This window comes from Ovis aries, chromosome 13, assembly GCF_016772045.2.
Source record: "Ovis aries strain OAR_USU_Benz2616 breed Rambouillet chromosome 13, ARS-UI_Ramb_v3.0, whole genome shotgun sequence".
Taxonomy (NCBI): Eukaryota; Metazoa; Chordata; class Mammalia; order Artiodactyla; family Bovidae; genus Ovis; species Ovis aries.
In genome coordinates, this window is record NC_056066.1 from 53944822 (window position 1) to 54012579 (window position 67758).

Genomic DNA, 67758 nt, shown 5'->3' on the forward strand with positions numbered 1-67758 from the left:
TCGGGCACGTGCCCGGCCCTGGGAGGTCAAAGGAAACTTTGCCCCCGCGCCGGCCGATCTCAGCCCCCGCGCCCCCTCTCGACTCGCGGTGCATCCCCCTCCCCCTCTCCTTCTGGTCCTTGCCCTCCCTCCTGCTCCCTCCTCCTGTCCCTCCTCCCCCTCCTCCTCGCCGGCTGGAGGCGGGCAGGTCCGGGCGGGGCCGCGCCGCGGAGCCCACAGCCCGCGATCCGGGTCCGGTAGCCGCCGCCGCGCCCTCCCGGAGGAGCGACCGAGCGAGGCTTTGCGGTCGGAGCGGCCCGCGCGGCGCGGGGGGCATGAAGTTGGGTGCGCGCGGAGCTCAGAGCAGGGGCGCGGTGGAGCCGGGAGCCGCCCGCATCTAGAGCCCGCTCTGTGCGCCATGGAGCTCGGGGGCCCGGGGACATCGCCGCTGCCGCCGCTGCTGCTGCTGCTGCTGCTGCTGCTGGGGGCCGGCTTCCTGCCTGGTAAGTTTCAGGGCGCTGGAAGGATCCCCTTTCGCCCGGTTCAGGGCGGCCTTGGACCTCCGGAGCCAAAGGAAGGGAGGCTCCTGGCTGCAGTCCCAAGCCTCGGATGCGCGCAACGGGGCAGCCGCGGAGGCTCCCCCCACCCCGCATCCCCCAGACGCAAAAGACTGTCCTTCGAGCGCGGGCGGAGCCAGGCGAAGAAAGAGTTAACCTGTTCGGCAATTCGAAAAAAAGGATTGGGGTGGGTCTGAGGGAGATGCTGTTTCAGGAGCTGGACCCAGAAGCTCCAACTTGAATGGAGAGAGGTGCGTCCCACCCCCGTTTATCCATTCTGCCCAATTTCCTTGCAGGCTGCACCATGCCTGCCCCACCCCCCACCCCTGAGGGCTGGGGAATCAGAGGGCTGGTCTCTGCCCTTGGCAGGGCCCCACCCAAACCCCTTCTGCTCACCCAGGCTCACTAGAACTGTCGAGGTTCCAGCCATCTGCTCCTCCTCATTCTCTGGGAAGCCACCTTGCTATTTCAGGGGTGCATGGAGGGAATTTAATCCTCTGGCCTCCCCAGTGAGGAAGGAGAGACACTATACTGTCAGAGGGACTACGCTGGGGCTCTGGGCTGGGAGTAAAGGTCCTGGGGGTCTAAGATTGACCCCAGGCATACTTGTGAATGCCCTCATGGGTCCAGCTGTCAGTCATTCTCTCATGGGTCCAGCAGTCAGCAGGACTGAGCTGACAGGAGCAGGTAAACAAGGGTCTCCTGTCCTGCCCTCAGATGCCCTCCATGATGCAGCACAGGTGCTCAAGAGTGGCAGGGAAGCCGTCAGACCACAGACTGGCCACTGGGCTGGGCTGAATGAGGAAGCCCCTCCCCAGGTTCACTCCAGATCTAGTCATCGAGGAGAGACCATCCAGGAATGCAGCGTGCCAGAGTCACTGGGGGTGCCAGGTCACTCATGCATCCTGGATGATCTTCCAGGATGATCGCTTGCGGTTGCTGCAGCCACAGGAAACCCTCAGGGGTTGAATCCTCACTCCTCGTCCTTCTTTCCCTGCCTGGGCCTGCCCATTCTTGTCCTGCGGTTACCCCCACCTTTGTGCTTTGAGACAAGGTACTCAGGACTGTGCTAGTAGCTCGAGATAGAGCCCCTCTCTCCCGCAGTCACGGTCTGATGAGGAGCCGTCCAGTCAGCACTCATCACATCAGTGATACCCTCTCACAGCGGTGGACCCAGTGCTCAGAAGGCTTCCCTTCCCTGGGGTGGAGGAGAAACTGCGAACGGAAGTAGGGCAGCAGGTGCAAAGGTCCTGAGATAGGAGGGAGGAATGTGCTTTGAGGGGCTGGAAGGGAGCCCAAGTGCTGAGTGTGGCCTGGCAGGAGGCCCAAGGGCGCAGCCTGGACGGCCACCGTCCCCTCCCCTGAGCCCTGCACCCGCATGTCCCCCCAGTGAGCAGCCATGCAGAGACCCGGGCTCATGCGGAGGAGCGGCTGCTGAAGAAGCTCTTCTCAGGCTATAATAAGTGGTCCCGGCCCGTGGCTAACATCTCGGATGCGGTTCTTGTCCACTTCGGCCTGTCTATCGCGCAGCTCATTGATGTGGTAGGTGCTGGGGATGGGGTGGGTGTCGGCAACCCAGGGCCAACCTGTGTCAGGGAGGGACAGGCCTGGAGATGGCCCTGGGGCTGGGGGCATGGGCTGGATGAGCTGGGAGGGCTGCATTTGAGTCCCAGCCCTGCCTGAGTCCTGCACATACACTTAAGCAACGTGGGGGGCAAGGACTGTTCCACGCGATGCCCTCCAAGGCCCTGCCCATTCCTCCCTCTCCACGTAGAAAAGCTCAAAGGGCCAGATTTGCAGCAGGGGATCAGGGCTGTGGCCGCCAGAGACAGGGAGCAGGAGACTCGTCTGTGGGGCCAGTGCAGGGCAAGTCCTGGCACTGAGTGGGTCAGGGTGGGGCCGTGTGGGGCCCTGGCAGCCCCTCTTGACCTTCACCTTGCTCAGGAGGTCCCCCAGCCTGTCTGGAATGGGGCAACCTGGCGAGTCAGACAGGCTGTTTGTCAGGTGACTTTACTTCCCTGGATGGGGACCGAGGAGGCTATTGGGAGGAGGCCGAGGTCCAGCCTCTGAGTGGCTGCAGCTCTGGAGGAGCGGGGGTGATCACTCAGGGTGGGGGCCCGTCCTATGGGTCTAACTGCGTGTTGGCTGCACATCCTGGGGCAGCAGCCAAAGGGCTTTGGAGTGTGGGCTCCAGCCTGGCCTGGAGGAGTCTTCCGGGAGCTGGTTTGCTGGCTGCAAGAGGGTCTGAGGCTAGCTAGGTTTGGACTGGGGTTTCCAGTCAGCTCAGGTTCCAGGAGGAGCTGCCACGGGCTGTAGATCTCTCCAAATGTCCACCCCACACCCCTGCCAGGACCCCAACCCCAAGCGGGCTCTGTGAGGGGGGAGCCACCAGTTTCAGAGCCTGGAGACCCTGGTTTCCAGCTCGTGCCAGGTGTATTGAGTGGCCCCTGGGCCCTGGTCTTCTCACCTGTGGAATAGGATGAGTGAGCCGGCAACATCCAAGGGGCTTTGGGACGTGGAGGGTGGGGGCTGTGGCCACATTCACACTGACAGAAAGAGCTATGCTTGTGCCCCATTAGCAGAGAGAACTGGTCAGTCCCCCATCCTGGCCTGTGCTCTCAGGCCTCCTAGAACCAAGCCTCAAATGCTTCCTGTAAAGTACTCCTGGCTGGGGTGCAGCCAGAAGGGAGCTCAGGATGGTGGGGGTTCCGACCCACTGCGTTTGCAAACGTAATTCCCAGTGTGGCTGTGGCTTCATGTTCTGGGTCAGCTGCACTGTGGCCTGGCCTCCTGCCTGAGCTCCTGGGGTTTTCTTGTCCCCAGCCACCATGTTGCAGCATCTCCCCGACTCCCACGTTGCAGCATTCTCCTCCCCTCCATCTCCCTAGTTTGCCCAGAAGAGACAGCCAGAGCACACCAGTCCTGAGACCCCAGTGAGGGACCCACCGGAGGCCCCATGGCAACACTGGGCTGGACAGGAGCTGCTCCCAGCCCTGCTGTCTGCAGCTGAGTTGGCCAAGGACACTCCTGCACACGTGTGCTGATGAGACGTCCTTGCCCGTCCTGGGTGCTGGCCTTTTGTGGAAGGGGCCGCCTCCCTGCCCACTCTTTGAAGGGCTGCAGTGTTTGCTGCAGGTTTGTGCCCCAGTGTGTATGTGTGTGTGTGTGTGTTCGTGTGTGTTCACGTCTGCAGAGGAGGCTGGGAGTCCCTGGGCACCTCTGGGCCCTGGGCTAATGTTTCAGGTGCCCGAATGTATGAAGGGCACTTTATACGGGTGGGGTGGACGGGTGGACAGCTGCAAGGGGGGTGTGTGAGGGGTGGGCACAAGGGGAAGGAGGCCAGGCCCGGCACCTGGAAGCTTGATCTGGAGGCAGGGAATGGGGCAGAGCCAGGCCAGCTGCCCCCGGGGGAATGCAAGGATGTGGTGGTAGGGGCGGCACCACTGCAGGACTGCATTGCCAAGGTCGAGGTCGTTGGAGTGGTGTCCAGGCCCCGCTCAGGTCACGCTTATCCTCAGTGTCCTCTGGTGGCATGACCCAGGTGGCCCTGAGGGAGATCAGGACCAAGGCAGTGCCTGGGGTGGCAGGAGATGTGGTCCCCTCCCATGACCCAGCCTACCCAGGGCTTGTCCCCTGGGGGAGCAGGAGGGGAGGCTCCCGGGCCTTGCCTTTGAATAACCATCTGCCCCCAGCCCTGTCTGGGCACTGGGTGCTTCACTTCTTGACCATCCTCGGGTTTCTTTGGCCTAAGCAGTCGTCCTGACGACTTGTGTGCCCCTGGTCTAGAGCCAACAAGGGAAAAAGTTGGGCCGTCATAAAGTGGGGAGAGGCTGGTTCAAGCACCGCCCGCCCCCCTGAGCCTGTGTCCAGTCCCTCTACCCTCCCCAGGGGAATAGCCCCTGCCCCTCAGGGGCACCCTGCTCTCTGAGAAGTACCCTCCATCAGCAGCAAGTGTCCCGCCCCAAACCTTTTGCAAGGAGCCAGCCCCCTCCAGCCCCAACCCAGTTGCCCTCTGCCTGGGCTGGGTGCGGCATGGTCCCTGGAGGTTCAGGGTGGGGTAAGAGGAGCCCTAAATCCATGCACAGAGCCTGGCGTTCTTCTCCAGCCTGTGCTGGTGCCTGACTGCCTGTGTCCAGTGAACAGGAGGGCTGGGAAGTGGGGTGGAGTGAGCAGGGAGTGTGTGTGTGTGTGTTGTATGTGTGTGTATTGTGTATGAGTGTGTGTGTATTGTGTGTGTGTCAGTGTGTGTCAGTGTGTATGTATGCATGTGAGTGTTGTGAGTGTGTGTGAGTGTGTCAGTGTGTGTCAGTGTGTATGTATGCATGTGAGTGTTGTGAGTGTGTGTGAGTGTGTCAGTGTGTGTCAGTGTGTATGAGTGCATGTGAGTGTTGTATGCGAGTGAGTGTGTTCCAGCCCTTCTCACCTGGCAGGGGGCTGCTCAGTGACCTGTAGAGGAGCCTGCCGGCTCTCCTGCTCCCATCTCATCTGTTCTTGCCCCTCACCTGTCTACCTCCAGGTCCTGAGGCTCTGGGCCTGGAGGGGCAGTTTGGCCAGTGAGTGGGTGGCTCAGGGGTAGCAGAGAGGGCAGGCTGGCCAGCTGGGAGGGAGTGATGCAGGTGAGCAGGACCATCATGGGCTGCTGGGAAGAGGACAGCTCCTCCAGCAGCCAGGAGCCCTGGGTATCGAATACACCCTTACTTACGTAGCTGGAGAGGGCCAGGTCCGGCCACCTGTAAAGCCAGCTGGACACTGTCCTCACCTTCCTTCTCAGAAGGGTCAAAGGGACTTACCCAGTGGCCCTCAGTCCCCTCTGGGCCTGCCGTCCTGGGCTTGGCTGCCTCCAGGGGCGAGACACTCCCTCCCTCCTGAGGTCACCCAGTCCCCATGTTCGGCCCTGGCCCGTCCTTGTGGGTAAGGAAGCTTGGCCAGAGAGATGCGTCCTGAACCAATGGGGATCACAACCTGCCTTCTTCTTGTTCGTGCCCTAGGATGAGAAGAACCAAATGATGACGACGAATGTGTGGGTGAAGCAGGTGAGTGGGAGAGAGCCCTCAATGCCCCCTCCGCACCCTCTCCCTACCCTTCTCTTCTGACCCCCCTCTTTCCTTTCCTCCCGCAGGAGTGGCACGACTATAAGCTGCACTGGGACCCCGCCGACTATGAGAATGTGACTTCCATCCGAATCCCCTCCGAGCTAATCTGGCGGCCAGACATCGTTCTTTACAACAAGTGAGCTGGGGCCTTAGTGGGTGGGGCCACGTCCAGCCACGCCCCCGCCAGGAATCTCTGCCAAAGCCAGCGTGAGCAAGAGGCAGACAGCTCAGCCCTCCAGCCCAGGCGGAAATAAAGAGGGTGCTGAGACCTATTGACAGGCAAAGAGGCAAGGAGATGGGGGCTCTGGGGGCCTGCGGGTGCCTGAGGGTTCCTTCCCTGCCCGTACCAGCCCTGGGGCCTCAGTTTCTTGCCGGGCAAGGAAGGGATCAGAGCCCCTCCCAGGATGACTACAGGCCCCGCAGTTGCTCCCCCTCGGGCTGGAGTCTGTTCCAGAATCAGTCCCTGTCTGGGGAGGCTGGGCACCTGTACATTGGTCACCCAGTCCTGGAGCAGAGGGTGGGGTACGGGGAGTGGGGAGGGAGCCCCCAGAACAGCCTGCCTGTCCTCACCCTCCCCTGCCCCTCCACCTGTGCTCACAGCTCCGTGCACAGACATCACCGAAAGTCCCCAAACCCCAGCTCATCACGCTCCGCAAACAAAGCCTCTGTCAGGGATGTGTGTCCCAGCTGCGGAAGCTGAGCTGAAATCTCATCTCTGGAGGGTGTTTCTGTGCTGGGGGGCCAGGGGACTATGGGCACTGCTGTGGCAGACGTGGGCTCCAGAGGGCTGGCCTCCTTGAACTTGTCCTTTCCTGGGACCTTGGCTGGGCCCTTGACCTTGGGGCAGCCTGACAGCCTACCGTGTCCATGGTCTCTGCTGTGTCATTGCTAGGCCAGCTCACCCAGAGCTGAATCCATGCTGGAAGACCCAGGCTCTGGGCGGCCGTGGCCCCACAGCACTGACGAACACAGCCAATGGCAGCACTTGGTCCCCCTGCCCAAGGCCCCCTGCCCTCCCACCCAGACCCTGGTGCTTCTGCACAAAAGCCCTCCTGGGCCCCGGGGTTGGGCCTGACCTACAAATGCTATTTGATTAAGAACGACTGGGCTCCACTTGCAGCTTAATTGATTCCAGTAATGGCAGCGGGGAGAGCGGCCACACGTGGAGGAGAGGGTTTTAGGGATGCATTAAGGGGGGCCACTTGGAGAGTGGGAGGTGGGGCACACTCTCTGTTTTCCCTCTACAAGCTGCCTGGTCAGACCCTGAGCGCTGGAGTCCTCCAGGCCCCCTAAGGCCCCCCGGGGTCCCCACTCAGCTCCCCCAGCCCCCTGCCCCAGGGGACCCAGCACTCAATCTGCCTGAACCTCTCTGACCCAGAACACAGGGACCAGGGTCAGGACTCTGGGACCCAGGGGAGCATCATGCTCTGTCACTGCTCGACAGAGACCAATAAGCAGGTCTGGGAGGCATACAGCCCCCAGGATGGCAGCCCAGCCCCTTCCCTCTCTAGACTCCCTACCAAGACCCAGAGGTAGCAGGTTGGACCCCTAGCTTCCCTTAGGGATGGAGGCTGGCACCAAGGCCCTCTTTGGAGGGGGTTGGGTGTGGGCACAGATGGACCCCAGGGCTGGTGGTGATGTTGGCCAGATGGCCACTGGGGAGGCCTGTTTCCAGAGATCAGGCCCATGTGCACTTCCGTGTGGCCCAGTGGTCAGCGCAGGCTGCTGGGCAAGGGGAAGGGTTGAAGGTGGCTTTTCTGAGAGCTTTGGGGTACTCCTTCGAGGCTGGAGGGAGTGCACGTGAGGCCGTGCTGTCCACGGGGGCTCCCTCCACTGGCCTGCCAGGCAGAGGGGCTCATGTGGATGGCGTCTTCAGCCTAGAGCAGGAATCTGACTGGCTGGGTTGACCCCTCTTCCCCACAAGCTGTCCTAATGACCACTCCCCCTGGGCTTACTGGCCCAGCTTCTGGGGGGTGCTTCCCCTGGCATGGGAAGCCCACTGTGGGGGAGGGGTGGGACTTCCTAGAGCGGTGATGAGGGCGGGGTGGGGTGGCAGGGAGGTGGGGGTGGTGACAGCTTCCCTTGGGAAAGCTCCTTCTTCCTGGAGTTGCCCTGGGTGGCTGGGTCCCAGAGTCCCACATGCAGAGTACGGGGCCGGCCCAGGGCAGAAGTGCCCTTAGCACAGGTGAGTGAAGACAGGGCTCGGAGACTAGTGTCTGTGGGGCTGTCCCCGGTGGGAGGAGGGGAGGTCTCCCATCAGCATTTCAGAGCCGAAGCCCGGGACAGCTGCTCCCTTACCTGCCTGTGGGTGCCCCCCGTGGTCAGCGTGGTCAGCTCAGGCCTTGCGGGGAAACAGGCTGAGTGAAGGCCCTCCTGACCCAGGCAATAACAGCTTGGGACCCAGACCGGGGACTGGGCACTTCCAGCAGCAAAGGAGAGAGTGGCTGACTCTGGGGGCAGGCAGTGTTCTCAGCAGACTGTGGGCAGGTGTCCCCAGGTCCCCCATGGCTTCAACATGCCCTTCTCCTCACCATGGGCATCTTAGGCGGCTGTCCCTGGGAGACCCAGGCTTGGGCCAGGACAGCAGCCCCTAGCTCTGTTCCCTGCCAGGTCTGGACAGGGAGCCCTGAAGCCAAGGAATAGGCAGGAGGGCTGAGGGCCTGGGATGTGATGGCTGGAGTCCACGTCCCCCTCTGGGAGGCCTGGTCTCTTCCTCGTTGGGCCCTGGAGTCTTCACCTGTGCAAGAAGGGGGTTCTCACCTCTAGGTTTGGGGGCATCTGTGGGGGAGAAAATGCCGGCCTGAAGCAGGAGAAGGTGGTGAGACAGGTCAGATTTCCGTCCAGCTCCAGGGTGACCACAGGGAACGAGGCACTCTGTGCGCTGCCCTGGGGCCACTAGTGCACGTGGAGCCCCTGATGTGACATGGATGGCCCTTCTAGCCCCCAAATAATCGTGGTCATCTCCATGGTCAAGCTTGGATGTCAAGTGTGGTGTGGGCTGCTGAGAAAGTCTCCACGGCATGTCACCCCTAAGGGTTGGGGAAACAGCAAGGTGGGCAGGTGAGCAATGAGCTGGACATGGGCACCATGAGCAATGAGCCCAGAGCTGTCTGGTCCCGGGCGAGGCTTCACTGTGAAGTGAGGGTGTGTGTAGCGGGCAGAGGCATGAGAGCTCTGGACCTCAGGTGTCGGGCGCCTCACCCACCACCTCTCTCTCCCGCCCAGTGCGGACGGGGACTTTGCCATTACCCACCTGACCAAGGCCCACCTCTTCCACGACGGCCGGGTGCAGTGGACGCCCCCGGCCATCTACAAGAGCTCCTGCAGCATCGACGTCACCTTCTTCCCCTTCGACCAGCAGAACTGCACCATGAAGTTCGGGTCCTGGACCTACGACAAGGCCAAGATCGACCTGGTGAGCATGCACAGCCGCGTGGACCAGCTGGACTTCTGGGACAGCGGTGAGTGGGTCATCGTGGACGCCGTGGGCACCTACAACACGCGCAAGTACGAGTGCTGCGCGGAGGTCTACTCGGACATCACCTACGCCTTCATCATCCGGCGCCTGCCGCTCTTCTACACCATCAACCTCATCATCCCCTGCCTGCTCATCTCCTGCCTCACCGTGCTCGTCTTCTACCTGCCCTCCGAGTGCGGCGAGAAGATCACCCTCTGCATCTCCGTGTTGCTGTCGCTCACCGTCTTCCTGCTGCTCATCACCGAGATCATCCCATCCACCTCGCTGGTCATCCCACTCATCGGCGAGTACCTGCTCTTCACCATGATCTTCGTCACGCTCTCCATCATCATCACCGTCTTCGTGCTCAACGTGCACCACCGCTCCCCGCGCACACACACCATGCCCGCCTGGGTCCGCCGTGTCTTCCTGGACATCGTGCCACGCCTGCTCTTCATGAAGCGGCCGTCCGTGGTCAAGGACCACTGCCGGCGGCTCATCGAGTCCATGCACAAGGCGGCCAGCGCTCCGCACTTCTGGCCGGAGCCCCAGGGGGAGCCCGCCCAGTCTCCATCCCTGACCCGTGGGGTAGACCAGCCCAGCAAGCCCCAGCCAGCCCGTACAACACCCTCTGACCAGGTGCCAACTCTGCAGCCTTCAGAGGCCGAGAAGGCCAGCCCCTGTCTATCTCCTGGGCCCTGCCATCCACCCACCAGCACCCGGACCCCGGGCCTCACCAAGACCCGGTCCCTAAGTGTCCAGCACATGTCCAGCCCCAGCAAAGCGGTGGAGGACGGCGTGCGGTGCCGGTCCCGGAGCATCCAGTACTGCGGGCCACGAGAGGAGGCTGCCTCACCGGCCGCCCGCCTGGCGGATAGCTCCCCCTCTTCTCCGACCAAGGCCCCCTCAGCCGAGCTCCTGCCCCCAGACCAGGCCTCCCCCTGCAAATGCCAGTGCAGGAAGGAACTGGGGGCCCCAAATGCCACGCTCAAGACCTCCAGCACCAGAGCGCCGCCCCTGCCCCTGTCGCCAGCCCTGGCACGGGCGGTGGAGGGCGTCCAGTACATTGCAGACCACCTGAAGGCGGAAGACACAGACTTCTCGGTAAGTCCCCACCACAGTCACCTGGGCGGGGGGGCGCCCACCGCCCCATCCACTTTGAAGGAGGAGGTGACTGGTGAAAGACAGAGAAACCAGGACCCCAACCCGGCTGTTCCCTGTGCCCCAAGCCTCCATCCGCTTGGGGGCAGGAGTTACCCCCAGTGGTGGCCCAGTGGCTGCTGGAGCAGAGTGGACCTCTGGTGTCTCCTTTGGGCTTCAGGGCACAAGGAGCCTGCCTGCAGGTGGGGTGTTAGGCAGCTTCCAGCACCATCTGCACCTGGTGAGCGTCTCCCTTGACCTCAAGTGCCCCCCACCCTGCTATGGGCGCCCCGGGGAGGGTCTGTGGTGAGAGGTGCTGAGAGGAGATGGGATGAGATTGAGTGGCCTCTGTGGCCTAGCACGGGGAGAGGAGAAATCAGCCCTGGGACACAGGCCCCTCTGGCCAGCACCCTCATGCCTGGCCAGAGAGAGGGCACCTGGGGTCTGGGCGCGCAGGGCAGGTGCTCAGACACGGGTCATATTCAGGGCCCTGTGGAGTTGGGGACTGCAAGGGTGGGTCCAGGCTGAGGGCCGAGCCCCAGTTCAGATCCTGGGTGGGGCGGGGCAGGGGAGCACAGAGGCGGGTCGGGGAGGGCACCATCAGTCTGCTCGGTCATTACTGGCCACTCAACTTGGGCTGTGACCTTGCCCCACATCAGCTTCCTCCTGCAAGAATGCAGGCCTGTGGGCAGGCAAGACACTGTGGTTCCCTCCCTCACCTCTTCATCCCTCTGTCTCCTGGGGAACAGCCTGTGATCGTTTCCCAGACACACATGATCCCTGGGGACTGTCTGTCCTGTGGCTGGGCCACCCCACCCAACAGCGAGTCAGTCTCCTAGCTGTCCCTTGAATCCCAAGGGGTTGCAAAGTCACCTGAGGGTTTCTGGAAGGTTCTACCTGGGAGACACTGGTTCTGGGCCCGTTGCGTTCCCCAGTTCTTGAGGACCTCTGACAAGCGGGTCTGAGGGGCTGCTGAGAAGAGATCGAGGCCTTTGAAGTGTCACCAGGATCTCAGAGGCGCCCAGTGGTTCTTAGTGCAGGGCCAGCCCCTTGTCCCCAGACCCCTCCATCTGCATCACAGGCCCAGCTGTCACGACCAGGTTCTGGTTCCGGCATTGTGCCCAGGTTCTGGGAAGCAAAGCAACTTCAGAGGAACCGACCTGGGATGGGGGTTGGGTGGCTTTGTGAGCAGCGTTTCAACCTCCAAGGGGGTGGCTGGAAAGCTGCTCCTGCTCGGATGTGGCAGCACCACTGGCTGCTTCCTGGAACAGAGGGTCCTGTCGCTCCCTCGCTTTCAAGTGACCCCATTTACTCTGGTTACCCGAGAATAAACTCGGCCCTTTCAGCTTTGGTTTAAAACCATCATGATGCCGCTGATTTCTTTAAACATCAGAGCAGAAACCCACAGTGAAAAGTTCTGTTTCTCTCCAGGCCCCCAAAACGGGAGGCTGAGCCTGCCCTTGGCCCGGCCTGTGGGACCTGCTAGGGTCCAGCAGGCCCGAGCCCAAGTGCCCCTCCTTTCTGGTCACTCAGGTGCCAACAACTGCCCATCCAGGACCTGCCTGTGGCCTCCCTGAGGCTTTGCCTGGGGGCACCCCAGGTGGGGTCTAGACCCAATCCCCCAGCGTGGACATGTAACATGACCTGTCCTGCCTCTGGGCCTCTGTGTCCCCCCTTCAGCCCAGATGGTGCAGCCACCTTCCTCGTCGGGTCCAGGGAGTGGCTACAGGTGGTGGGCTCAGCATGTTCCCCACCTCTAGCCTGGGATCCCCTCCCTTGTCCCTGGGGAGCCCTCCACCCAGCAGCTGCATGCTCAGAGCCTGCTTGCAGCACAGGGCTGTGCCTGCATTCACGTGTGACCCTCACTCTCAGGGGCTTTGGAGACAGACCTGAGCGACCCACTGACCATGAGAGGCTCAGGCCACCTGGGCAGCCAGCCATGAACCCCGCCCTGGGCAGAGGCAGGAGTGAAGGGCAGAGGCAGGAGTGAAGGGCAGCCAGCTGTGAGCACTGCCCTGGGCTTCTTGCTGGAGGTCAGCTCCCCACAACCACCACTATCCAGGATGCTCCGCCCCTCGCCTTGCACTGCGAGGGGCTGTGGGTGCCTGCTGACTCCAGCCTCACTGGCTCCATCTGTAAATGCAGGGCAGGGTGGTCCCCATGGTGCCACCAAGTATCAAAAACCCAGAGCACACTTCACCGTGTCACAGCCTGGACCCTAGCCTTCCTTCAGAGGCATCCCCATCACTACTTCCTGGGAGCTGAGGCACCTGGCAGGCTGGTGGAATTGGTAGGGCCACCATGCTGGACCCCATTTCGCTAGAGAGCATCGACACCTGCAGCTCAGGGTTTCTGAGCCCAGACTTTACACAAAGCCATTTCGCTGCATCCCCTCCACTCCCCTTACCTAGTACAAGTATGCCTGCAACCTTGGTGACCCTGGTGGCAAGAATAGGAACCGAGGTTCTAGAAGTTTCTTGCTGTGGCAAGGCCTGAGGGAGTGACCGTGTGTGTCTGTCTGCAGGTGAAAGAGGACTGGAAGTACGTGGCCATGGTCATCGACCGCATCTTTCTCTGGGTGTTCATCATCGTCTGCCTGCTGGGGACTGCCGGCCTCTTCCTGCCGCCCTGGCTGGCCGGCATGATCTAGGGGCCCGGACTCAGGACTCCCCGAACTCGATGGGGTCATGCCACTTACCAGATTGCCCCCCATCCTCTGTCTGCTATAAGACAGCCTTGGAAGGAGCCGCTGACCCCTGGGGACCTGCCTGGGGGACTGGTGTATGCCTGTATGGCTGCAGGGCAGTGTCACTGCCTGTCTTATTAAAGTTTAACCAGAGCATGGCGACATGATGGCTTCCTGCAAGGACGTGCGGCTGATGGCTCTCAGCAAACGTCCCAGCATTCCCCAGGCCATGCCACTCAGCCACCCTCAGCCCCTCTTAGCCCCCAGAGCCCTTGATCCCTGTGGGATCCCTGAGACCCAGGCACAGATCCCGGCCTGGGGCACCCCTGGGTCCTCAGGCTTGCTCTCTCTGACCCCAGAGGTGAGTCAGTAAACACATGACCCTCAGCTGCTGGGGGCAGGGTCCAAGCAGGGGGTGTCTTAGTGGCTGGGGGGCGTCCCAAGCCGGGGAGTAGGGGGGTTCTGATCAGGGTCTGGGTTTGGTCTCTTGTGGGCACATTAGTCAAAGCCCAGATTTAGCTCAGAGGAGCCTTGGGGTTGGAGTGGTTAGACATGGTCCCCGTGGAGGAGAATGAGGTGCAGGTCCCCCTCGGGTGAGGGACCCTTGACCCCAAGCAGCCCAGCTGTCTCCCTGGCAGGGGTGCTTGGGTCTTGGGCAGACACTTTGCTGGCCTGGTGATGCCCCCAGGTCTCCCATGGACTTGAGACTTTGTGAGGGACCCAGATCTGGGCTCCCCACCCAACAGCTCCCTTGATTTCCCCTCTGCTCACAGTTGGGGGACCCCTCTGGGGCACAGTAACAGGTACGAACTCCCTGACATGGCAGCTGTGGTGACTCCGGAGGCTCTGAGGGCCACTTGTCTGGCTAGCTCTGGGGCCCTCTGCAGTGTGGTGTCTTGCAGGGGAGGGGCTGAGAAATGGGGGTGGAGGGGACCCTCCACAGCCCAAAAGCCTCTGCCTCACACCATGTGGAGGTTGCCCTGCCCAAGGTGGCCGGCGGGGGTGTTGGAGGGCAATGGCCCCAGGGCCCTAGTGTCCACTCCTCATGAAGGCTGAGCCCCAGGGACCACCACAGTGTCCCCTGAGACCCCGGGGAAACACTGGGCCTGTGGTAATGTGCGGGTGGGCTGCGCCCTCTCTCTGGATTCTTGCAAGCCCTTAGGCTCCAGATGCCAGGTGGGGTCTGGACAGTGTAGCCCCTCCCCCAGGAGCCACATCTGGGTGGAGGGAGCCTCCCCAGGCCCAAGGAATCCCTTCTCCAGTGACGGTCAAGCTATGCCTCTCCAGAACCTGTGTGTCAGGGGTGTAGCTGGCAGGTTGGAGCCCTGGGTCTCCCCTCAGGCTGTGCCTGGGTCACGAGGAACTTGGGAGAATTGAATGAATAATTTAGTGAAGTTCAAAGACATTTCTGCAGAGGTTCCGCTGGAGGGCACTGCCCGGGCGGAGGAGACAAGTTCACAGCCTCCACCTGGCTGCCGGTGAACCGCAGACCAACCCCCTGGATATTTAGGACGCCATCTGACTGGCACCTGCCCCCTGAAGGCTACTGGGGCACCAGTCATCTCGGGATGCTAGGGGAGAGCCCAGACCGGCAGCTCACCAGGACACAGGACGGGCCCCAAGGTCTCAGCCTGGACGCAGATTTCAGACGTCATCACCCCAATCCTCCTTACGTAAGCGGATCCGGCGCCAGATGTGGGGAAGCAGTGGGGGCCCTGGGGCCCGTGTGCAGATGCTCTTTCCTGGGTTGGGAGAGACCAGGAGCCCCAGGGAGGACGACAGCCCCCACTTTCTGGTTTCCGTGTTTTCCTTTTTTTGAGACTCGAAAAAAAGTTAGAAAATCCACATGCAGAATAGATCACCCACATTCCCACCAAATTAACCACGACCACTATTTTGGGCTACTTGCCTCCAGGGTTTTTTTTTTTTTTGATTGACATAAAATTTACCTACAACAAAATGCCTGGTCTTTAGCCCTCAGATCAATGAGTTTTAACTCGATCTGACCCCAGACCCCTCCAGCCCCTCCAGCCTATGCCTGGTTTCTTCCCCAGAGAGGGGTTTCCCCCACTGTGACCTTGGTCTGAGTGGAGCCCCGGGTTCACGGCCTTTCTGTACTGTTCTTTCACTGGGTGCGGTGCGGTCAGCACCCACCATGACCGTGTCTCCATCCATAAGCAGTTTGTTGTGCTGAGTCACGTTCTTCTGTCCCAATAAACTAAAACGTGTTTGTCTCCGTCGCCTCCACCGGCCTGCGGGCAGGTCTCTCTGGGCGTCCATTTCCTCTGCTAGTGTTGACTGTGTCTCATTTTCTGCGTTTTGTGATAACTTGACACCTGGGTGCCTCCCAGACCCGCCTGGGAGGGTTGTTTCAGCCCCATTTGTTGAAACACTGACCATTCCACAGTAGAATGCCTAAAAAGTTTCCTTGTATATTTTCCCTGCTCTTTAATGGGTTTTGGTCTGAGGTGAGCTACTCCATCATGGCTAGAAGCAGGAAGCTGTATCTTGCCTTTTAATGCAATCTTTTGAAGAGCTAACAGGCCCCCCCCCCCGCCCCCACCACTTATTGTGATTTCTGCTCCACCTGTATCTGGTTAGGCCGTCTCCCTTATTTTCCTGTTTGCATGTGTTCTGTCCCCTCCCACAGAAGAAAATTTGATCTAGTTGGCTAATCTTGAAGGTCATCCGTTCAGTCTTTTCCCTCCTGGTGGCTGCCCCTAATTTAACAGTGTTTGTAGTCTTCGAGTTCTTCCCAGGTGGTGCTAGTGGCAAAGAACCCACCTACCAATGCAATGTAAAAAAAGTGGATCTGATCCCTGGGCTGGGAAGACCCCTTGGAGGAGGACACAGCAACCTACTCCAGTATTCTTGCCTGGAGAATCCCATGGACAGAGGAGACTGGTGGGCTACAGTCCACCAGGTCACAAAGAGTTGGACATGACTGAAGCGACTTAGCACGGATGCACGCACGTATATATTCTTTAAGAGCTTGGTAAGTTGGTATGAAAACTGTCTCCATCAGGCCTCCCACCTCCAGACAAAGCAAGCACCTTGCTGCCCCTTGGGGATTCTGGAGCAACCTGGAATCTAGTTCCAGGTCGCTGTGGACGTGAGGGTCTGGGGAGGGCTTGATGGTTCCGTGAACAGCAAATATCACTCGAGTTTTTACTCACCCAGGTGTGTGTGCACGTTGAGTCGCAGGCATGCTAAGTTGCTTCAGTCGTGTTGACTCTTTGCAACCTTATGGACTGTAGCCCGCAAGGCTCCTCTGTCCGTGGGATTCTCCAGGCAAGAATACTTGAGTGGGTTGCTGTGCCCTCCTCCAGGGGGAATCTTCCCGACCCAGGGATTGAACCCGTGTCTCTTACATCGCCTGCATTGGTATGCAGACTCTTTACCACTAACACCACCTGGGAAGCCCACTCACCAGGGATTTCTGGTGTAGTGAATCTAAGTGCTGATGATTTTCCCTTTCTGCTGAAACTGCCCCCAGCCGGGTTCGAAGGGATCCTGTGTGATGTGTGACCTGCCTTCTTAGGCTTGGGTCTCAGGATGTATTTTCATCCTATAAGTTTCAATAATAGTTCTGCCAGGTTTAAGATTCAAGCCTTTCCCTTCAGCACTCTGAGGTCATTTTCTCCCATGTTCTGATGTCAAGCGGCTCTTGTCCTCTTGTAGAAAAGGGTTTAAAGACTTTCCCCACCATCTCTGTGTTTTTGCATCAGTGAATCTAAAGGCATGTTTTAAAACCTGGTCCCATTTGGCCTTTTAAACCCTTCAGTCTGGGATTTTAAGTCTTTCTCTAATTCTCAAATCGTTGTTTTTTTTTTAATTTTTTAATTCTCAAATCTTTAAAAAGAACCTATTTCAACATTCTGACCCCTCATAGACTCACTGCTTCCTCTGGGAGCCCCTCGTGTGGAGGCAACGCTTGCTTTTGCTATTTTATCCTTTCCCGAGCCTCCTGGGTAGCCTCTCTAGTGATCTCTCAGCCTGTCTGTGGTCAGGCTGTAATTACCAAGCCTGTTTCACTGACTTTATTTCTCCTTTTATGTTTCCATGCTGTATTTCCTCAAGCCTGTTAATTTTGGCTCTGTGTTATTACTACCCATCCTTCCAACTCTTTGAAGATACTGTGATTTTAAATTAAAGGACTAAATGGGGACTTATATTCCCCTTCTTCTCCCGAGTCCTGCTCGGCTCACATGTCATTTTTCCCAGGGTTACCTTGGCTCCCAAACTTGGAAATAGTGCTGCGAGTGTGGATGTGTGAGAGTGAGTGTATGCGCACACAGGAAGGTGCAAGAGTGTGTGTGCAGAGGGGAGATTTGGGAGGGACTTTCACTGTCCTGTGAGGCTTCATGTCAGCCCTTAGGTCAAACTGTGAAGGGCCAGGGCCTGGCTGGTCTCTCTCCCCCCTGAACCCAGCCAGAGGTGATGCTGGTGGCTACCCACACTCTCATCTACAGGCCATTCACATAGACACCAGGTCACAGCAGCCCATGCTTGAGCCCCGGGGGCTTCCAGACACTCCGAGGACAAAACTCAGACCCCTCCCTGCAGCACCCCCACTATGGTCAGTGGGTTGATCCCTGGCCCAGCCTGTCCTCAGTTTGCTCTCTCCTCCTGCCATTTCTGGGTTGGGCCTGGCCAGGCCCAGACCCAGCCTGCTCAGGTGGGTCCCTGCTCAGAACGTTCCATGGTCTCCCCCTCCCAGCCTGTCCTGCTTCTGCCCCCGTGACACCTTGGAGCCCTCACTTGGCCCCACCCCAAACTCTTCCTAGTGTTCAGAGAGCTACTGAATGGGCCACAGCAGGTGCCACACCAGGGCCCATGGCTGGCGGGTTTCCCTGGCAGAGGGGGAGCCAAGGGACGTGGTCACTGCTCAGGCTGTGGTGCCCAGGTTGGTCGAGGTGAGAGGCACTGGGCAGTGGCAAGGTAAGGGGCCAGGAGGTCGGGGTTCCATGAGGCCTGAACACCTGGGGGTGAGCCAGATGTCACTAGAGGGGCCACTACGAGGGAGGCAGGGAGCCCCTGGCTGGGCCAGGGTGGTCACCTCAGCATCTGGGGGTGGGCTGGACACGTTCTCCAAACACACCCCACCCTGCTGACTCAATGTGCCCAAGGCTGAGAGCCCTGAGTGGGGCTTGATCCCTGGAGGGGTGGGGCTGTGGATACCAGGGCCTGGAGGCTTCAGCAGCCTCACAGGAACAAAGGGGTGAGGGAGACCATGGTGAGGGGATCCTCACGACCAAGGACGAATGGCGGCTTGTCTCTGAGAAGCGGGTCGGGGAGGGAATCTGGGACTCTACTCGGTGGGGGATGGGGCGGATGAGGGAGTCCCTGGCAATGAACAGCCACCTCCCTTGACAAGCATGCATGTTTATCTGAACAGGAAGCGTACAGAGGGAAGGTTTCCAGGCCGGCCTCTGCCTCCTCTCCCTGCACCTCTGGACCCTCTTCTCCAGCTGCTCCAGGGGTCGGATGTCGGGTGTCCAGGATCCAGGGGCACATGCGGGCTCACTCGAGGCAGCAGGGGGACCGTCCTGCAGAAGCAGAGGCTGGACAGATCTGGTGGACAGCCGACACCATCAGGACATGATGCCATGTGCACCCGGCCCCGGGTGCCGGCAGGACAGTGAGCCCTCTACCTGAACGCACTCCTCTGGGCACTGACCCTTGGGCCCCCAGCCCCGATTCGCCAGCCTGGCCAGGTGTCCCATGAGGATGTCCTGGTCTCCTGCACCCACCTGCAGTCCTGTTGGGTTCCCCCGGGGCCCGTGGGCCCCCACATGCCAGGCTGCCCACGCCTCTGCCTGCCCTGTCTGATTGAGGGCTCCAGGCGCCTCCAAGGGGAAGGAGGATGTGCCTGAGTGAGGGGTGCAGGTGGCACTGCCTTCCTTTCTTGGGGGCCCTGCTCTGACCCGGGGAAGGTGGGTCCTGAACCCCATGGGGCCTGGGGGCAGCAGGTCCAGCCCTCAATTTGAGGCTGAAAGTTTAGGGCTGGTGGTCCCTGACCTCAGACAGGCACTGATCCTTGTTTCATCTCAAAGGCTGAGGTTTAGCGTGGTGGGAGGTGAGGGAGGGGGCTGGGGAGGACATCATGACAGCACCTGCCAGCCTTGTCTGGACAGTGGGTACAAACTAGGGGGGCGCTTATGGCAAAAGCCGTGTCTGGGGGACTGTGGTGGGTGCTTGGGGGCAGGGACCCCTCTCTTTCCACAAATGCGTTGAGCCTGGGCAAGGCGCTGTGAGTGTGTCCCTTCCCCCTCCCCCATCCTCCTTCACCCACCTAGGTGCAGAACTGTTCCCCAGCCAGCCTCAGCCCCACCCCCACTCATCTCCTTCCTCCCCATCAAGACTGTGAGCTCCTCTCCCCTCATCAGCCCGTCCATCCGTCTCAGCATCTGAGCTGTGAGCAGCCGCAGCCCTGTCGCACGGACAGATCATGACAAGGTCACTGGACCAAGCCTCCCACTGTGTCCTAGCAAGGAGAGAGGGAGGGGCGGGGTGGGGGAGGGGAGGGGAAGTGGGGAAGGGCAGTGGTGGGGTGGGGGGAAGGGGAAAGGGGCCCTAAGCTCAGGGTTCCTGGGAGGTTGGGGAAGGGGAATTTGGGAGACCCTAGGCAGCCAGGCAGCCCCAGGTCTGTGCGGGATGAGAGGGCCTGTCCCCTCAACCGTGGCGACTCCACTCAGAGCACACAGCCCCAGGACTGGGGAAGACCCCTCCCCCAGGGGCCAGTACCTCTGTCCCCAGGGCGGGGGCCACCATGCCCCTCTTCTCCAGGGAGCCAGGCCTTGCTGCTCGTGCCAAGGGCCCTGGGGGCTTCCAAGATGGGCATGGGGGGCCGGGTGCTCTCGTGGGTGCAGGCATGGAGCTTCAACACGTGCCCTGGGTAGGGGGGAAGATGTCAGCGGGGGTGGGGAGACCCTCCCTTGCTCCCTGCCTTGCCCGGAGGCAGCGGCACAGGAGAACTGCTCGAGGCTGGGGCACCAATGACCCGGCACGGGGCTCCCTTCCCTCCAGTGTGAAGACAGAGGCACTGGGCACCACAGGAGGCGGGGCCACTCACTCTGGATGGCGGACTCGCAGGCCTGGCCCACGAGCTGGTAGACGGTGGCCAGGGACTGTGGCTCTCCCTGCAAGGGAGGACAGGCCACGTGGCTGATGGCTCAGGCAGCGTGGGGGTCAGTGCCTCCCCGTGCTCCCCCAGGGTCGGCCCGGACCCCAGACTCTGCACACTCACCTTCTCTCCTCGCTCCCCCTTGGGCCCCGGCAGCCCCTGAGTGGGAGGAAAAGGAGAAGTGCCTGGACCCTGCAGCTGCCCAGAGACCCAGGAGTCCCCAGAGAGCAGAGGACCCACCTCTGCTGCTGCAAGAGGGAGACAGCCGGCCAATTCAGGCTTCCCTGGCCCCAGGCCCCACCCAGCCTGCAGGCCAGGTCTGCTGCCACTCTGACCCCTGGAGTCCAAGTTGGGGAGCCCCACCCCTACCTGTCCCCCACCTGTCTCGGGCTTAGCAGGGGGCAGTCCAGGGCTCCCTCTGCTCTGAGCTTTGTGTCAGCCTCGCTTTACAAATGTACCAGCTGCTGGGCACCCCTGGGCATCAGCGCACATGACTGGGCCCCCTGGCTGTTGGGCTGGGTGGAGAGGGGACTTACTGTGGGCCCCACGGCCCCTGGGGGTCCTCGCTCGCCGTTGCTGCCCCTAGCCCCCGCAGTACCTTGGAAACCCTATGAAAGTGGGAGGTTGGGTTTGGCGGCTGTCCCCCGGGGGTGGCCTCTCCCTCAGAGTCCCCCTACCCTGGACCAAGATCAGACTCCTCAGCTTCTCCCCAGCCTTGCCCCAGCTGAGCCCCACACCCACCCAGCAGGCCCTGCTTTCCTCACCCACCCAGGGCAGTCCCGGCCCACCCTGAACACTGGCTCTGGTTCCCAGTTGTCCAGGTGTGACTGCAGGCCAGGCCTCCCAGGTGTGGCCTCTTGCAAGAGGAGCAGCTTGGCCTTCCTGGCACCTAGTGAGGCTGAGCCCGGGAGACCCTGGCCGGGTCTGGGCTGCTGACCCCAGCCTCCCACCCAGAGCAGCTCCCCGGCTCTGAGTTCAGCTAGGACCTCTGGTAACACTGGGCTGGGAGGAAGCTACTTCCAAGTGAGTGGGGTACCCCCACTCTCTAGTGGGAAGGGAGCCAGACCCACCCGTCCGCCCTTCCCAGGCCCAACCAGAGGCTCAGGCACCTTCCTGCTGTGTGCAGTCAGGGTGCAGGCAAGGCTGGGGGCTGCACAAATGCAGCATTTCCTACCAACCTCTCTGGTGGTGTGAGATAGGGGGGGCTACCTCTGTTGCTCCTGAGCACAGGACACACACCCCACCTCAGTCTAAGTCCCTGCCCCAGCCCAGGAGAGAGAGGCCTCCCTGGGTCACCACGTTCAGCTCAGCCTCAAGGAAACTTGAGGGATGCCAGTGGGGTGGGCAGGGCTGGGGGGCTCATGGAAGAAGCAGTGCTTACCCTAGGGCCTGGAGGGCCAGGCAGTCCAGCAGTCCCCTCCAGGCCTCTCATTCCCTAAGGGCAAAGGAAGGGTGGGCGGGGGCAGGGCATGTACCCCTGCAAGCCCCTCCCACGATGACCCCCGAGACCCCCAAGACCCCATGGGGGGTACATGCCTGTGCCTGGCTGAAGCTGGCCCATCTCAGGGCCTGGCCCCACCCTGGGCAGTGACCACACCTGCCCCCGGTCAGTATGGACAGACACTTCCTTCCCCACTGGCCAGGCCATGCAGAGAAGGGTGGGGCAGAGAAGGAAGCCCCCGCTGCCTCCACCTCAAGACCCTCCAGCCAGGCTTCTCTCCCACCTTCGGTCCCTGAACGCCAACCTTCCCGGGGGTGCCCTGGAGGCCGGGTTGGCCCTGAAATAGAACAGAGGTGGTCGGCCAGGCTGGGGCTGAGGTCCAACCCAGAGGAGGAGGCTCTGTCCCTGGCACACGGCCCTCGCGTCCCCAGTGTGGTCTGACCTGCAAGCCGGGGTGTCCATGGTCCCCCTTCTCTCCTTTGACCCCTGGCGGACCCTGGAGGGGGAAGATGGACTGGGCGGGAAGGCGAGCGGAGGGGGTAGGGGGACAGGGCGGGGGGACGCAGCACCTACCACAGGTCCCTGGATGGTGCGGCCCTGGGTGCCTGGTGACCCCTGCTGACCTCCAGGACCCTCGGGTCCCATCTGTCCAGGTGGCCCGGGCTCTCCCTGGAGACATGGGAGTGGGGGCTGAGGAGGCACGTGGCTCCTCCTGCAGCCCCCTCCTTTGATCCTGCTCTGGGTTGGGGGGGGCAGACCTGCCCGCACACAGGCATCTTCACCCTCATGGCCCACCCTGAGAGGGTCCTGCTGGAACCCTGCTCTATAGATAGGAGCTGGGCCAGCTCTGACAGTCCAGTCACAGAGCTCCGAACCCCAGACACTGGAACAGCCTACCAAACCTTTAAGGGACAGAGGCCACCAATACCATTTAAACAGCTTGCTTTGCAGTTGTTTTTTTTTTTAAAGAATACTTTCAAATAATTGTGAGTTAAACATATCAATGCACCAAATTCTATAAAGAAAACCACAGGCATTCCCATTTGCGAATATCAATGTGAAAATCCTAAATAAAACATGAGCACACAGAAGCCTGCAGCCTGTTAAATGTGTGGTGAGGGCCCAGGGACCATGCCGGCTTCTAGTGGGAGCAGGAAGAATTCAGCGTTCGAGAGAGATTAAATCATTCACCAAACTAATAGCTCCAAAAAGGAAAACAATTTGCTTGTGTTCAGAGCAGCTGATGAGGCACTAAATCTTATTTAACACCCATTCTTGATTTTTAAATTCTCCTAATAAAATAAGGTTAGGATTTGACTATCACATGACAAAATCCATCTGTCTCAGCTCCCAGGCCGGCCCCACACTCAACGGGCAAACCGCAGAAGCATTTCTGTGAAGCCAACAAGGATATGTCTGCTATCACCGGGGTTCCTTAACAAACTCTGGAGTGTCACCCACACCAGAGAAATAAGCAAGAAAATTTTTTTAAAAAGAAAGAGAAAATCGAAAAGGAGACAGTGATATGATTTTTTGCAGGGGCTGTAAATAAAACCCAGGAAAGTCTAAGGCAACCATATGAAACTAAAAAACAATTGCAAATAAGATATTTGAGTAAGAAATGGGGCCCAAAAACAATACACAGAGAGAACAGGGGGTTTAGGGGAGAGGATGTAGAGCCGGACCCATCCCTGCCTGGATGGCGACTGCTCCTGTGTCTGAAGAGCTATTTGGATTCTGGACTCCGTGCAAAGCTGGTGATGTGATTAGACCGCATTTGAAGCGGCGGGGGTGGGGGACTGGCTACTCAATAAATAGAGGAACGAGGGGCAGTGGTCTGGGAAGGAAGGAGGAACCACAGTGCCAGGCTGGAAGGTGCTAGAAGCACTTTGAGGCCCATGAGGAGGTGGTCCTCACAGACTAAGGAAGGCCTTTAAATACAAAGCCATTCAGGAGCTGTGGAGACAGACCCACATAGCTGACAAGACAAAGGGGGATCCTAAATCTGCCTGCCACATATATCATAAGCCAGGCCAGGAGACCAGGACTCAGTACACTAGTCACAGCTCAGAGCACAGGGTTCCCATAAAACCTAGAGCCCCTCAAATGAAGGAGAAAATATAAGCCAGCTGAACGGGGCCGGAGGACATGCATCCAGCAACTTCCAAGGGGGTGGAGCGGCTAATGGGAAAAAACACAGGGGAGGGCAGAGCACACACGGCCCGGCCAGGTGCCCAAGACTGCCCGCCACATGGTGCCCAGACTGGGGTCCCCCTCCTGCCTAGGGTTGGACTGTGGGGGTCTCGCTCCTGCACCCACTCCCAGGATGCCCCATGACTCACCCTGGGCCCTGGGAAGCCTTGCTCTCCTGGGGCTCCGTTCCTCCCAGGGAGGCCCTGCAGGGGCACAAGCAAGACTAAGGCTGGGCTGCACACTGGCTCCCCTGGCAGTGCCCCGGACTCCAGTCCCCACTTCATGGTAGAAGAGGGAGGGACTCCCAGTGCCTCCTGGCCCGCCTCCCCCACAGTCACTGGTTACAGCACACATGGGCTCATGGCTTCCAGCCCTGGCCCCTCCCTGGAGAGGTCTGTGGACCACAAACCGAAATGGGTCCTGCACCCTCCAGGCAGCCAGAGGGTCTGGACTTGCCCCACAGTGGGGCCCAGGCCTGGAGCTGTGACTCATGGCCAGGCCATGACAAGCACCATGCTGCAGCTGGGCTGGGCTGGGCTGGGCTGGGCTGGGCTGGGCTGGGCTGGGCTGGGCTGGGCTCCCACCCCCGGCGGGAACATAGGGGCTCCAACACCAGAGAGGGGCTGGCTCAGGAGAAGGCTGCAGTGGGAAGGAAGGGGCTTCCAGGAGGGAACTCAAGGGCTGTGGGTGGACGAGGCAGCCAAGACACTCATGAACTCTGGCCACCAGTGAGGCAGGCCCAGGGACATCTGCTGGGGCTTGGGGAGGGGACCATATCCATCAACACTGGCAGTGAAATGTTGCCGGAGTCTGTGGTTACCCCAGGGAGGAACTTCGGGACTCACCGGAGGTCCTTGGGGGCCCGGGGGCCCAGGGGTCTGTGAGGAACATGCACAGGCAGATGGGAAGGCAGGACAGGACTCTCCCTCCTTCTGGGAGAAAGGAGACTCCGCCATTAAATGCACCCCCTCCTCAGCTCTTGTTTAACCCCAGAGCTCAGTATCTGCACTGACTGCAGGGTCCAGGAAGGTGAGGGGTAAAGGGTGGGGACCTGGTCCTGGCTGCCACCTTCCTGGCTGCCTGGTACAAGCCTGCTGACAGGATGCCATCTCTCATTCCCTTGTAAGCCCTCGGCAGGGCCAAGCCCAGTGTGGGCACACAGGGGAGTCAGTGAGGGCCCCTTCCTGTGCCTGAGCCCACAGAAAAGGGCAGTGGCCCAGAGTACGTGGCAGCAGCCACTCTGGAGCTGGGGGCTGCCTGGCCTGCTCTAGCTCTCCTTGCTCTAGGGCCTCCAGGACACCCATCCAGCTGCCCTGAGCTCCAGCTCCGGGCCTATGGATCACCTCCTCCAGGAAGCCTGTCCGGATTTTTCCAGACGACCAGGATGGCCTGTCTATCCCCAGACTCTTGGCCTCAGTGGGCACTTGGCCACCTACCGATGCTGGGAGCTCGCAGCACCTGTCCTCCTCTGCCCAGGAGTCATTGCACACGATCTGTAGCACCTGGAGCTGGAACTTCAGAGAGGAAGAGAGAGGGGTGGGGTTGGTCAGGTGTGGCTGTCACAGGGGATAGGAGGGGCCCACCAGCCCCAGATGGTTTGGCTCACCGAGGCTGAGCTGCTCCGGGGGCCCCGGGCTTTGGCCAACCTGCCCAGCATGACGAAGCCGGCAGCAGGCAGGCTGCTGGACTCCCCGATGGGCCTCTCAGCCACCTTCCGGCAGTCCACGTAGAGCCTGACCTTGGAGTGGCCCACGGCCACGTGCACCTGGGAGACAGCAGGAGGTTCCCTGGGGCCCCAGCCAGGATGGGCTCCCTCCATGTCCACGGTCCAGGGCCAGAGCAGGGAGGGGCAGAGACTATTCCTGGGGCTGGCGTCTGGATCCTGACCACCCCACATCTCCTGAAACCCCTCACAGGGCCTCAGTTTCATTCTGTACAATGACACCCCCACGGCCCTTCCCAGGGGCTGCGGGACCAGGAGCAAGGGCTGGATGCTCTTTGACCCAGATTAGGGTGGGGCATCCAGGACAGACGAAAGTCCCTGCATTCTGGGGGGTGCCATGGTGACAGGACAGCCTGTGTCCTGCAGAGCCCAATGGGGGTCTGTCCCAGAAGCTGGGGTCTGTCCCAGAAGCTGGGAGCACCGAGGGTCTCAGGCAGGAAGGCATGAGCTGTGGTCCTTCCAGGACTTTCCAGTACCTTGTGGAAACTCCCAAAGAATATCCTCCTCACTTCGGGCAGGTCGAAGGTGACCTCCTGCAAGGTGGTCCTGGGGTCACGGTTGAAGTAGGTCAGCGACTTCCTGCCAGCTGGGGGATGGGACAAGAATCACATGAGACTCCCGCGCAGAAGGCGGGAGAGGACCTCCCAGAGCATCACCTGACCCACTGCTGTCCCTCCAACTGACCGTCTAGCAGAACCCCAAGGATGGGCTGGAAGTCCTCGCTTGCCACCTGCCACAGTGCAAAGGCCTCTCGGGGCGTCTCAGGGAGCAGGCGCAGGAGGAAGACAACCGTGTGCTCCGGGGGCAGGGTGGCCAGGTGGAGGTCGCTGTAGGGAACAGGAAGGGCACCGCAGGCCTGAGAGGAGATTGGACACTGGGGACCGAGAGTGGGGTCCTCAAGGCCAGGCCGGGGAGTGTCAGCAGTGAACGCGCCTCTCCTCCTGCCCTATCAGGTCTCAACAGGAGCAGCTTGGGATCCCCGGGATGGCCCCACAGGGACAGGAGGCCATCCCCTTGGCACATGCTGCTTCTTCTCCAGTGCCCTTCCCCCACATTCTCTCCTCATAGCTCCTACTCTCTGCCACCTCCTGGGAGCCCTCCACTCTTTGCAACCCCAGAGTTGCACTTTGTATTTTTCAAATTCCTATCAACGTTATAAAGCACGTGATCTACCTTTGCAATTTAAAACATTTTAACTTAAGAAAAATTATGCTGTGCGTGTGGAAGTTCCAACGTGTGGTTAAAGACACCCCCGTATATGAAGTGGGGTGATTATTAGACCTCGGGGGCCATACAAGCCATGGTCATGGTGAGTCACAAAGCAGTGGCTTCTCACAAACCCTGGATATGTGCAGATTTGCAGGATCAAATTAGAGCATACAGGAAGCAGGAGTTCTCAGGGAGACAAAGGTGGTGGCCCCTGCCCAGAAGTGCCACCTGGGGAAAAGCCCTCCCACTCCACCTCCAGGGGCCTCATTCCACCCACAGGAGATTTATTAATTTATGGAACTCGGATTCCCGGAGTCCATGTGCCCCCGGGAGTCTGCCCAATTGATTTCCCCAGGGTGCCCTCCTGCTCTCCGGCCTGCCCCAGCTCCCACCTGGCCCGACGGGTCAGCTGAGAGTCCTTGAAGAGCGTGAAGGTCCTGGTGGGGCCAAAGGCCGAGGGCTCCATGGCCACACCGCGGATGGAGGCATATTCCTTCTCCACCAGCCCGAAGGCCGCCATCAGGTCGAAGCCTTGGGAGGAGGGCACCATCAGACAGGAGGGGAGGTGGGGGTGAGTAGGAGGCAGAGTAGAAAACCACATGTCTGGTGAGAGGAGAGTGTGGGAGCCACAGAGACAGTGCAGGGACGTCGGCCCTCAGGGGTCTCGTCCCCCCTTCCCTCTATCCTGGACTCAGGAAGGACACGCAGGGAGCACCAACCTGGCCCTTCCATGCCCACAGCCATCACCTCCCCACAAGTCTCAGTGCCCAGAACCTCGCCCATCCCGCTCCCACTCCCACCCCAACTCAGCTGGCCCTGAAGCTTGGTCTGAGCAGCTCTGGACATCCTTCAGGAGACCCAGCTACCAAGATAGTTCCCCTGCCCTCACTACCCACCCACTGCCCCCACCTGGCAGATTTCCCTGACCACACAGGGGCCACGTGCCAGCCTTCTGATACTGTGGACCCAGGCTCAGCCTCTCGCCCGCCCCTCTCCTGGTCAGCACAGGTTCACAAAGGCCATGCAGGACCCACGGGCCCCAGCATTGCCTGACCCCAAACCCAGGCCACCCTCCCCCAACAAGGACCCAGAGGAGGAAGAGTGGGTGGGGGCTGGTGGGGAGCAGCTGCCACACCAGAGTGGGACCTACCTGGGGGGGAGCCATCCAGGTGGAGGGCCGGGCAGGCTGCTGAGAGGGGACAGGGGTAAGGGTCAGCAGGGAGGGGCCCCTTGTGGCCAGGTGCCCTGCCCTGTGGTCCCCACACTTCAGGGATAGGACAAGGACAGTGTCCAACCCCCAGGAAGACAGCACCTGGCCGGGTGCTCCCACAGGGTCTTCGTCAAGAGGTGAGATGCCCTAGGTGCAGGCCAGGAGAGACCTGGGTATGTGGACATGCCTGGGTCCACACCATCCTGGGGCCGGGCTGAGCCAGCCTGCTCCACTTCCAGGCACTGTGTGGACACTCTGAGTGTTCACGTATGAGTGTGGACAGGAACTGAGACTCTCAGGGCAGGAAGTGGCTCCCTGCCACCCAAAAGAGGAAAGGTGCTGAGCTCTGGGTAGTGAGGCCCCTGTCCCCAGAAGTATTCAAGTCAAAACTGGGCAACACCCATGGAAGGGACACAGAGGGAAGCTGGGGTGGTTGGGGCCTTCTGCTCTGAGCGTCTGATTGTCGAGAGAAGCAGCAGGAACAGCAAACAGAAACTGAGGTTCCTCTCAGCTGGGTCCTGGCCTGGGGGTGGTGGGATCTCAGGGACCACTGATACCCCGGGGGCGGGGCCAGCCCAGAGTGGGCCCTGGACTACACTGCAGCTACCGTGTCTGTGGCATGTGTCCGGCTTCCTACTCCTATAAGCTGCACGTCTGCCCTGCACCTCCTGGACAGATCAGAAGAATACCGCCCATCCCCCAGCCCCAGGCCTCTGCAGGCCGGCCACAGCCATGATTCCCTCCATGCCAGCCTGCACGTGCTCAGCTGGACTGCAGTGGCCTTAATCCTGCACCAGAGGGTCTCTCGCTAAGCTCTGCAATGCGGGGTACATCTGGGAGTCACAGGGCCCACATGTCCTGGCTGCCAGGGTCCTGGGCCTGGCAGGAGTATGCTGGATCTGAGATCTTGGCGCCAATTCACCCGTCCGGCCTGTGGCAGACACCGCCACGCTCTCCCCTGCTCCATAGATGGCTGAGACCAGGACCCGGTACTTGGTAGCTGCCAAAAGGTCAGGGATTGTCACGTGGCTCCTGGGTCCTGGAATGGAGATCTGGGCAGAGGTGGGGTGAAGATGGTCACTTGAGCATCTCCAATAGTTTGATCTTGGTTCCCTGTCTGTGGGTCCCGTCACAGAAGAGTGGCCCCCTCGACAGGCAGGATGGGACATGTCTCCCCAAGCCCAGGATCTGGCGGCCTGTGAGGGGCGATGGCCTCCCAGCTTCAGGGAGACTCACCGACTTCTCGGGTCCAGAGCCTGAGGCCAGCGCGTAAGAGAGCCGGTAGTGGAGCACGTGGCTGCTCGGGGGTGTCCAGCTGACCCGCAGGCTGTCAGGCGACTCTGAGGCCAAGGCTAGGTTGGAGGGTGGGCTACGGCTGACTGCGGGGGAGCATGAGGCGTGGGGCACCTCAGATGGCAACACTTCCCCTCCACTCTGCACCATGCCCGCCACTCTCCCACTCCACGGCCCCCACCATGCCCACCACGCAGCCCAGTGCCCCGGCCCAGACAGGGCCACCAGGCCAGCTGTGGAACCACCTTGGGTGTGGTGTCACACCAACTGACCTGGACCCTTGGCCACCCCAGGGATCTTGCCTGGAGGGCTTAAGCAGGCTCTGTGGACCCAGCTGCCCACTCGCAGGGTCAGGACTGTAGGGGCTGCCTGTCAGGCCCACAGACTGGGGGGTTCTGGGGCAGAGCAGGGTCACCTACCGGGGGTGTAACGGAGGGACACAGGGTCACTGCGGGCCCCGTCGCGATAGTAGGCCAAGATGGTGATCTCATATTCTGAGTGCCTCCCCAGGCCAGGCAGGATGGCCGTGCCCAGGTTCCCCGGGACAGAAATCTGTGGAGAAAAGGGACTGGTGTCCACCTGGGGGAGGTGTCCTTCCCTGGGGGCCGGGCTCACAGGAGGAGCTGGGGTGGGGAGGGTCCGCACCCCCACCTCACGGGCTTTCCCCTCTCCCAGGGGCATCCACGTGATCTGGTAGACGAGCACGCCGGACACTGCTGCGGCTGCCCACTCGAGCTGAACTTCATCCCCAGGCAGTTCTGTCACCGACAGCTGGCTCGGGCTGGGGACTTTCCCTGGAATAGGGAGACTGAGGCTGGGGCGGCAGAGGGCCCCCCAGTCCCCACTCACTGTGCCTGCGGTCCCCTTTCCCAGAGGGGCTGTGGGCCAGGCACTGGTCCTGGGCCCCACCGCCACACCTGTCCAGGTACCCGCCCTCACCTGACTTGTGTTGGTCTGAATCACCCAGGGGAGCAGAGGTAGGTGGCCTGGGGACCCCACCCTGACAGCCACTCACGTGTGGTCAGGCGGCCAGTCAGGGTAGAGGAGCTGCCCCCAGGGTAGAGACAGGTGACACGGACCATGTAGGTGGTGGAGGAGGAGAGGGGGCCCAGGGTGGCAGAGGTGGCATTCCCAGGAACCTCCATCTGTGGTGGCGGGGGGCGGAACACAGGCAGCTTGAGGTGGGCAGCTCCTGCCAGAAGGAGACCCAGGCCCGCCCCACGACCACTCCCAGACTGGAGAGAGGGGACCGGGAGCGGAATCTGTGGCCCTGGGAGGGGTCTTGCCCATTCCCCCAACACTCTGGTGTTTCCACCTCTCAGGGCCTGCTCCCCCAGCACATCCCATGTGAGGATTCTTACAATTCTTTGCTTCACTTCTGCCTCACCCCCCTGACTAGGACTGGGGCCCACAAGGGCTGGGGTGGGGTCAGCTGCTTTCCACTCCCCCTGCACTGCTGGGGCTGAGCCTCGGGGGATGCGGTCACACCCACTGACCCTGAATTCAGGGGCCCGGTCAGGGAGGCTAAGGGCGCTGGTCCCCGTGAACAAATCACCCCCCTGGACTTGCAGGCCTGCTCTCACCTGTCCCGAGTGGCCTCCCTTGCCGGAGACGTAGCTGACCCTGAACAGGCGCACAGGTCTTGCGGTGCCCTCCCAGGATACGCGGGCTGAATCATGGCTCACGTCTGAGAAGCTCAGGTGTCTGGGGGTGGCCAGGGTGGCTGCAGGGCACACCAAGGCCTTAGGACTGCCCCATGGGTCCCAGGGGAGGGCAGGCGACAGCTGGGGTTGGGGGACTACTGGATAGGGTTGGGGTCCCCCACCCGTGGAAAGTTGGGGGAAACAAGAGTAGGCAGCAACTTGCAGGATGCACTCACGGGTCCTGGCACGGATGCCCTGGGCCTCGCTGGTCTCTGCCCCTCGAAGGCTCTGCACCCACACCTCATAGTCCCTGCCCGGGGCCAGGCCATCCAGCAGCACCTCCGGCCGCCCCACCCGCACCTGCAGGGACACTCACGCTGGCCCCACCCTGCCTGCCCCTTTCCCCCTCCCCCCTTCCCTATACCCCTCCCCCTGTGCCTGCCCCCCATCTCCTCTGTGCCCCGCACCTCTCTCCTCTCCTCCTCGCCCTTGGGGGAGGCAGGTGACCACCGCACCAGGTACTGGGTGGCCTCTGCTGAGGGCTGCCAGGTGAGGCGGACAGTTTTGGGTGTTACTGAAGCCAGGGTCAGCGCCTGGGGTGGGGGCAGGGGTGCTGGAGGAGACGGGGGCAGAAAGTTTAAAAATGTGGCAGCAGGCAGAAATCAGACCTATCAACCAGCGGGAGTCGGGGGAGGACAGAACCTGTCAGTCCCTTGGTAGGCGCGGGCTAGGTGTGTCCTGTTTGAGACACAGAGAGGGGAAGACCAGCAGGGGTGGGGGAGGACAGACGACTGGCTGTAAATCCCGGAACTGATTTCACCCTGGATCACCCCGCAGGTTTCTGTAAAGGCCACCTGCCCTGAGGGTAGGAGGGCTGTGGCCTGGGTTAAGAGGCCACGGCCTGTGTGGTCCCATTCAGATGGAGGGTCCAGGATCCAAAAATCCCAGAGACAGAGAGCAGATCAGGTCGGCAAGGACTGTGGCGGAGGGGAGGGCTGGGGTGACCACTAAGGTGTGGGGCTCCCTTCTGGGTGACGGGTGCACGATGCTAGGACTATATGGAAAACAACAGTATCACCCGCTGTGCACAGGTGACTGTGGGGTGTATCTCAATAAAGCTGCTGGGTGGGGGGGGGGTCTCATGCAGTTCTGAGGGAGCTGCAGGCCAGGCAGGGTGGCAGCTCCACAGTGTGGCAGCAAGAGTAATGGATCTTTGCTGTGTTAGGGTTATGATACAAAGGTTGCCACTTGTGCTCAGAAGAGGACACTGAGGGTCAGAGCGGCCCAGTGACTAGGCCTTTGCTGGGTGTGGTACCCTGCCTGGGCTTCAGACCACCTTGAGGGTGCCAGGCTCCAAGGGAAGGCTGCAGGTGGGGGAAGCCCCTACCACCCTGAGCTCACGCACACACCTGTGGTTGCCAGGCCCTGCAGGCCCTCGCCGACGCCAGCCTTGTAGAGGGGGAACACAGAGACCAGGTACTCGGTGCCGGAGGTCAGGTTGTGCAGCTGCACTGACGAGGTGGGCCCTTCCACCACCACCTGGAGTAGGAGCCCGAGGAGTAGGTCGGTGGGGTGCAGGGGTCAGCCTTCACTCCCTGCACAGCTGTGTCCCCAGGGCAGGTCTGGGCCATCAGCCCGTCACACAGGCGTGAGCACAATCCTGCCATCCACAGGTGTGTGGGGCTGTGGTTCCATAAACCTTCCACACCTGCTCCTCATTCACCTTGATTTTGTCACCCGTGGGTGTTACTCCAGCCCTGCCTGTGGTAGTGGGGGTGGGAGGCAGTGCTCACCTCCCTGGGGGCGCCACCCTTGGAAGGCCTCCACACAATCAGGTACTTGAGGGGCGGCTGTGGGGCCGGGCTCCAGGACAAGAGGATGCTGGAGGAGGTCACTTGGGTCAGGACCAGCCTGGTGGGAGCCGGAGGGGGGTCCAGGGCCAGTGTGGCTGTGGGAGGGAGAGGAGCCCAGGCCCAGGGAGAGGCTGGTGTCAGCGGCTCTGCCTGTGCCCCCTGGCGGCCACTTCCAGGAAGGACAGGGGCTCCCCAGTTGTTTTGGGAGCCCTGAGAGCCCAGTGGGAGGGGACCTGGTGGGGCTGCACCTTGTGTGGCGACCCTGCCCCTGCACCAGCCGCATCACTCACCTGGGCCCCGACGCGGGCTCCTGCCCTGGACCTTCTGGCAGATGAGCCGGCTGAGTAGGCCGGAGAGTGTGCCGAGCTGGGGGAAGTCCTGCACGTTGTGGACGGTGATGTCCAGCGGCTGGGATGCCAGAAGCCTCAACTCAGTTTCGTCAGCATTCTTCACACCTGCCGCAGGGTTGAGGAGAGGGTTAGTCCACCCAGCACCCTTGTTTGTTGTGCAGTCAGGACCACTGGGCCCCTGCTGGTCACCCAGTTGGCAGAGGGCCTTTCCCAAGGACCCCAGACCCCACAGGCCCTGGAATGGGGTCACCTGGCCAGATGCCCTGAGAGACAGGTTGGTGTGAAGGTGCCTGTGGCATGCCTGCCCAGGTCTCCGTGGAGCTTGCAGCCAGGAGAGAGGTCAGTGTGCTTTCCTCGGGGTCCTGCTCACCCCGGGGCTGGGGTCAGGCACAGAGCAGGGTCTCTGCTTCCAGGAGCACTGCCCCCAGGTCTGGAGGTCCCTCCCAAGGGATGGAGTTAGTGACCAGCTGGCTACGGGAGCAGAGAGAGGTCCCCAGGGCATATGGTGTGGGGAGCAGGGAGTGGCCACAAACATGTCCACAGATGACACTGCCAACTGGCCACTTCACCAGGGAGTGGCCAGGCTGCCCACGCCAACTTGTGTGGCCACCTCCGATTGCCCAGGTGGGAACTCAGGTCTTCAGAGCAGGGGATCTTCCTCCCATTCATAGATGGCATTGGGGGGCAGGAGGGAGTGCTGACGCTCAGAGGCCACAAGACCTGCAGCCTGGGGAGCCAGGAGCCACCCTGCTGTGTTCTGTGAGAACGCCCACTGAGAGCCCGGAAGGGAGGAGCTGCTCACCCACAGCAAAGATGTCGACACCCAGACCCTTGAGCACGTGGCCAGCAGCGTGGGCATCATCTTGGGACTTGCCATCTGTCACCAGAATCACCAGCTTGGCCGCCTCTGGACGGAGACCTGCTCTGGGCTTCAGGTTCTGCTCCAGCACGTGGGTCAGGGCCAGGCCTTGGGGACAGTGAGAGCAGAGTACTCACGCCCCCACGCACACTCCTGCCCACCCGCAATGGCTCCACCAGCCACTGGCCACCTGCTCTACCCACCATGGCAGTCTTGGCCCCTTCAGGCTGCGGGTGCCTGGAGGGCAGGGATTCCCCCCTCCTTCCCTCATGGGCACCTGAGACCCAGGGGCAGGCACCCCACACCTTGCTGCTGCAGGGTGCACAGGGTGAATGGGGATCAGGGAGGGAATTGTGTCATGGGGGTGTGGCCTGCCTGGGTCAGCAGTCCTCTCCCCTGAGGAGGACTGCTGAAAATAGGGCTCCCCCGAGCTGTTGGTGGGCCCTCCCAGGAGCCTCTACTGACCAGAGGAGCCACTTGTTTTCAGCAGGACTACCTGACTTGCCACGTTCACCATGGATGAACGAGGCAGACTGGCCCTCTGCAAAGGCATGAATACACAGGACTCGGGCGTGGTTCATGCATGCCTCTCCTTATCTGAGGGTGCAAGGGAGACTGATCATGGGACAAGACCTGAATGGACCTTGAGGGTGGGGCCGAGGCTGGGGCTGGGGCCAGACAGACCTGTGAATGTGTTTCCTCCTCTGTAATGGAGGTTGTGCACAGCATTCAACACCTCCTCCTTGGTGCCAAAGGCATTCAGGTCCCACTCGGTCTGGGGGGCTCCACTGTACTGAGTCAGGCCTGGAAGGGGAGGAGTCCCCACTCTACTGAGTCAGGCTGGGAGGGGAGGGGTCTTCTCTATACTGAATCAGGCTGTGGGGGGTAGTGAGCACACCACAGGTGGGGAGGACACACACAGTCTTGCCTGGGTCACCAGGAAGGCATGTTTGCAAAGCCCCACTTTCCACACAAGGTCCCCCTGGGAGCTAGCTGTCTTCCCAGTGCAGGTGGGGACCTCAGTTTTGCTTGGTCGGGTGAGAACTTAGCCTTGGTTCCTCCCTCCCTTCGCACTCCCTTCTCAAAGTTGGGGGTAGGGAGTGGAATTGTGAGGACCACCCCAGCGGGGAGTGGAATTGTGAGGACCACCCACAGGGCAGGGCTGGGACCCACCTACTTGGACTTTGCCCGGCCCAATTTCAAAGGGCTCAATGACGCTGGCCAGGAAGTCTTTGACCTGCTGGAAGTGACTGTGGCCTATACTCCAGGACCCATCCACCAGGAAGATCATGTCCGCAGGCATGGGGGGTGTGCAGCGGAACTGGGGTCTGCCTGGGGTGGGAGGGGAGGGAGGTGAGGTGTTGGGCAATGTCATCACTGCTACAGGACCCTGAACTGCCTGTGGCTGGGCTCCAGTCCCCAGGATCTCCTTCCCTGAGGTTGGTAGAGGAGGAGGGGCTGCAGAGCTCTGGCTTCAAATGAGGTGGGCAGCAAAGTGTTGGGGGACAGGTACCAGGGTCTCACCAAACTTAGAAAACCACACGTGAAGCTCAGCCTGCTGTCCCAGCCTCCCTGAGTCCCCCCAAAGGGGGTTCATAGGACATCTAGTTGCTCTGGAACCTCCACCCTCTATTGGCCTGGCCAGTACTGGTCACTGCTCAGTTGTCCAAGGGGGGGAGGGTTGCACCTTCCTTGCCCACCAGCTCCCAGGCCCAGCTGGTAGAGGCTGTCTAAAGGGGAGCCAACTGGGGTGAGTCAGCACCATGGACAGTGCCAGGTGGATGCCCATTCCACCAGCTCTAGGCTGAGGCCTCACTGTGTGTGTGAGGAGGGTTGTCCTAAGGACCAGGAGCTCTTTGGAGACAAAGCCATGCCCCTTGATCTGGGGCTCCCAGAGCTGTGCAGTGTCTCCAGGTCAAGACCCAGAGCCAGGGCCAGACCCCCTCTTGGGGGCTCCTGGCTGGGTAGGTATGGTGAGACCCTCACTGAATGCGGGAGGCACCCTCTGGCCTCAAGGCCCTGCACTGTGAGGGAGACCACCCTGTAAGACCCCAAGTCCACTGGGAGACAGTGGAGGGCCTGGACCCCAGGACTCCATGTGAGGTCTAAGGAAGGAGGTGTCTTTTTCCATTCCAAGTTTCATGGGGGAGACAAAAGCAGAAACATCCCAGGTCTGGTAGGGGAGGCACATCTCTGCCTGCAGGGCCTCATGGGAAATGCTGTACTGTGGTCCTGCCCTCAAGCCCGCAGATGCTGGCACCCCAGCCATCTCACCTGGCTCCCCACTCCCTCCAGCCGAGGTCCTGGCGTGGTTCGGCCCCTCCAGGCCTGGGGTGGGCTGAGCAAGGCCCACCCCTGTGGGGCCCCTGGGTGGGTGCTGCTCCTCACCAGGTACTCCTGGGGGTGGGTCACAGCTGTGTTACCCCTCAGCAGCCACACTCAGGCTGGGAGGCACCTGAGGGAGGTCGAGGTAGTGGGACCAGGCACTTGGGGCCCAAGGACATTCCCAGCAGCTGACCTGCCCCAGTGGGTTAGTGAAGTCAGGAGCAGGCAGCCAAGCTTAAGTGCAGGGGTGTGAGGGCAGACGGAAGGAGGACCTCCTGGCCACGTGGATACCATGAGGCACTGAAGACTGCCCCCTGTTCCCAGGCACGTACCGTCCCCCGACTTGGCCCCATCAAGCGTGGGTGGATCTTGGCTTGGGGCCAGGGCCCCTGGGGGCTTAAGGTCTGGGCTCCCCAAAAGGGAGGGGGTGGGCTCCAGGGTTGCCCCCAGTGGCCTCTGGCCGCTCCTGCTCACGGAGTTACTCTTCAGATCCTCAACTGCAGAGAGATGTGATGGGATATCAGGACCCCACCGCCCAGCAGGGGGGATATAGGCCTGGGGGCTGCCCACACAACCCTTCCCACAAAGGCCCATCCAGGCTCTATGGGCTCCCAGCCTCTTCTGCACACATGCACCCCCAGGGCACTTACTCACAAACTCCCTGCGAGCCAGCAGGATGTTCCCTGAGCCAGTGAGCTCGAAGATCTGCAAAGTGTACCCCTTGGAGGGGCTCAGGCCCCCCACGGTGGCCTTGGGGGTCTTGGTGGTCAGCATCACCTCCTGCTCTGGGTCCCCTAGGGTGGGGGTGGGAAGAGGGATCAAGGCAGCCGAGGTGGGTGGTATCTGCAAGTGTGTGTGCACTTATGCCTGCAGGCGTGCATGTGTGTCCATGTGTGTTCGGAGTGGAGAAATCTGCCTGGCACCCCCTTTTCCCCTCCCCTAGCTCCTCCCTTTGGGCCAGGGGAGGGAGTAGGGGGAGAGGTCTGTGTATCTCTCTCTAGGACCTGATGGAAGTGGCCTGTGCTCCTCCCCAGAGGGACTCATCTCAGGGTCCACCGGGGGATCCGTAAGTTCTTCAGGTGCCATCAGAGCAGCGCTGGGGACACCATGGAGGTGTCTGTGCAGACAGGGCTGCACGTGGGGAGGGGCCTGCCTCCTGTGCACCGGGGCTGGACAGTACATGGCAGTGAGCCTGTAAGCACGTCCCAGTGTGACTGTGAGTCTATGCTAAAAACAAAGAAACAATTCCAAGGGCATGCTGCCGTGCTCTCAGGGGAGGCAGCCACGGAGGCAATAGGAGCGACTGATCAGAGGTCAGGAATACCTGGCAATTCTTGAACCTCAGGTGCTAGAAAGGGGACTAAGAGAGAAAGGACTCACAAGCCTGCCCATCGTCCAGCATCCTGCAAAGTGGACAGCCCCCAGCCTGGGCCCAGCCCTGCAGGGCACCCAGGCCAGGAGGGTGAGGTCCCAGGTGCTTCACATGACTCAAGCTGCATAATTTTCAAAAGCCCCCACCCGTTTTGTAGATGGGAAATCGAGTCACACAGTCGCTTAGAATGAGGATTTAAGCCTAGGTCTGTTGGGTTCCTGCTGCCTGCCAGGGAGGGATGGGCAGGCAGGCCCTCTGAGGAGTGCATCCTTAGCACATTCCCCGCCTAATAATTTGGGGTTGAGACCCTGAAGAGCTCCACCCAGGAGTAAGGGTTTCTGAGGACAGGTCAGTTCTTGAAACAGCTGAAGTCCAACGTCAAACAATCGTAACTCCTAAAATGGAGTGAGTCTGCCACTCGGGCTTGGCACTGTCAGGGTCCTGAGAGCTCTAAGCTGGGGGAGGGTCCTTATTTCTGCAAACTTGTTGACTGCCTTCTGCACGTGCCAGGTGTAGGGACACACGGCGGGGACATTAAGGGCCCTGTTCTCCCTCCACAACCTCCCTGTGCTAGCGGGGAGACAGTGAGGAGGGAGGGCAGAGCCCAGGGGAGCCTGCACTGTGACCACCGTGCTGAGCGTGTTCACCGTCGGTCCGCACAGAGGCAAGGCGCAGGCCCCTACCTGCCCTGGGCTTCACCTGCACCAGGTAGCCGAGGCTGCTCCCCTCTGACTCTCTCCACTTCATTTGCAGCCGGTCCTCAGGCAGCACTGTCAGCCTCAGGCGGCCACTCGCTGGGGAAGCAGGACAGACGGTCAGGACTGATCCTCCTTGGGACCTCCCCAACCAGCTGTGGGGCCCCATCCTGAGGTTCCAAGGAGGCTGCAGCCCCTCTGGGGCTCAGCCCCTCTGAGATTCAGAGAGGACTCCAGTACCACTGGGGGGAAATTTGAGAAGAGGAGCCCACCTCCCCACCGCCAGGGTTGGAGGAGGACTGGTCCCCTTCGCAGTCCACGGCTGCTGGGCAGATCTGGGTGGGGGAGACTTCTGTCCAGAGAGGCCCTCCTGGCTCTATTAGGAGTGCCCCGCACCATGGATTTAGGCTCAGGCCAGCATCCCAGAGTGGCCCTAACCGCCCACCCACCCAGTGGAGACGCAGGCTCTGAGCCAGCAGTGGCCGGCCACCCCTCCTGATTCCCCGCCCGAGTCCCCGAAGGGCAGTGGAGACACAGCTGCAGACCCCCTGCCGCCATGGCCACACAGCCCAGGAGGCGGGGGCGCCTGGAGGCGGGCGCTCCCTGGGGCAGGTGCCCTGGCCGTCCTGGGAGGAGGAAGGGGCCTTGGAGGCCTGAGCCCTCCAGCACAGCCCGACTTCCGAGCTTCCAGCAGCTCCTTGGTGTGGGTGACTATTTTTGGAAAGTGGGGACAGAGATGGGCTTCTTCTGGCTGCCCCCCTCAGAGCAGGGGCACAGGGGAAGGGCAGGGCTGGGGGGAGCCCGTGGCAGACACAATGGCCGCTTCAGAGCGGGAAGCAGCTGAGCTGGGCCTCCGGATGGGCCCCCTGCTCCCTGGAGCATGAGCTGAAAGGCAGGAATGTCTCAGCAGTGGGGGCCTTGAAAAGACGCTTGTGAGTGGGCGGCCCAGCTCATGAAGAGCCTCTGTCTCCCTGCACCCCTGAAATGTTGTCGGGGGGGGGGCATCCCAAGCTGCCTTATGGCTCTGCAGGTCGGAGCCTTGGCAGGCGCCGGAGAGACAGCACCCAGCCAGGGATGCCCCCCTACAGGGCCATTCTTGGGGAAGGACAGCCTGGACGTATGGGTCCCACCCTCATCTTCCAACCACCCCCCCACCACAGTCCACCCAGAGTCTGCAGGGGCCTCGTGCTGTCTACGTGTGAGTGTCCGGGGTTCCTTACTGACTTGGTCCCCTTGGGGGGATCTTGTCAGAGCCCCAGGGATGGAGGGCCCAACCATCTGTGAGCAAAATCATAGCCAGGAGGATGTGCTGCTGGTAAGAAGGTAGTTAGAGGAGGCAGGACTCCAGGCTGCGTGGCTGTGTGACAGGCCCCTGCCATGCCCCTGTGAGGACTAGCTCAGAGGTCTCTTACCCTCTTGGCACCTGTGGGAGCTGGACACATGCCAGGGATGTGGTTGAGGGGCGGTGTGGAGGAGGCTCGCTTCATGACTCAAACACCACCTCCCAGCGTTGGTCTCCCCAGCCTTCCCTGATGGGTTTGAGCATCACCCTGACAGGGACACGCCCCATAGGGAGCTGAGTGTCCCCTCGCTGGACACGGGACAGCGGACCAAGGTGCTGCCCGTGGCCATAAATGAGCTGAAAGGATCAGGGACCTGCTGGAGGCGGCATCTTGGGCTCTCCTCGGGGGTGTGGTGGGGTCACTTTTCACTCTAGATTCTGTTGTTTGAAAATTTCACAATGAAAAACGTGTCCAGAGAATGATGAAAAAAAAAATCACTAATGCAAGAGTGAATCAAATGCACAGTGCGTTAATGCACATTTGTGTTAACAAATGGATAATACAAAAAAAGCCAACTAAAAGGAAAAACCGCAATGCCAAAGGTCAAGCCACACAGCTGAGGGTGACACTGGTGGCAGAGCTGTCCTGTCTTCCTGTCTCTGTCCCCTGAGTACCTGAGTCCCTGGGAGCAGCAGCTGCTCAGGGCCAGAGGGAGACTGGTCCCACAGCGGGGGCCTGTGCCCTGGGCAGGTATGGCCTGGGGGGGTCAGGCGGGAGCCACAGTTCCAGGAACCCTTACCCGTGTCCTCACCTTGTCCCTGGCTGAGCCCCAGGGTAACACTCAGATACAGACAGAGGCCGACTCCGAGGTGAGGGCGCACACGGATGCTCATGGTATGCAGCCTGCAGGAGAAGAGGCCACTCAGCCACCTGTCTGACTATCCGTTCATCCGTCCATCCCTTCCTGATCTCTAAGCCAGAGTTTGTTCATCTTTGCCCTTGTGGGCCGGGGACTGAGCCCCACCCAGACGCCTCCGGACGCCCACCCTCCTGTCTACAGGGGCTGGTGTCCAACAGGCCTGGGGGGCTTCCTGGATCCACAGGTCAGCTGCCCTTCACCTGCCCACCACCAGCTCTGCATCCCATCCTTCTCGACAGCCCCACACGGGGCCTGGTTGCTGCTCTGCCCACTTACTTGTCATTAGACCAGCCTGGGGTGGCCAGCCTCAGGGCCGAGAGATCTGGGGGGGAAGCGGGGCCAGGTGGGCAGTCCTGCCTGCAGCCCTGAGCAGCGTCAAGGCGGGACCCCAGTTGGGGCAGGACCCTAGCTGTGCTGCCCACTTGCCAGCCCAGGAGGAGGTGTCTTGGCCGAGAATCCGCTCACCAGGACACCAGCCTCTCAACCCCAGAACCGGCCTCTCAGTGAGTCGGGGGAAGCCCTTAAGGGGAATTGGGTGCTGGGGAGCTCCCTCCAGGCCTCCGTTGACAGAAAAGAGAGGAACGCAGGGCAGGATCTCAGGCCCCTGGGACCCCCAGCCCAGCCACACCCCTGGCAGTGGGGCTCACAATGTCCTGTGGAGGGCACAATTCGCTGTGGAGGGGCTAGAGGACGAGGCACAGTTTATCTGGTGGCCTCACTTTCTGACCCTCTTCCACACTCTGAAACCAGGCTTCCCTCCCCGGAACTTCCGTGGGACCCTGCCAGGGGCACAGAGGTCAAGGGTGTGATCAGGATCCCTCGACAGTGTCTGCCCTCCTCCACCGTGACCCTAGGGGTCCAGGCCCCACCCCCACCAGACCCCATGTATCTCACCCCCAGGAACTCAGCTCCCCCCACCCTGAAACCTCTCTAGAAGGTCAAGCTTATCTTCAAATCACACACCTGGAGCAGCCCCTAATAGGAGCAGCCCCTGCCCACCCAGGCTCCAGGCGAGTTACCAACCTGCTCCTGTCCCCAGGCAGCATCCCCTGGTCCCGTCTGCTCCTGTCCCACAGCAGTCACAGGAAGGCCGTGACTTATGAGGCCCCTTTCTCCAACGTCACTGCTCTGGCCTATCCCCACCCACCCGGAGCCTCCGCCCCTTCCCCCTTCCCCCCCCCCCCCCCCCCACCAGCTCTTTCATCTGCTGCCCAGAATGTCTCTCCAAGAGCCGGGGAACACAGGCCGCAGCATGAAGGACCCATCACCCCGCAGGGCCAGGCCCAAAGCACCAAGGGACAAACACCTGTACCTCTCGCTTAACAGGGCCTGTCCCAGAGAAGCCCATGGGGAGGCCTCTCAGGGACCAAGGTCACCACGTCGCCCCAAGAGGCCAAGCTATGAGTAATGGGCAGGGGGTTTCTGGCAGCCTGGGTGAGTGGCAGCCTGGAGCAGCAACTGGACTCCAGGGTCATACCAGCAGCCACAGCCTCCTCTCTCATCTAGCATCCCAGGACCTGTGACCCCAAACCCGAGCCATTTGTGGGACTCTCCAATGCCCAGGCCACCCCCACTCTGCCCTGCCCAGCCTCCTCTGCACCTACCCCTTCTCCGCAACCCTCCCGGTCTGTGAGGGCCAGCCAAGCACAGCCCCTCCCAAGCCCTCAGCCCACCCAACAGCCTTAGGGCCTGACCCAACCAAAGCTTGTGGTGGGGGTGGGGAAAGGTACCCAGTCTAGGCCCCAAGCCCTCCCCTGCTGGACCCCAGGACACACCCCCCAGAACCGCCCGAACCCAGCCTGGACCAGCCCCCTCTCCCAAGTGCTCCGAGGCTGTCAGGGCCCCTGGGCTCAGCTTCTGGAGGCAGAGGTGCTCTGCGGGAGGCAGGCACAGCACAGGGCCCTTGGGCTGCTGGCCAGCAGAGGCCACCATCCAGTGAGGGCTGTGATACTTGCTGGAGACTGGGAGGGGCTGGAGGGCAAGTATCAGGGGCTGGATGCTGCTGGAGAGTGAGGCCCTTCCAACGCCCATGGAGGCTCCTGTCCTCCCTGGACCCACAGCCACTGGGCAGGCACTGCTGGATCCGGCCAGCTCTCCAGCCTTGCTCTAGGTAGCTTGAGACCCCTCTGGCCTCCGTCCTGCCCTGTGGTTGGTGCTCCTGCAGCCAGGAAGGGTCTGAGGACCTGAGGCAAAGGCAGTCCTGAGACCTGCTGTGGCCTGAGAGCCACCTATGGCTTCGGACTCATGGCTGGACACCAGACGCTGCAGAGCTGGTGGATGCCCTGCACTGTGCACTGGGGGTGCAGGTGGGCCCTGCAGACCCAAGTGGAGGTCAGCAGAGGGCGCCTGGCTCAGCAGCCTGATAGCACTGACACACACGACCTTGCACACCCATGGCTCACAGGTGCTTGGAACATGCATGTACATAAAGACACAGCCCACCAAGGTGCTCTCAAGCTAGTCAGGTCCTCATCATACCCGGGAGGCAGCCCCACACCTGTGCATCCACCCAGGAGTCCCTGCATCCAGCAGGTACTCCATGCACCCGTGCCTCACAGCCCACCTGGCAGGGTCAGAGCTCAGCCAGTGAGAGTTGCCCTCAGAAAGGGAAGACTGGAGAAGGAAATGGCAACCCACTCCAGTGTTCTTGCCTGGAGAATCCCAAGGACGGCAGAGCCTGGTGGGCTGCCGTGTATGGGGTCACACAGAGTCGGACACGACTGAAGCGACTTAGCAGCAGCAGCAGCAGCAGCAGCAGAAAGGGAAGGATGGGGCCAGGCTGGCCCCTGCTGGCTGAGTCCTGTCAACCTTCTGGAAGCTACACAGCCGTTGTGGCCCTCACTCCAGTGTACAGGTGGGGCCTCCGCAGTGGGGAGATGGGCCCAAGAATCCCAGTCCTGATGTTCAGGAAGGGGCCCTCAGGGCTGAGCAGTTTCCCCGGGCCCCTGGGGAAGAGGTGCAGGGCAGGGCCTCCACGCCCAGACAGTCCCCAGGAAGCCCTGTTCCCTGTCTTCCTATCAGGCCCAGCTCAGGGTACAGGGACCCAGGAGAGCCACCATCATCTGGCTTGCAGGCCTGGGCCTGCTGGGCAGGGCCACCATCTGCAAGTGATTACTGGACACGGTGGCAGCAGAAGGGTTTGTATATAAAGCAGGGGCCAGAAAGATGAACGGGTCATTGGGGAGTTCCCAAAAATGAAGCTAAGCTGGGCAGACTAGGCTTGAGGTGTCTCCTGGTCAACTCTGGAGCCTTGGCCAGGAAGCCTGGGGCAGACAGGTGGTGGGGCTGGCCAGGCTCCAGCTGGTGGTTGGCCTGGCCTCCTGGAGCCAGAGCCTGGGTGGGACAGCAGCCAGGGAGGTGAGGGTAGCTGCACGGCCGACAGGTGTACTCTCCAGAGAGGCAGAGGCCCACCTGGTAATCACAACTGGGACTCAACTGAGAACAGGCTCTAAGACAATCCCACCAGGGACCACACCTGCCCCAAAGTGCTGCCCCAGGACAGGAGGACACAGAACCACCCAGAAGGCACAGCTCTGGTCCAGAACCTCCAGTGGCCCCAGGTGCCCAGGGTCAGGAGGTTTCAGGAAAACGAAGGTCCAGCTGGCCACCTTCTGGCTGCCCCATGTCTAACCAGGACAGGAGGGAGCAGTGCCAGTCTGTCCTTACAAAGCTGCTCTCCCAGACAGACACCCACTGGGGACCGTTTTCTCCTTCACTGGTGAAGGTGATTGCCCAGACCACCCTGTATCTCCAGGTGCTTTGCTGTGACATCAAAGCCCCAAGGGGGCAAGGGAGCTGGATGCTCAGGCCCTTGCTACCAAGCCAGCCAGGAGGATAGGGCTGGCAACCACCTGGGCCCAGCGCTCCCATGGGAGCCCAGTGGTTTGGACTGAGGCCAGGCAAGCTGCCACAGGTGAGCATTAGTGTAGACAGGAATGGGAAGAGGAGGTGGAGGCAGTGCCCAAACCTCAGGCAATTTCTTGCAAAGAAAAAAGAGAGCGAAGTTAAAGTCGCTTCAAGGAAAATCAGGCCTCGAGCACGTGCGGCCGCGTGCAACACCGAGAGCGTTTATTACTGAGCTCTCTGGGGAGGGGCTGGGTGTGCTGGCCCTGCAGCAGCAGGGAGCCCTGCCTGCGACAGCACCTGGCTTGGGTCCCCCGAAAAGCGAGCACAGGGGCACAAAAGTGCCCCTACTCCCACAGGCACGTGGCTCTTGGGTCTCGGCTGAGGCTGTCTTCTTGCACGTCCGGCATTTCTTGGGTGGAATGGAAAGAGGGAGCAGGCGGAGCGGCCGCTGCACCGGCCTTGGGGCCCTACCAGTCCTGGTTGTCCCAGCCATCGTCCACCGTGGGTGGCGGCGTGGCCTTCTTGGCGACCTTGGCCCGGCCCTCCCCGCCACCACCCCAGGCCTCCCCACTGTCGCTGTTGTCGCTGATCCTATTGTTGGACGCGGACGCAGAGCCCGAGCCCCACACATCCCAGCTGTCCGAGCTCCTCTTGTCAGCCGAGGCGTCCGCGCATGTCCAGCTGTCGCTACTTGGGGACCGGTGGGCCCTGGCAGGGTCGGCGCTCCCGAAGGCCTCCCAGAAGCTCTGGTCGAGGGTGTTCTGGGAGTTGTCCCCACCACTGTTCTGGTAGCTCGGGCCCTCCGGGGGTCTGGGACAGACAGGGCTCTCTGAGCTTCCAGAACCAGGTCACCACGGGGGCCCCAAGCCACCTGGCCTCCCCTCAGCCTCTCCCTAGCTAAGTCTGAGCTCCAACCCAGAGTCCCAGCCCACGCCTCTCGGAGTCCTGGAGCCGTTGTTCTCAAGGGCAGAGGACATCCAGCCTCGGGGTGACTCCACCATGGAGTTGAGGCCGTGGAACCTGATGCAAGGACTCAGGCCACTTGCCATCAGAGCCCACCCTCCATCAGTCCCACCCACATGGAGGATGTTTCAGAGGAAAATGTAAAATACTACTTTCCTGCAACAAATAAGGGGAAGAAAACTCAGAGACTTGACCCTTCTCTGCACTGTGGAACCAGCTCAGGACGAGACTTCCTCACCCAACCGCAACCTCACCACTGAACACGTCCAACAGCGCCGGGAGGGAGCAGCTGGTCCACGAGGAGGCAGACTGACAGCACCCACCTTGGCAGAGTGGCTGCCACTCTGGGCCGGGCATAAGCTCATCCATCAGAGCCCCAGGGTCCCATCCGAGTCAGAGGAGGAGAAAGCTGGCCCACCTGGCTCCCAGCAGGAAGGCCTGGGCAGAGCCCTGAGCGCTGGAGACCCTGAGGAGGTGGGTCAAAGCCCAGCGGTCCTTCCTGTCCCTCAGCCTGTCCCACAAGGGCAACGCTGAGACCACCCCCACCACCTGGGCAGCAGTAGCTCCCGAGGTAGAAGGCAGGGCTTCAGAGTAAGAGGCTGAGGAACCGACATGCCTCTCTGCACCTCCAGGGCTCCAGGGACTTCTGACTGTCACCCAAGGTCCTGGGGGAGACGCCCTGCCTCTGAGATCTGGGGGAGATCTCAGAAGGAAGCCCACTTCAGGAATGGACACAGTATACCTGTCTGATGAATCCTCTGCTCTCCCAGAAAAAAACGTAGTGACGTCCCTCCAGCCCCGGCTGCCAACTCCCTGGACCTGGAAGAGAGCAGAAGACAGTTCAGCTGGGCTCTGCTGGGAGCACACAGTGTCCAAAGGCCAGGGTGAAGATTAGAAATGCAGTGACACCACCAAACTCAGGCCAGTTTACTGGACAGGATCAGACGGGGACGGCGGGATGCCTGCGGTGTGGGCACAAGAGGCTACGGCCGGGAGAGCCTGCGGAGAGGCTCTGGGCCGGGAAGCAGGATGAATGCGCCCCCACTCATAGCACTAGGCGGAGAGGCAGGCCACCCACAGCACACTCACCAGGAAGGTTGGCCGCAGCAAGAAAAGAATGAAAGAAAATAGCAACAGGTTAGTGGCTGGGACCAGCGCTCGTCCAGGAGTTTCCATGTTCCTCAGGCTGTCGGCACCGGAGCGTCTGCCTGACCCTCCTTGGTCCTACAGGCCCTTTGGGCCATGAAGAGATGCGCATGAAGCGCTGGCCCTCCCCGCTCACGGTTCCGGGTGCCTTGGAACATGGAGACGTTTCCAGCTGAGCCCGCATGTCAGACGGGGCTGCCCTACCTTGGACGCCAGCTCAGAGAACCCACTGGACACATCATCAAAAATCTTCCCCTCCTTCACCTGGCAGATGGGAACAGCGTCGTCACAGCCCAGCAGACGCCCACTGCCTGCACTGAAGGCTGCCGCCCACCAGCACCGGCTCCAGGGGCTCTGTCTCTGCGCTGTCCCCTCCCCAGAAGCAAAAGGGAGGGCCAGCCGACCACCCTGCAGCGCGGGTGTCTCACTCGACCCCCACCCCTGGTATTCTCTGTGTCGCCCTCTACCTCCCACACAGGCTGGCACTGCCCTGCCCTGCCCACCCTATGTTCCTCTTGCCTGTCTGGGCCTCCAGGGCAAGCGGCAGGACGCACGCCCAGCCAAGCAGGAGCAGGTGCCAGGCCAGGCCTCACTGAGCCCAGGACAAGGGCCCACAGGCAACAGGCCCCCAGGGACACCAGGGAGTCTGAGGACCCAAACAGAGCCCCCAGGAGCAACTGCCCCTCGAACGAGGGCCCGGGGAACTGAACGCAGCTGAACACCAGGAGTTCTCCCCATGTTACCTTCTCCTGGGCGGGTTTAAGGACGCTCTCATTCAGACTGTGGCCCAACTCCGATGCCTGTTATAAGGAAAGACACAATGAAGGAAAGTTGTGTGCGTGTTGTGGCTCGTTCACTTCAGGACGGCGAACTCTGCCTGTGGAGGGAAGGTAACTGACAATGCCTAGCCGCTAGCACACGACGCTTCTGGCTGTCGTGGAGGCTAGGCACTGGCGTCCTTGGCCTTTGGGCTCCTGAAGAGCCCCTGTTGTCCCTCATACAGACAGGTGTACCCCCAGTCCCATCTGCCCTCCAGGGGGCCCCGAGGGAGCTCAGACAGAAGGGATGGAGCTGGGGGTGGGGGGAGGCCAGGCCAGGCCAGGCCAACGGCTCAGGTTGGGGGCAGGCAGGACAATGGGGAGACGTCCACAGTGCGGGGCTCTGTGGGACCGGACTCTTTCAGGTTATTCAGCTGAAGATAATTAAACCACACCACAAAAAATTCCCTGTAGACCTCAGGGTACCCCGGCCCATTGGTACCTTATGGCAGCCCTGAGCTCTGGATCCCATGCCTCCTGCCTGTGACACAGATACTCAAATGGGAGCCCATCAAGTTGGGGAGCAGCTCTGAGTATGAGCACACAGAAGCACCAACATGCAGGCTGTAGTGCAGGCGTGTGCCGGATACATGGGGAGTGGGGGTCAGGGGGCATGCACAAGCACAGACGGGGCCTTACCAGCTCTGGCTGCTGCTTGGAACCCCAGAACTTTACCCAGACAGCGTGGGGAGACAGGGGTGGGGGAAGAGAGAGAGCAAGGCGGTAGGCGCCATGGTCGCGACAACCAGGACGGGGTTCCACAGGCACCGCACCGTCTCTAGACCCAGCCCCTCCCACCTGACCCTCCCAGGATGACAGGAGCAGGCGGGGTGGAAGTCAAGTGAAATGGGGGCTTAGAGATGTCCCTGAGTGGGGCTGGAGGAGCTCAGCCCTCAGGGTGGGAGGGGCCCGCATGGCTCCGAGGCTCCTCTGCCGGCCCCCAAAGCCATTATCCCAAGTCTGGAACCCAGCCCAGGGCCAGACACCACGCGGGAGACCACGAGGACTGCGAGCCAAGGTTTGAAAACAAGACAAACACTGGGCCCCGACGCAACCACAGGAAGGGAGGGCACTAACAGAGACAAGGAACGCTGTATCACTGGGACAAAACCCCCATGCCCCGGGGGTGCTGGGTCTCCCACCCGCGGCTGCCCAGACCCGGCGCAGGGCCTCCTTCCCCACAAGGCCAAAGGCACAGTGGCCTCCACCTCCCAAACCCACAGGCGCCTAAGGTGACATGGAGACGTGGGAGCCTGAGAGACAATCCCGTGTGGGCCTGTGGGCGCCTGACTGCTGGTGTGAAAACTCCTCCCCTGACACAGGGCACGCGGAGGCCACCCAGCCTAGAAGTCCCCACAGTGCCAACGCAAAGGCTTCCTCTGGTACCTTCTGACTTGCTTGGGACCCGAACTTTGTCGCCTGGAAGGAAGCACAAAGAAGGTCTTCTGGTCAGGTGCCCGACACTGGCTGCCGGAGCTGCGCATCTGCAGGGCCTGGGTACCCAGGCCCGTTTCCTGATGGCCACAAGGACTGGCACTCACCCCACAGTGGCTCTCAGGCCCTGCAAAGCTGCCCTCCACACCTGCTCCCCCAGGAGCTAGACTGTCAGGGTTGGGTAAGGGCACCCAGGGCAAGGAAGCAGGCCCGACGCCGACCTTTGAGCTCTGGACATGGGGCCCCCAGGCAGGGTGGGGCCTTGTCCACTGCTGAGCACAGCTAGTCATACTTCTCACCTCTCCCCAGCACCCTGGGTGCTCTCAGAGTCTCTGGCAGAGGGGCCACTCACAAAAACCCCCATAGGGCAGACAAACTTGTGGCTGGAGCCCCGTCAGGACCCCTGGTTGCCTGGCCTGTGATGTCGCAGGACGGCCTGGTACTTACGCCCTCCTTGGCTGCTGAGGCAAACCTGCTGGCTCCGGTAGCAAAGCTGCTCCAGCCCTGCAAGGAAGCCACACACAAGCCATGTGGCGGCTCCACGCGCAGACACAGGAGGGCATCCTTCGCACCCATGCTCCGTGGGAAAGACACAGCCAGGGGCCCCAAAAGCAGCTCAGGTCCAATCCCTAGAGACAGGCCTTCCCACCAGGCTGCAGGGGTCATGAAACCTGTTCTGCTTTCTGAGTCCAAGGTCATTTCCCCTGAGCTTCCACAACAGAAGCCAGTCATTTGGATTAAATTCCCACTGAGCCTGTGCCTCCTGGGGAGATATGGAGGGACCCTCAGGAGCTGACAAAAGACGCTCAGCTTCTGGGGGTAGGATGGAAGGGACACAGGGACACAAACTTCATACCCTGGGAGGCGCTTCTGAAAAACAGGCCAGGCTGACAGCCCCTTCTCCCCTGGAGCAGACTCAGCCCAGAACCCATGCAACAGGGCAGCCCTGCCAGGAGGGGCAGCCAGGTAGGCTCCACTCAGAGGCCGAGGTCTCCGGGGAAAACGCACCTTGTAAACCTGGGGCATGTGCGTTATGTGTTGTAGCCAAAGTAAATGAAAGACAAAACACAAGAAGGATTAAACCCTGTAAGCCCAGCTTTAAGGTGTGAAGTCAGTGAAGGAAAGGGGAATGGGCCACTGCAATCCTAGGATGGCTGGTCTTCAGGAGGCCCTGGGGCATTGGAGTTGGGGGGACTGGGACGGCATCCTCACCGAGTAGAGGGACGACATGGCACTGTTGAGGAAGTCGTCTTCCCTCTTTGGAGGCGGCACCGTGTTCCCAAACCCCACATAACGGTTCTCCTGGGCCCTGGGGGACACAGGCAACAGGGCTGCTACTCCTGACAGCCACAGGGGGCAGAGGCACCCAGACCCAGACACCGAGTCACTGCCGGACACACCTGTCCACAGGTCAGGCAGGCTCCAGGAAGGAATCACGTCCTTTCTCTCAGTGGTTTTCTCTCACTCAAGCACCCTCCTAAAGCTGCCACTCAGGACTCCACAGGGCCTGCCAATCTTGCACCCACCGCACACGTGGGCAGCAGCCCCAGCCACTCTCACAGTGTCCCCTACTCTCAGCCTCCCCTGAGCCCACCTGAAACCCTACCCTTGATAGGAGCCAAGGTCATCATTCAACCAGTCTTCGAAAGCCTTGTCCCCAGAGGCGGTGGAGTTCTGCACCTGGCCGGAGGCTCTGCAATGGTGGGTCAAAAGTAAGAGGCCAACAGAGGCGGGGTACATGCCTGCAAGGGTCTCTGGGAGGTGCAGTCACGCCCACCTGCTCACGTCTGGCTCCTCTGAAAACTAAGCTCTGAGCAGAAGGCAGCTCACGCTTAGGCTCAGTGGCTGAAACTGGTGAGAAGAAGGGGAGGCGCGGCTCTGGGGGGATGGGAGCCACAGTGGCTTCATGCTGGCCTGAGCCTGCGGGGTGGGGCGGGGCACAGGGAAACCAGGGGGACCAAGGCCACAGCAAGCACTGGCCCATGGTCTGGAGCCCTTCTGACCAGAATCTCACTACTGAAGAGGGAGGAGGAAGGGGCTGGGCTGAACCCAGCACGGAGCTGGCCAGAAGGCTGGATGAATAGCTACCGGTGGGCAGAGGACAGCAGTGTCCTGGGCTGAGGTGGAGTCCAGCTCTGGGCGGGTGATGACTCCAGAGACCATTCTTTGCCTTCAGCCAGAGCGGCCACCTGCCAAAGGAACCTGGGTCAGAGAGCAGGGGCCCATCAAGGCGGCCTAAATGCCCCCGACCGCAGTGCACTCCCTGGCCCCCACACAGCCCCTCCAGCTTAACACCACGGGCTGGGGGCTCTGCTGGGTGTGGACGCCAAACGGGCAAGCTGTTGGTCTCTGAGGTCCCCTTTCTACAACCCAAATGATGGGCCTCCCCCAGCAGGCACTGAAGTTCTCAGGGAAGCTTTAGCTGCATGCACGGAGGTGTCTGGACACAGCGCTTCCCAGAGGGTGGGAGGAAAGCCCATCCTCAGCCCAGTAAACCACAGGGCCCCCAAGTCCTCCAGGAGGGAAGAGCCAAGGCCATGCATGCTGTCTCCATGTGGATGGCACGCGGCCTCCATGCTGTGGTCAGAACCGCAGAGGAGCTCAGTGCCCGCGGCCAGAGCAGCCTCCACGTGGCGGGCAGCCTGCCTCACCCGGTCCCTGAAGAGGGCAGCAGCCCTGCTGTTGTACTTCTCCTGCAGCGACCAGCAGGGGTCGTAGTCCTCCTGAGACTCCAGGAACTCTCGGAACCGAGCGTTCCCGCCCGCCTTCATCTTCTCCAGCTCCACGTCCTTCCACTTGTCCATCGTGACGGAGCGGACGAAGCTGCACAGCAGAGGGCTGGCCTCGTCACCGATATCGCCCCCTGATTCAGAGCCCGGGGGTGAAAGGGGCCGACCTACATGGGGCCCACTCCTCCCCACCCTTGGGCACTGACCTGAGGTGAACCCCAAGCCCACGGTGCTTCCCCGAGCACTCCAGGCAGATCCAGATGCCATAGGTCACGCTCACCCACTGTGGGTTGAAGGCGCCGCACTCGAAACACACCTGCGAAGGGTGTCCAGGGGCTTGTCCAGAGGCTGAGGCAGGACCCAGGGGCCCCCAAGACCCAATGGTGGCCCCAAGAGCAAGAACAGGGAGGCTGGTTATGACGCCAATGGTGACAGGGAGACCACACACTACCCAGAGAGGTTCCTGAAACCTGAACTGGGTGTCGAGGAAAAGCAGATGCTTACATTGTTTTCATCTTGCGCCCGAACTTCCTTAAGAACTTTCCTGGTTCTTGGGCTGGCCATGGTGCTGAGAAAAACAAGATTTTCACAAGAAAATCAACCGCCTGTGCAAACACACTACAAGATATAACCTCAAGGAACCCCAAGAAGCGCTCAGAAGCTGTTAGGGAACAGGACAGCTCACTGCAGGCAGCGCGGGGGCCCTTCACCAAGAGGACTTGCTCTCCAAGCGCAAGGAAAAGCCCAAAGCAGTGTGGATGCTGCCAGGCCAATAAAGTGATCATGAGGAGCAACGTGCAGTCACTAGAGAGCCCTTACCACGTTGCATCAAGACTGTAATTTATGGAATGTCGGTTTCTGGGGAAGCTCCTAGCAAAGGGCTGGGCTTTATAAAATGTGCTCAGAACTGGCTGCTAAATCTCTTTTCCTGCCTTCAGGGCAACATACTGGACTCAGGCTGATGGTACCTGAAGTCAGGGAGCCCCACATTTCCGGTCCCGGCAATGCCCCACCTGCCTCAAGCCAGCGCAGGGAGGCTCCAGGCCTGGGGCAGAAGCAGTGGTCCTGACTGACATGGGACAAGGCTGGCCTCCCAGGGGCCATCTGAAGGACAGAGGTGACCGAGTGCATGGCCACAGCAGGGCATGGGCAGGGCCTATGGACCTGCAGATCTGTCACAGGGCCTCATGGGGACGCTGTGTCAAATAGCAGCCACACAGCCTGGGCTGAAGAGAAAAGCCATCTCTTCACAGATCTCCTAGCCTCGGCCAAGTTCAAGTTCAATGGTGGCCTGTTTAATTCATGACCAGGAAAGTTGATACAGTAAGAATCAAGCCAGGGAGGGAAAGGGTGCCCAGCACGGTGCTGGATGTAAACTAACCCTAACCTGGCCGGGGTCCTGGGACCAGAGTGTGCACACTGTCCCTCCAGCTTCCCTGGCAGGACATGTCTCGTTGCGGACACATAGGCCACTGTCAAGAGACAGAGGCACACGCCTGGGTTGCCAGCAGTGTTTGTAACCTCCAACCTTGCGCCCACTGTCTGAGAGGGGCCTGTTCCCGCCAGCTTCCCTGCCAATGCAACAGCATGAAAACCCAGGAGCATCTTGGTCTGCATCTGCCTGTTACCTTCAGTTACTTCTCAAGGGGACCCGGCTTGTCCCCACAACCATGCTTCCTGAATCTAGAATGCCAAACGCTCATAGGATACAGGCAAACAGCAGTCAGAACTAGGATGAGCCTGCCCTGAATTTGTAATTGTGTAAAAGAAGGCAGAGTGCGGACTGGCAGAATGACAGCGGGGGAAACATTTAAAAGTGAACTCACATGAAAGTGAATGATGCGGGCTGGATTTAAGAGCAACTTTTTCTTCACATAAGAAGACCCTTTAATTCTGTGAAATACTAACTTCAATACATGAGAAACAAATACCTTCTTTCAAAACCATAGTTTATCTTGAAAAAGAATCCAAGAACTCCTGCTTTAATACTTGAAATCAAGATGGTAACACACAGCTCTCTGCAAGAGGACGAGGCTTCAGTAAACTGTGAACCAAGACACTTTTTCTCAGCTCATGAGAGAAGCCACTTGTCAGACTCTAGAACACTGTTCCCTGAGTGGGAACTTCATCAACACCTGAGATTAAAAGGGATGACTTAAGCCCACCGTTAGGGCTGTCACCAGCAACAGGGACAGATCATGCTGATCTTTCTCTGAAACCACCTGAGGACTCAAAGCACCTGCGTGGAAGGACAACTGTTTCTCATCCTAAAGCTCTGTTACTTGTGCACTTCTGCAGAGTGCGGAAGGGATGCCAAGGCCAACTTCAACACTAGTTATCCCCTGGGCCGTCACGACAGCCCCATTTGGCACAGAAACCCATGGGGACTGGACCCTTAAGCCTGCACCAAATGAGCACAATTATCTCTCACATCTGTGGCGGGCGAGAAGCTGTTTAACAGGGCAGATGAGAAACACAGTCCTTCTACTAGACGTACATAAACTGAGGGAGGATTCCAAAGTCCTCTCGGTTTCCTCTCCCTCCCGCAACACGGTCACCCAAGGCCAAGGGGTGGCTGCCGCTCCGATGAGACCCACCTCTTCAACACCGAGAGGAGGATCCTTCCCTCTGAAAAGTGGAAGACCTTTCAGAACTCAGAAAGAGGCCTGACGGGACCCTGAGTCTGGACCACGTCTTGGATCTGAAGGAGGGGACAGGGCAGGGCCCGCTAGCCCTACGGAAGGGGTGCAGGTGAACAAGGGCCTGTGACAGTCTCAGAGGAAAGAAGGTTGGGGATCTGGGGCGCCCTGCAGGGTGGGTGGGGGTCTGGGCAGGGACGGCCGGAGGAGGGGTGCTGCGTGGGTGAGGGGGGGGGCTTGAAGGGGGGCCGTGGACCAGCCCCGGAACGACTGGCGGAGGGCGAGGTGGGCGCTTCCAAATTCTGTGGATGGCTGCCTCGAGGTGGGTGGGGGTCTGGCGGGGGCGGCCACCGGGAGGGGCTGTGGACCAGCCCCAGAGGGAACCAGGACCTCTAGGTCTCGGTCGCGCGCTTACCAGGCAGGGCGCTAGATCCTTTGCGCCGGGTCGGGCTGGGGTCAGGGCGGGGGGGTCTCGGCGGCGGTCGGGCCAGGGTCTGCCGTGCCGCGAACTGCACCGAGGACGCGCGCCGGCCGCCCACCCGGTCGCCACCCGCTTCCGGCTACGTCGCGCTTCGCAGGGTCTCACGGGAAGCCGGGGGCGGGCCGGCGGGGCGGGACTTCCGCCCTGCCAGCTGGGCCGGAAGCGCGACCCTCCTCCGTCGCTATAGGGACGCGTCCTCCTCCGGACTGCTGTGCCAGAGCTGTTAGTCCAGCGGGGACCGCGGTGTCCTGGAGACCAACAGTCACGCTCACTGGCGCTGCCCCGTCAGGATTCGGACGGGATAAAGATGGCCTGCTCAAATTAGGATAATTCACGGGGGTTTAATTACAATGGGGCTGATTAGAAGGGTGTGAACAGGTTTAGGGCACCGCAGGAATTCTGCGGGAAGGCAGTGCTGGACCGGCAGAGCTGTGACGTCAACAGGTTCCAAGGGGATGGGAGAGGTTCCGACTCTGGAAGGACAGTGTCCTCGGCGCCGCGGCTCCAAAGGCTCTGTCATCTCTGGTTGTGGGCATGGAGACCCCAAGGTGATCCAGTAGGAAAAGATACAGGAGTGAATACCGGCTTCTCTGGTCTCTTGCCCTCTGGTCTCCCGATTTTGCCTCCCACTGGCCAAGCCTACAGGTGTAATCTGAGGTAGAGAAGGATGGGGGTGGATGTGGAGAGCAGCTAGAGATGTTGCAAGCAGGCTGCAAAGCAGTGTGAATAGTAGGGTCCCAAGTATGGGAACTATGACTGTAGGAAGAGTAACTGTCCAGACTGGTGATCTCTCTCTGGGGAATGTAACTGCAAGTGATGTTTGGTTTTGTTTTTAATTTGTGCTTTTCTGTATATCCACACACTCTGGATTGATCTGTGTAACTTTTGGAGTGATCCAGTTGCCTGGTCGCTCAGCTGGTAAAGAATCTGCCTGCAATGCAGGAGACCCCGTTTTGATTCCTGGGTCAGGAAGATCCCCTGGAGAAGGGACAGGCTACCCTCTCCAGTATTCTTGAGCTTCCCTGGTGGCTCAGATGGTAAAGAATCTTCCTGCAATGCAAGAGACCTGGGTTCCATCCCTGGGTTGGGAAGATCCCCTGGAATAGGGCATGGCAACCCACTCCAGTATTCTTGCCTGGAGAATCCCCATAGACAGAGGAGCCTGCCAGGCTACAGACTCGCAGAGTCTGATAAGACCAAGCGACTAAGCACAGTATGAACATTTTTACTGAGGTATAATTTACATTCAGTGATTTACGTTTTGAGAAACGCATACCCCAGTGTAACCTACACCATAGGACATTTCCATTACAGGCAACTACTGTTCTCATTTTTATCCCCATTTCTTAGTTTGCCTGTCCCAGGACTTTACATAAACAGAATCATTCAATAAGTACTCTTTCAAATGGTTTCTTTCACTTAATATTTCAGCTCTTCATTCCTTTTATTGCTGAATACTATTCCATTCAATGAACATATCTCACTTATCCATTCACATATTGGACAATGGAGTCATTTCTGAGTCTTGACTATTGTGGATAAAGCTGCCCTGAAATTCACACACAAGTCTTTTGGTGGGTGTATCTTAACATTTCATTTGCACAGTTACCTAAACATAAAGTTGTTGGGTGATGGGAGAGGTGTGTATTGAATTTCATAAGAAATTGTGAATCAGTCTTCTAAAATGGGGGCACCATCTCATGCCCCAGCAGCAGTGTGAGGGCTCTAGTGTCTGCAGGTGCTCTGAATTATATCCCACTTGTAATTCCCTCCACTGCTGGTTGAAAGTTGCCCTGGGGGTTTACCTTGGCTTCCTGGCCAGTCCAGCCTGCCCTGTGCCCAGCTTAGCATGAGCACATCTTGCAGGCAGGGGAAGCCCTGAGGAAGGAGCCAGCAGGTCTCACAGGGAGAAGCCGCTGGCATGCACAGAAACAAGAGGGCTGAGGTAATGTGGACAAGGCACCCATAGAGTCTACATAGGGACAATGTGAGGCAGTGTAGATTTCAGCACAAGACCCCGGGCTTCAGAGAGCAAGAGCCCTGTGCTGTATTCCTTACATGAGCTTCCTGGAGGAGGAGGTGTGAAGGATGTTGAAAGGTAGGAGAGGAAAAGGGAAAGTGGTCCTGGAAAGGGCACAGCAGAAGAATTGTTGCTTTCAAATTGGGTGTTAGAGAAGACTCTCGAGAGTCCCTTGGGCAGCCAGGAGATCAAACCAGTCAATTGTAAGGGAATCAGCCCTGAATATTAATTGGAAGGACTGATGCTGAAGCTCCAATCCTTTGGCCACCTGACGTGAAGACCCGACTGAGTGGAAAAGATCCTGATGCTGGGAAAGATTGAGGGCAGGAGGAGAAGCTGGCAACAAAGGATGAGATCGTTGGATGGCATCACTGACTCAATGGACATGAGTTTGAGCACACTCTAAGAGGTAGTGAAGGACAGGGAAGCCTGGCATGCTGCAGTCTGTGGGGTCACAAAAGCTGGACGCAACTGAGCAACTGAGCAACAACAAGAGTCAACACCAAGCAGAGGCTAGATGTTCAGTTTTCTGACCATAAAGCTAAAAGTCAATCCCCACTCCACCACTGGGGAGCCTGGGGCCACGGTCTTCCCCAGAGCCAAGAGCAGAGGGAGGGCCCTCCAAGGACAGGGAAGCCTGCCACCTTGCAGCAGCTGTGGCACCCCTGCCTTTCTCTGCCGTCTCAAGGCTGGCACAATGACCAAGTGACAGAGGATAAATCTGGGTATGACATGGTGAATGGTGCAGAATATGGAACTGCAAATTGAAGGTGTTTTATTGCCCCATCTAAAACACATAGGTAATTTGTTTTTCTTTTGGAACCACCAGCAGTCGATTAACTTCCAGTCAGAGTAACATGATCATCTTAGTGGTTTCCTCCCCAGGGCTCCTGAAATTCTCGATGTGAATAAATTGAAGGGAACACAAGAGCAGCAAAATGAAAGCCTCAGAGTAAATGGCTCCATGAGGAAAGGGCCAGCCCAAGCCACACAGTCCATCTGCAAATTCACCGTAGGCCCCCTCGGGTGTGGGCCTGTGGATGTACTTTGCAAAGCCCACGTGGTGTCGACTCTCACTGTGTGAGTGCTGGGTCAGCTCTGGTGGATTCGACCAGATTGTTCACAGAGCCGTTGTACCAAATGCCCTGATGCCGGTGCACCTGTTTCTTAGGTACGATACCTCCCAGCTGAGTGTAATCGGCAGCTCATCTTTGCCACACTGTGAACATACGTGTTGTCACTGCTGCTTTGATTTCCATTTTTATAATGGTGGTGGAGCTGGGCACATGCTCACTGACCAGTGGACACTTGCCTGGTTTCTGCGCTCTGTCTGTTTCTATCCTCCATTGACTACCTTCCATAGCCAGTGCCTCCCTGAAGTGGCTCCATCCTTCATCTGAGAGACAGGCATGGAGCTGGCTCAGACTGGGACTGTCTCGCTCCTGGCCTCTGGCCTGCTGCATGGATGGACTTGGCCCCACGTGAAGAAAGGCCTGGTTGACCTGTCCTATCTGACCCCTGCCACTGGCTCTGAAAGATGCACAGGGAAGAACAGTGCCCTGGGGTAAAGGAGATGGAAGGAAGTTGGATTGTGGCCTTGCTGATTCTCGAGACCATGCATCACTGCAGAGCATAGCTGTTTCTGAACCTGAGTTGTCTTCATCCTGAAACACCCAGGAACTTGCAGTTGTGCCAAAGGACACTTGGTTACTCAGGCTAAGCAGTCATAGCCAAGAATGTGTTGAGACAGGGCCAGCTTCTCAGGTTGAAGACCTGAGGGCTCAGATCCCAGGACTATGACAGGAAGACCCACTTACCCCCTGCCTTAGCCCCTCCCATGCCTATCTTAGTCAAGAATCTGTCCAAATTCTAGTTAGATACAGAAAACCCAATCCCACATGGCTTAAACAACAAAAGGATGCTATTGGCTTATGTGGTGAAAAGCCCAGTGGTAATCTGGCTTTTGGATGAGGTTTGATCCAGCAGCTCAACAGCATCACTAAGAACTAGGTTTCTCTCTGTATGTTTGCTCTGCTGTTCCATTTTCAACTGAAGGTCCCCAATATGTAGCTCCTAATGCTGTAAGCTCTGTGGTTCACATCCCAGCCAAAAGCCCAAGATTCAGTCTCTTGGGTCACATGTCCACTTCTGACCAACAACAGGCCAAAGGGATGGAATGTGCTGACCGGCAGCATCTAAGACCCAAGCTTCAGCCCTGAAGCCCCAGAGGGAGGCAGGTTCCCAGGACGGCAAGGGCTCAACAGAAGTCTCAGGGGTGGGGGAGCAAGCAGTCTACACCTGCCTCACAGCCCATCATGTTCCCTGGGGGTCAGGTGAGCTCTCCCTGTGGCCAAAGTTGAGGTAGGGATTTCGTGGCTCCCTTCTGTGTCCCCGGGGCCCAGCCTGAGCCCAGCCAGCTTGGCACGAATGCTGGAGATGCCTGGGTGGGGCTCTGTCCATCTCCTCTTCTCTTTGGGGCGGGGTAGGAGGGATGGGGGTGGGGAACTGCTGCTGGAAGGAAGGAGGAAACCAGTGTAGGGTTAAGGGCAACTTATCTGTCTGGAGAGGCAGGAACTCAGCCTGAAGGCGGGAGGGAAGAAGGGTTTCAGGTGGACTGAAGTGGCACTGCTGAGTTGCCCCTCACCTAGTGTGTCCCTTCCCTCTCCCACCCATATGGCCACTCTATTCAGGTCCTGCTCCTCCCTGGGGTCTAACCAGGGCCTCATGCCCCCTCCCGGCATGAGGCACACTTGAGCATGGCCCACACTGATAGAAAACCCAGAGGCTCCCTATGACCAGGGGAGAAGGCCCAACCTAGCTGTGCCCACACCTCTGGCCCCGACCTTAACTGCCTCCCTCCCACCATCTGCCTTCCCTCTTGTTCAGTCCCACCTCCACACCTGTGACCTGGGGGTCCTCGTCTAGTCCTCCCTCCAGTTAGCACAGGAACCCGCCTTCAACCCAGGGTCTCCCTCCCCCTCCAGCCTGATCCTGGCCTAGCCTGCAGGTCCCCCACGGTGCCTGGGAAGGTGAACTCCGATAGGCTGGCCACCCCCTCCTCCCTCCTGGGACCTCACCCCCAGGAGGGGGACCTCTGAGCACTTGACCTGGTCCAGGAAGCCTCAGCAATTGAGTTTGCCTGGGGCCCCATTAGGAAGGAGGCTAGTTGGTTGGGTCCTGCCAAGGCCTGGGGGCAAGTGCAGGAGGTGTGGGGTGGGGGCGGGATACCCTGGACACTATGGGGTGGGTTGGCAGCAGTGTCAGGTCTGCCCTGGAGCCACCGCAGGGCGCCTCCAACTCCAGGCCTCCTGAGAAGCAGCGCCATCGCCCCTTTAAGAAGGGGATCCCACGCCCTGTCCCTAGCTGGCGAGAAACCCCCAGAGTCCGAGTTAGAGAAGGAGAGAGACTTGGCACAGCTGTTATTCGGAGAGACGGGACTGGGCTGGAGGACCCTGGCTGCCTGGCGGAGCTGGGCAGAGGACTGGTGGGGGCTTCGGGGCGGGACCTGGCCTGCGAAGGTCTCCAGTCTGCGGGGAGGGGTCGGGGATTGGAGGGAGGGGCCGGGGGAGGGCCCATGGGCGGGGCTGAGGTGGGAAAGTGAGGAGCAGCAGGGCGTGGGCGGCGGACTGAGGGTCGGAAGTCCGGCGCGCGCCGGGTGGTCCCTGGTGCAGACTTTTAGAGGCGGCGCCCAAAGGCAGGGCCGGTACCACGGGCCGCTGCTCCGGCCGCTTCACTCTCATCTTTCTCTGTACTTTCCAGCTGGCAGTCCCAGAGCACAGGGGATCCGGACGCCGCCCCCGGCTCTCAGCTCTGCCCACTCTGCGGGCTCCTGACTTGGCACAGCTCGGACCCACGCCCTTCTGCTGTCTTAGGTCCCTGCCGCCCGGGGGCGGGGAGTGGGAAGCCAGCGCCCTGTGCGCGACCCCGAAGGCCCCTCCGTGAGACCCGGCGCGTAGTGTGTACCCTCCGGGGCCGGGCTGGGGGCGCGGTGCGGGGCGGCCGTGGGGTGCGAAGAAGGGTCCCAAGCTGCCTCACAGGTGCTGGGGGCTGCGGGGGGGGCTTCTGAAAGTTGCTGGAGCAGAGCAAAAGCCGCCAGGTCGGAGCGCCCGGCCGAGATGTCCGAGTCCTGAGCTGGGAAGTGGCGCCTCTGCGCTCCCATCCACGGGTGTCCGAAATTGTGTGTGGCCCCAAGTGTGCGCACAAGGAGTGTATGCAAAGGTATGTGTGTATGTGAAACCAGCACTAGGCAATGAGTGACCTCCGGAGTCCCTGTTCTGAGATCTGACACCCCTGGGGGCCAGGGTTCAGGTGAGTTTGGGAGTGTGTATCTATCAGTGTGTTGGCCTGCCTGTGGAGGGTGTGTGTGAGCCCCGCTCTGACCAACCTTGGCACCTCCAAGCTGGAGGAGGGCACCCCTGTCCTTTATCCTGGCCTGAAGAGTCGGGGAGTGGAGAAGAGGGTTGGAGCCCCCTTGCAGGGCTGCGCTTCCCTGTCTTTTGTGTCTGGGATTAGCCAGGCCCCTTTGAATTCCAGGCTTTGTCAGAGGACTTGGGCAGTCCTCCTTCCAAGTTTCTCCTCCTTCAGTTCTGCCTTTGGAGCTTCCAGGAGCTCCTGCTGCCCAGGAGGAGGGGCCTAAAGGAAGGTGAAGTCCACTGGGCTGGGGAGGAGATGAAGGTGGGCCTCTGGATCTCTGGTCTTACAAGGGAAACGCTGCTTTCTCGAGGTCTTTGGGTGTGCTCTCTCGAGCTGGAGGGCTGCGGAGAAGGAAGGGATTTGCTTCAAAGAGGCTGTGGATAGGAAGTCCTCCCCACCTTGCAGAGATGGGAAGACCCATCACAGTTTGGAGATGGGGATCCAGTCCTTTGCCTGGGGGCATGGCTGGCAGGAGGCCGAGATACACAGGTCCGCCTGGGGGCAGGAAGGGATTCCTGGAGTTTCCTCCAGGGCAGGCTCTGTGCTGGGGCGGTTGGGGAAGAAGTAGGTGGGCAATCTGCGGAGCTTTTTCTGGACACAGAATGCCAGGAGAGAACTCAGGCCTGCAGAAGGCGTGAGGCCCAGGGACTGTTCCGCCAGCAGCAGGGAGCCACCTCAGGCCTTGGAACAACCATGGCACAGATGGGCACCCCGCAGGCCTCCTGGAGATGTGGCTGCAGCTGGGTGGAGTGTGGGGGAAGGCTATCTAGGCTTGAGGGTAACAGGGTATCCCTGGACAGGGCTTCCTGCAGATTCTTTAGCCTCAGCCAGGCAAGTCCTAGTGCCAGGACACAGCTGCGTCCCCACCTGGCCAGTGGCCACAGCTAAGGGCAGTGGACAGCTGCAGAAGGCCTTTTGTCCCGGCCATGCCCCTGTCCCTGCTCTGCTGGGTGGAGGGGGCAGCAGAGTAGGAAGAGGTTTGACAAGGCCCGCCGCTCAGGTCTCTGCGTTGGGGGAGGAGGAGCAGAGGGGGAAGCCGTGGACTGAGTCCTTGGCTTTCTTTCCTCTCTTTTTCTTTTCTCTTTTTGACAAGCGTGGGAGTTTTCTTGTTACCCAACTTCAGGCCTGAGCATCTCAGAACCTTCTCCTTGGAGAATAGCGTGACCTTTGCAGGCTCTGAGCCCGAGGAGCACCCTGGGGCCTTTTTCCAGGCTGTGCCCCAGGCTTTGTGGGAGCCAGGGCCCAGGGAGGGGTTTGGGACAGGTGAGCAGGCTGCTGGGGCACCGTGGAAGGCAGAGCCTTCCAGTACCTTGTCTTGGAAACAAACGACAGCCCCACCAGCCCCACCTGTGCTGGCCACCTTGCCAGCTGTGGGGTCTCTCTTTGGTGAGCAGACCCTGGAGACCACCCCTCAGACTTAGAGAGCCCTCAGCAGGGCTGCGCAGCCAGTCCAGCCTTGGGCCTGGGTGGGGAGTGGAATGGAAAGGGGATTTGGGGCATCCTCACTTTGCCTCCCCACTCCGTGCATGGTACCTGTGGGAGCTCAAGCAGGGCGGGTGTTCTGCCCATTGGTCAGGGCTTCTGGACACCAAGGGGAGGCCTGTGCTCAGACGGGGGCTCATTCTGTGTCTAGAACAGGTGCTGTTGGCCAGCTCTGCCCTGTGTGTGCTCATGTGTGCTTGTGTGTGTGTGCTCACATGTGCTCGTGTGTGCTCGTGTGTGCACGTGTGTGCTCATGTGTGCATGTGTGTGCTCGTGTGTGCTCGTGTGTGCTCGTGTGTGCATGTGGGTGTGTGTTTCTTTTTCCTGCCCCAAGGAACCTCCCACCAGTGTAGGCCATTCTCGCTTGGGCTCCCTCTTCTCCCTGCTCCTTTTTCTCCACCTCTGATATTTGCCCCCTCATGGCAGTCCTTCCACCCACTCCTCCCTGCCCTCATCTGTGGTGGAGAGTCCATGTGGCCATCCCCCTTGGAGGCTGCCAGCTTGGGGTTCAAGTCCACCCGGTCACAGCTGCCCAGTCAGGCTGGGTCAGGGAGGCAGGACCTCTGCCCTTAGATGCTCGTCTCTCTTTCCGCCAAATCTGTGTAACTGGGGAGCTTCTACGTGCGGGCCTCCTCTGGGTACTGGGGGCCATACCAGGGGCAGCTGAGCCCTGATGGTACCAATGAGGCTCATTTAGGGCCCGGCAGTGGCCTAGCTCCAGGCAGCAACTGCAGACAGATGGACAGACAGACCCTCTTGCTGCCCAGGTCAGCTCTGTGCTTTTGCTGAGAGAACTCGGTGGTGAGACATGACCACGGCTCTGAGAGTTGAGAGATGCAGGGCCTCAGGACGCAGCAGTGAAGTGAGGGTGGGGCTGGGTGGCAGGGCCGGACTGCCCCACCTACAGGAGGGGCTAAGACTTTGTCTTAAGGGCATGAGTGTTCTTGCAGCTGGGTGCCCCAAAGGCCTGGGGGCTGCTGCGCCCACCTTGCAGGGAACAGGCTTCCCTGGACAGCGACCCAGCAGACTGAGGAGAAGGCTTAACATCTGCTCAATCAGACCCTGAAATGTACCCTGAAAGTGGCCCAGTTCACTGTCAAGGTCTCCACTCTGCCATGGTTCATGGCCCTACTGCCTGCTTCCTCCTGCCAGGGAAGAACATTCTGGAGCCTCTCCCTGGAAATCCTGCCCAGCCACTCTGCTGGGGGACTCCATCCCCCTGGAAATTGCCTGATGTGATTCCCTGCTTGTGGCCTGCTTCCGCCTCCCTGCTCCCCACTCCAGCTGTCTCCTAGGGCAGAACCCAGCCTCCCACAAGACACACTTGGAATACCCCCTCTCAGAGACCCCTTGGAAATAGCTGTCACTGCTCCGGCCAGTGCCCAGGATGCACCCATAGCAGCTGTGTCCTGGGGGCTGGCTGGGATTCCATGAGGGCTCCAGGACACAGGCTGAGAGCAGCAGAGAAGAGCGGGGGTGTTGGGGGAGGGCCGAGCATCCTGGCTGCAGTAGGGGCTTCTGTGACCAGCAGGCTTGGTGACCACAGAGCCAATCCACGCAGGCCTACCTGACTGGGCTCCATCCATTAGTGCTGGGGCCATGTGTGAGGGAGATCGCCCCTCGCCACCCTGTCCCCCTCACTCCCCTCTGTCCCAGCTCTGCTGCTCTTACCTCAACCTGTCCAGTCCAGTCCATCCCAGCTGTGAAAGGACTGACTTCTCCCTCTAACACCTGAGGCTGCCTTCTGGGAAGGGCTCCTCTCCCTCCTCCACCCTTCAGAGTCGGCCCCGTGCCAGGGCTCCAGCTAGCAGCCCCCACCACACTCACTCTGGGTGGGGCTGGCGTACTCACCTCCGCAGCCCTCCTGGTGACAGTGAGTGCTGGGTGCACAGGGGACACATGGGGAAATTGAAGGGTGCAATGGATTCAGTCGTACTTTCTCCTGGTAATGAACTCAGCCTATAGACTAGGTGAGTGAATGAATGAATGAGTGAGGAAATGCTTTCTGAAGTCATTTCCAGAGTTGGAGCTGGTCCGTCTCCCCTGCATATAAAAGGGCAGGTTTCTTAGGCGTCTCTGATTCCCTGGTGTTGGTCCTCCATCGCCAAGCCTGCAAGGCTGGCATCCACAGTGCTGGGGTGTGGGAACACCCTGGAAGGTGAGGGCACCCCCAATCTGTGAAAGAACCCTGCAGACAGGGAGGATGCTGATCTGGGGGCCCAAGGAGCGCAGTGTCCCACTTGAACTTGACCTTTCTGCCCCACGTTCACTGTTTGGCCTGACAGCCTCCTGAGTTAGAGAAGCCCCTGTGTTCTCATTATGCAGCTGAGGAAACTGAGGCCTGGGACTTGCTCAAGGAAGAACACCCCAGTGGTGATGCTTCTAGGTCCATTTGACTCATCGGGAGATTTTTGTTGAGGAGCCGAGACCACAGTGGGTGCTGGATGATGGTGATCAGGCAGGAGGGGGGTCTGGGGCCGCCAGGGGTTTGCTGCTTCTCATGCAACTGCCCTGCTCCTAGGTCACTACCCTGGAGCTGCAGGTGTTCAACCTCCTGGGCTACCAGTGGGCACCCATCTTGGCCACCTTCGCCCGCATTGTTGTGGTTATCCTGGGGCTCTTCAGCACCATCCAGTGCCGGCCTTGCTACATTGTGGTGGTGAGTCGGCTCTGCTCCAGCCCTTCTCCTGCAGGCAGGTGGCCTGGGATGACCAGCATGGGGGACTTCAGTGACAGTATTGTCCTAGAAGCCACTAGAAAACGTGGAAAGGCCACGATTTCAGCTGCACAGACCCGCAGGCCCAAACCTTCCAGAAGCCTGGACTTCTGAGTTCTGACATGGAAACTGTGGCTTCAGGAAAGCTTCTGGGAAACTGAGCTGCAGGGCACCAGGGTGGGATTGAAACCCGGAATGTTCCAGCACCACTTCCCCTGCCCTGCCACCTTCCTGTACCCACCTCCGCCCCCCCCACCCCCCCGCTGTTGTGGAAGAAGCTCAAAGGATGTGCAGGAGGTTTTGCTGCAAGCAGAGCAGCATTTCCTTCAGTGTAGATCAGCATTGTTGTTCTGGGCCAGGATGTGCAGCAAACACTGCTGTAAAGGCCCAGGTGCGGGCTCCCAGGCTTCATGACCACAGTCCTTGTGGCAGGTATTCAGCTCAGCACCGTGGCACAGACCAGCCTGAGAAGTACAGCAGAGAGGGCCAGGGCTGGGTCTCAGTAAAACTGGGTGCCAACTGGCAGCCCTCCCCCTGTAGGCAGCTCTTCGTGATGATCTTTGGGGTGGTTTTTGGAGGTGCTCTAGAGTTCAGACCACACATGCTCTTGCTGATTATTGGTCTATGTGGGATGGGCCACAGGCACCCCTGGGCCAGGACACTGATCTCAGAAACTGTGCTCCGTGTTGGCTCCCCCAACCAGCTATTCCCATCTCCTGGGTGCACTCCCTACCCCCAGGGGAGCAGGAGCCCTGTCACCCCATCAGGACAGTGTGGGACCTGCCCCTGGCAGGCTGGAGGAGGCCTCCCTCCAAATGGAGCACCCTGGTCTTCAGACTCGGGGAGCAGAGCCCCCCAGCCTGCAGAGGCTTTGTTCTCCAAGGGCATGGTGCAAAATCAAGCTCCCGCCCCGAAGAGCTGGGCTCACCCCACCCCTGTCCTCCCCTGTCTCAGTAGTAGGTAGTGTGGGCAGCCACCTGGATGGCCTGGAATGTCTTGATTATCTGCATCTACTTGGATGTGGGGACCTCTCAAAGGTGAGTGAAGTTGTAGGAAACTCGTGTGAATGGAGGGGTCTTGGCTGGCCCCAGGGACACTGGGCATGTTTGCTTGTTTATCGCCCATTTCCCCCATAGAGGCAGTGGCTGGGTCTGTTTATGGTTGTATCCCCTGCACCCTGAGCAGTCCTGGCTCACACCAGCGACTCAGTAAAGGTTTGGAGAAAGACCAGTGATCTGATGGATGGATGAGGGGTTGTGGGTATTGATGGGCAGGTGGTCTCCAGCTGGGAGGAGGTGCACCAGGGAAGGCTTTCTGGAGGAGGGGGCCTGGGAGCCTGGGCAGCACCTGGAAGGAGAGTCTAGGCTGGGAGCAGGAGCAGAGAGACTAGCCTTTGCAGAGGGATGCAGGTGGGAACTCCACCCGGGTAGTCAGACAGACAGGATGCTGTCCTCCTGCCCACCGTCTGGACTGCTCCTTCAAGTGCTGATAAAGCCCCTGATCCCTCTACGGGTTGGGGGACAACTCATCTAAGCTGCGTTCTGCTGGGAGTATCCATGTGAGCAAATCCTGCCTATGCAGCTCCTTGGAGCACGTCACATGAAGTGCTGTGTTTCATCCTTGCCCGAAGCTCAGAGAGGAGTCCAAGAGCCAGGAATGGGGCGGGCAGCATGGTAGGCAGTGGGGTAGATGGCCCCTGCTTCGTGGGACCACACCTAGACAGCAATGGGGGGACAGATGTTAGTTCCAACATACCTGAAACGGCAGCATTGGCCAAAGATGGGAAGGAGGGGCCCAGGGCACAGAAACAGTGTGTCCTGGGCAGCGAGGCCTTCCTGTAGGAGAGGATGTGAGCTGGAGTCCATGGCAAGCACAGTAAGGCCTTCCCTGCAGGGAAAGGCTGGGAGGGCCTTGGTGCCCCTGTCTCCAACAGCAAACCCCTTGCTCTGCTCAGGGAGCCCAACCGGCCTGTTGTGGGGGGAGCAGGCTGGTAGTGTCCCTGGCACTCACCCGGTTGGTCCCACCTCCTCGTCTCAGGAGGTCAGTGACTTCCTGACCTCAACCTCTCCCAGCAGCGGTCCTGGTGGTGTGAGCATGGCCTGGGCTGGGTGCACGAGGAACCGGCGGCTGGCTTGGGTTCTCTGGACAGACAGCCATCCTGGAGTATGGCCACATGGAGGCTCTGCACAGCGCCCTGCAGACCCTGCTGGTGGTGAGCATGGGGGAGGGAAGGCGGGGGGAGGGGTGCACTGTGGCCTCTGCCAGGGCAGGAAGCCCCTCCTCACCCCATCCCTGCTGAGAGGCTAAGGGACCACACCACCACCCCCTCCTCTGTGGCCTGGGATACCTGCTCTGTTACGTGGTCTCAGAACCAAATCTGACCCCAGAGTCGGCGTGAGGATGAGCCGAGGAGACAGAACCTGAAGTTTCTGAGGATGCTGTGGGGCCGGGCGGGCATGTGGGACCCTCCACGAGGGGCATTGAGACAAAGGCTCCTGCAGCCCTCTCCCTGCCCCATAGGCAGCGTGGCAGGCGAGGAGCCTGAGAGCGTCCCAGTGGCCTCCTCCAAGTCAGAGACTCTGTTTCCATGTCTGATGGTTGGTCCTGGAGCCAGGGGTAGCAGAGGAGCCATAGCCTGGCCTGCATGCTGGCTGCTTTCTCCTCC

General features: G+C 60.2%; 2 protein-coding genes across 7 annotated transcripts; one reads left to right on the forward strand and one right to left on the reverse strand.

Annotated features, from left to right (window-relative positions):
- The first annotated feature begins 242 nt into the window (after positions 1-242).
- CHRNA4 (cholinergic receptor nicotinic alpha 4 subunit) lies at positions 243-15148 on the forward strand. The gene is made up of 6 exons (XM_027976432.3): positions 243-482; positions 1927-2078; positions 5525-5569; positions 5656-5765; positions 8855-10190; positions 12751-15148. The coding sequence occupies exons 1-6, from the start codon at positions 398-400 to the stop codon at positions 12874-12876; spliced, it is 1854 nt and encodes a 617-aa protein (XP_027832233.1). The 5' UTR covers positions 243-397; the 3' UTR covers positions 12877-15148.
- Positions 15149-18281: 3133 nt separating this feature from the next.
- Positions 18282-54545, reverse strand: LOC101112800 (ADP-ribosylation factor GTPase-activating protein 1). Of its 6 annotated transcripts, XM_060396935.1 has the most exons (50): positions 54397-54545; positions 53840-53970; positions 51847-51910; positions 51549-51658; positions 51265-51436; positions 50702-50802; positions 50220-50306; positions 49826-49922; positions 49061-49117; positions 48566-48598; positions 47819-47848; positions 47105-47161; positions 46566-46625; positions 45958-46034; positions 40299-40390; positions 38193-38303; positions 36788-36931; positions 36470-36634; positions 36087-36209; positions 34986-35144; positions 34497-34616; positions 33756-33920; positions 32894-33058; positions 32544-32698; positions 32160-32289; positions 31218-31363; positions 30987-31110; positions 30691-30830; positions 30123-30252; positions 29759-29901; positions 29527-29659; positions 29051-29193; positions 28737-28866; positions 27755-27793; positions 26997-27135; positions 26080-26222; positions 25872-25981; positions 25279-25437; positions 25109-25186; positions 24518-24604; positions 23822-23875; positions 22053-22148; positions 21922-21975; positions 21763-21816; positions 21420-21473; positions 20575-20646; positions 20162-20197; positions 19988-20054; positions 19660-19806; positions 18282-18461 (listed from the first exon to the last, which is right to left on the reverse strand). In XM_060396935.1, the coding sequence occupies exons 3-50, from the start codon at positions 51904-51906 to the stop codon at positions 18436-18438; spliced, it is 4974 nt and encodes a 1657-aa protein (XP_060252918.1). In that variant the 5' UTR covers positions 51907-51910; positions 53840-53970; positions 54397-54545; the 3' UTR covers positions 18282-18435. The 6 variants fall into 6 exon arrangements, with proteins under 6 accessions (XP_060252918.1, XP_042085821.1, XP_042085823.1 ...); XM_042229887.1 differs by lacking the exons at positions 18282-18461; positions 19660-19806; positions 19988-20054; ... (32 more) ...; positions 40299-40390; positions 53840-53970 and adding an exon at positions 44421-45062 and having other exon boundaries at positions 45958-46028; XM_042229889.1 differs by lacking the exons at positions 18282-18461; positions 19660-19806; positions 19988-20054; ... (32 more) ...; positions 40299-40390; positions 47819-47848 and adding an exon at positions 44421-45062 and having other exon boundaries at positions 53940-54043.
- Positions 54546-67758: the final 13213 nt, after the last annotated feature.

Bases quoted from the DNA above. Each gene is read 5' to 3' on its own strand.
- CHRNA4 (XM_027976432.3), top strand. From the start codon at position 398: ATGGAGCTCGGGGGCCCGGGGACATCGCCGCTGCCGCCGCTGCTGCTG. The intron at 483-1,926 runs GTAAGTTTCAGG...ATGTCCCCCCAG, and splicing joins GGGGGCCGGCTTCCTGCCTG to TGAGCAGCCATGCAGAGACC. The intron at 2,079-5,524 runs GTAGGTGCTGGG...TTCGTGCCCTAG, and splicing joins TCGCGCAGCTCATTGATGTG to GATGAGAAGAACCAAATGAT.
- LOC101112800 (XM_060396935.1), bottom strand. From the start codon at position 51,906: ATGGCCAGCCCAAGAACCAGGAAAGTTCTTAAGGAAGTTCGGGCGCAA. The intron at 27,136-27,754 runs GTAGGTCCCACT...CCTCCTCCCAAG, and splicing joins CCTGGATGGCTCCCCCCCAG to GCTTCGACCTGATGGCGGCC. The intron at 26,223-26,996 runs GTGGGAGCTGGG...TGTTCCCTACAG, and splicing joins CAGCTGACCCGTCGGGCCAG to CGACCTCCACCTGGCCACCC.